The 60,948-nt window shown below is 45.8% G+C and overlaps 1 protein-coding gene across 2 annotated transcripts; it reads right to left on the bottom strand.

The window, feature by feature from the left end:
* Positions 1 to 884: 884 nt before the first annotated feature.
* On the bottom strand, positions 885 to 31,698 carry LOC115461685 (ornithine aminotransferase, mitochondrial-like). 2 transcript variants are annotated; one of them, XM_030191705.1, is made up of 11 exons: positions 31,613 to 31,698; positions 19,343 to 19,419; positions 18,842 to 19,044; positions 16,681 to 16,905; positions 12,383 to 12,478; positions 10,819 to 10,946; positions 10,611 to 10,733; positions 10,068 to 10,196; positions 3,136 to 3,249; positions 2,205 to 2,349; positions 885 to 1,606 (listed from the first exon to the last, which is right to left on the bottom strand). In XM_030191705.1, exons 3-11 carry the CDS (start codon positions 19,038 to 19,040, stop codon positions 1,446 to 1,448), a joined length of 1,320 nt encoding a protein of 439 aa, XP_030047565.1. In that variant the 5' UTR covers positions 19,041 to 19,044; positions 19,343 to 19,419; positions 31,613 to 31,698; the 3' UTR covers positions 885 to 1,445. The 2 variants fall into 2 exon arrangements, with proteins under 2 accessions (XP_030047565.1, XP_030047572.1); XM_030191712.1 differs by having other exon boundaries at positions 18,842 to 19,040; positions 31,613 to 31,692.
* Between the last annotated feature and the right edge of the window lie 29,250 nt (positions 31,699 to 60,948).

Genomic DNA, 60,948 nt, shown 5'->3' with positions numbered 1-60,948 from the left:
CCTCAGGAGTATTATCCAGATTAGCAACCTGTCTCCAACTCCTCTGGACCAGCGCACTGTTTCATATTTTTAAGAGGTATATGTCTGTACACACTGCACCACTGCCGTCTGGGTTAGTAGAGTGATAAACAGATTACTAAGACTTACAACATATGGATTGACAATAGATATCAAGTGATCCTTGTGCCCTTCTGCTCCATGGGAGATTTTGCTTGATCTTGCCTCAGGACACTTGTGGTATATCTATTCGACAGTTGGCTACATCCATTTAAGTCTAAGCAAATTTATTTTCCATAAAATTGTCTTGAATATATTGGCAACCACCATGAAACAGGAACTGATGTACATCTGCATAACACAGCTTACTTCAATTCATGCATTATAATTAAATGATAGTTGCCTTAATAAGGCAATTTTCAAAAGTTGCATGCATGCACTGAAGCTAAGTCCATAAGCATTTCTAGGAGAGAGCTTTGTACACTTGAATAGTCTAAACAAGTACCAGGGACTTTTGCATAGAAACAAGAGAAAGATGAGATTTGCATCTGCTTTTTTTTCCCATAAACAGATGTAGTTTTGACACTATATGTGCATTATTTCTCTCTGGAGACTGAACAATGCAAAGGAATAGCCATCCTTATCTAGGAAAGTACATGCATCATTGACTCCTAACTGTATTAACTAGGTAAGAAGTGAACAATTGTCAAAAACAGTCAATTTACCTAGCTAAACTGCCTTCGAACTTTCTAACCGGAGTCTCCTGAATATCGAGACAGCAAAATGAGTGCTAGAGTGCACATCCCTCCCTCCCAGGATCATTCAGGGCATCAGAAAAAGACAACCACCACATACTGTTATGGAATCAGATTAAATCAGCCTGGGGGGACATTTCAAATGCTTTCTATGCAAATTTGTTTATTGTATAGAACGTTTAACAAGTTCAAAAAATCCCATTCTTTTTCCAAAGTGCAATAGACCTTTACGTGAAAGGGCAGCTTTTCGGCACATGCTACCAGAAATCATAGATGCAACATAAGTGAACAACTTGTCCATGACAGGCAATATATGGGAACTGCAAAGGCCCGCATTCATTGAAGCCTTAGGAAAAGAGGGCTGAAGTGCTATCAGTGAAAGAAGAACCCATTTATAAAAAGGAATCTAGTTACATTCTGCGATGATTCCCTAAATAATCATTTAAATATAAAACATTTATACATGTGCTCATGGTAAAATCCTGACCTCACATGACATTTCTATATTTCGGTTAGGCAATAAATCTGTAAACAAGTCATCTTGTAAACTGTGGCCCACAGATCGGAGAAAACCTAAGTCAAGGGGAAGGTCTAGACCACAAAGCGATTCTTCCTTCCTGAAGACATAGGTGGCAAATCTGAGAGCATCAGTTAATCCGGCCAACATAAGAACCCAAAAGGAGTGGTCATTAGTTAGAAGGACAGGAGTGTCTTGTGAATGATATCTACACACTCCTGCAGTTCATCCTCGCTGATGGTGAGGGGAGGAGCCAGTCTTATAATGTCACCATGGGTGGGCTTAGCCAGAAGTCCATGATCACGAAGCCGGAGACAAACCTTCCATGCGTCGAAGTCTGTGAAGATGACAGAGAAACCAAAGGCATAAGATTTCTGTTCCCCATATGCATGAGGAAGAATTCAATACAACAAATACATAATGTCAAGGTTTAGTACATCAGTTCCTGTTCTGGATGCTGGCCTGTGGGCATTCTTACATATCTCCTGCCAAGCTCAATAATTTTGCAGAAAGATGTCAAGCTGGTCCCCAACTCAATCCCTGAAAAAACACGCCACGAATTGCCTCTCTCCTTAGAAAGAATGTCTTTTACCACTACTCAGGGCCAGTGTAAGGGGAAGTGGCTGGAATCAGGGCCACAATTACAGAGATCCCATAAGGACCATAGTCTAGGGTCCACCCAGTCCAGACAAGGGGAGGGAGGGGGAAGTCATCGAATATTGCAATGGTGCCAGATTTTAACCCTGTTGCTCACTCAGCTGAACAGCAAAGGAAGCAAGAGAAAAAATAACAGATCAAAAGTGTCGCGTGAAAAGAGATTTTATATCTCTCTCTCTCACATGTACCTCTGACAACAGAGGCCGCACAGGCTGCCTCCCTTATGTACCAATGTCAGAAGTGCAGAATCTTAAAAACAGGGGAAGCAGGATTGGTACCTTTTGTTTCCTTGATGACGATAGCATTCAATAATCCTTTGCCTCTGACACTCGTCACAATATCTGATGGAGTTTTCATAAGTTCTGCTCTCAACTGCTTTCCCATGTACTCTGCATTTTCAGACAGTTTCTCTTCTTCCATAACCTGCAACAGAACAGATCAAATATTTTCCTTCCTCCTCATTGCTTTGACAGCCTCACGTCCCCCCATGGTCCTTCTCTCCTCCCCTCAAACCATGCCTTCTCTCCCTACCTCACTGCCATCTCACACCTATTCACTTTTCTACACCTCTTTCCAATACACCCCACTTCTACCTGAACACCCAAACCCTCTTTACCTGCTGTGCGCTCCCCTCTTATTCTCACACCTGACCCTCTCCACTACTCCCCAGAAGCTTAGCCGGCGGTGGGAGGCAGGGCTGGTGGTTGGGAGGTGGGGATAGTGCTAGGCAGACTTATACGGTCTGTGCCAGAGCCGGTGTTGGTTGGTTGGGAGGTGGGGATAATGCTGGGCAGACTTATACGGTCTGTGCCGGGGCTGGTGGTTGGGAGGTGGGGATAGAGCTGGGCAGACTTATACGGTCTGTGCCAGAGCCGGTGGTGGGTGGCGGGGCGGGTGGTTGGGAGGTGGGGAAGTGCTGGGCAGACTTATACGGTCTGTGCCAGAGCCGGTGGTGGTTGGTTGGGAGGTGGGGATAATGCTGGGCAGACTTATATGGTCTGTGCCGGGGCTGGTGGTTGGGAGGTGGGGATAGTGCTGGGCAGACTTATACGGTCTGTGCCCTGAAAAAGACAGGTACAAATCAAGGTAAGGTATACACAAAAAATGATACATGTGAGCTTATCTTATTTGGCAGACTGGGTGGACCGTGCAGGTCTTTTTCTGCCGTCATCTACTATGTTATGTTACTATAACAGAGGTAGAGCTAACCTCCAGAGCTGCCACAGCCACACGACAGGCCAATGGATTTCCACCATATGTTGATCCATGCTGTCCCGGCTTAATAGTCAGCATAATTTCATCATCGGCCAGTACTGCAGACACCTAAATACAAAGAGGTTAAGTGCATTGCATACAATCCCCATCTCTTCTGTACAGTTAGAACATTTTGTATCACGAATGCTTCAAAAACAGCCTCCCCAAATCCAGTTCTCATGGACCACAAACCGCTTTGCTTTTCAAAGTTTCCACAATATATTTCCACTGTTACATGAAGAGCGAATAGATTCTTTTTAAAGAAAGCAAGAAAACAGGTGTCAAGCTCAAATGAAATGCAGCGTAAAACAATCCAGCCCTCAGCACACATATTTCTTAAGCAAGCAGGAAGATTGTTGGACAATCGCCTAAGTATGGAGGGGGCTATTTCAAGGGTCTATGACTAGTAACTTTCAAGTTTAGTTGGTATTATACCCTGATCAAGCTCTTTGGAAGAGAGATGTGTGCCTACAGGCAAAAAAAGGATACTGTTTCACATATGTGGTTGTCCCTGATTCAAGAATACTGGGATAAATGATGGGACTGGCAAAACTAAATGGGTGCATTCTTATTGGACTGGGCGACGAGTTAAAACACAGTATCAAAAAACTTTTGTCCAGGGGTCTCCTACCCGATATATTTATCAGGACTAATCCAGTACCAAAAAGAACAAAGAGAAAATCTAGAATGCCTGGAAGTAACCAAAGCCAGTATTGCGTCATGAACAGTTTGGATTTGTTTTATGGACATCAACGTGAAATACATATCGTGTTAGCATATTCACCAGGTTTCTCGGAAAACTTAATTTTTGTCTATTTTTATGCCACAAATGAGCATCTCTAGCCCTAGGCCCTGATGCAGGTCCTCCCCCCTCTCGAGTGGAGGAGTAGCCTAGTGGTTAGCGCAGTGGACTTTGATCCTGGGGAACTGGGTCCAATTCCCACTGCAGCAACTTGTGATTCTGGGCAAGTCACTTAACCCTCCATTGCCCCTGGTACAAAATAAGTACCTGAATATATGTAAACCACTTTGAATGTAGTTGCAAAAACCTCAGAAAGGCAGTATATCAAGTCCCATTTCCCTTTCCCCCTTTCCCTTATGACATCACAATATCAGACGTGAGCCAAGTATCGGGCAATCAAGCCCACTGTGACATCACTGATGAGGTTGACTCTTATTGGTGGAATTGTATTTATTTGTAGCATTTATATCCCACATTTTCCCACCAATTTGCAGGCTCAATGTGGCTTACATTTGCCGTAATGGCGGTTGCCATTTCCAGATAACAGAATTACAAATGGTGTTGCATTACTGTACATACATACATGGTGACATAGATGGAACACAACGTACATGGAATATTTCATGGTATATATACCATGTGCATACATACATGGTAAGGAAGAATACATTATGGTATTGCATGAAAGTTCCTAAGTGATAATTGGATTATAACATACATTAGGTCATCGACTATGGCGAGACCATATTCGACATAAGGCTTGAAGTGATAGTGCTCGTTCATTAATAGCAAAGCAGTTAATCAGTCAAGTGATAAGATTTCGGTTGTATCTAGGTCGTGTATAGTCTTATTTAGTATTTAAGATGGATGTTTATGGTATGCCTTCTTGAACAGATCTGTTTTCAGTAGCCTTCGGAAGATAGTTAGGTCTTGGGTTATTTTTATGGCCTTCGGTAGTGTGTTCCATAGCTGTGTACAAATGTATGAGAAACTGGTCGCGTATGTGGATTTGTATTTTAGTCCTTTACAATTAGGATAGTGGAGATTGAGGAATGTGCGTGATGATCTTTTTGCATTCCTAGTAGGCAAGTCTATAAGGTCTGACATATAGGTCGGGGCTTCCCCGTGAACGATTTTGTGGACCAGGGTGCAGACTTTGAATGCAATTCGTTCTTTTAGTGGGAGCCAGTGTAGTTTTTCTCTTAGGGATTTGGCGCTTTCGTATTTCGCTTTCCCAAATATGAGTCTGGCTGCTGTGTTTTGAGCGGTTTGAAGCTTCTTAATGATTTGTTCTTTGCATCCGGCATAGATGGCATTGCAGTAGTCTAGATGGCTTAGCACCATTGATGTACTAGGCTGCGGAATACTTCCCTTGGGAAGGAAGGTTTGATTCTTTTAAGTTTCCACATTGAGTAGAACATTTTCTTTGCATGATCTTAGAGTGTGAGATTTCGGTCAATTGTGACTCCAAGAATTTTCAAGCTGAGACCGGAAGGGTATAGTCTGGGGTATTTATGGTATTGGGTTTGTTTGTATTGTATTGTGAGGACAGGATGAGACATTATGTTTTTTTCTGCATTTAGCTTTAGTTGGAATGCGTCGCCCATGAGTTCATTATTTGGAGGCAGTGTGTGATTTCAGTTATATCTTGTTTGAACGGGATGTATATCGTGACATCGTCTGCATAGATGTATGGGTTGAGTCCTTGGTTTGAGAGTGATTTGGTTAATGGTGTCATCATTAAATTAAAAAGAGTTGGTGAGAGCGGTGATCCTTGTGGTACTCCGCATTCAGGTTTCCATGGAGTTGACGTTTTTGAGTTTGTCATCACTTGATAGGTTCTTGCTGTTAAGAAGCCTTCGAACCATCTAAGTACATTTCCTCCAATCCCAAAGTAGTCCAGGATGTTCGAGAGTATTTGGTGGCTGACCATGTCGAACGCACTGGACATGTCAAATTGTAGGAGAAGCACATTGTTTCCAGTTGCAATTAATTGTTTAAATTTGGTTATGAGAGTGGTTAGAACTGTTTCAGTGCTATGGCTGGATCGAAATCCTGACTGTGATTCATGTAGTATAGTGAATTTGTTTAAGTAGTTGGTAAGTTGTTTGGTTACCATATTTTCCATTAGTTTGACTACCAGGGGGATTGATGCTACTGGTCGATAGTTGGTTGTGTCGTTTAATTTTTTCTTTAAGTCTTTGGGAATGAGTGGAGGAGCAGCCTAGTGGTTAGTGCATGGTCTCAGGGAACTGGGTTCAATTCCCACTGCAGCTCCTTGTGACTCTGGGCAAGTCACTTAACCCTCCATTGCCCCTGGTACAAAATAAGTACCTGAATATATGTAAACTGCTTTGAATGTAGTTGCAAAATCCTCAGAAAGGCGGTATATCAAGTCCCATTTCCAGGGGTGTGCTGGTAAATTTTTAACCACAGGCTCTTTCTCTGGATGTAGCCAGATCTGCAGTTGGAAGGGCCAGGGGTGGCCGGGGGGGGGGGGGGGGGGGTGGAGAGCAAAACTTGCCTCTCTTTCCTCCCTCCCTTCATGCGGGCACGCTAGGCATATCTTTGCTGGCAGCCAATAAATGGACTGCCACCACTCCCAACATCTTGCTCTGAGCAGCATGCTGGAACTTCTCTCACATGCTCGAGAAGTCCCAGCCTGCTGCCCAGAGCTGGAAACAAGCAGAGTGGAGCAGCAGTAGTCTATTTACTTGGCTGGCAGGGCTCAGCATCCCCACCAGCAAAGTAAAAGATAATTCAGCAGGTTGCCCAAGCCCACATTTTGGAAGCCAGTTGTTAGAGTAGCCATGGAGGGCCCTACTTTAACAACCAGCTCCCAAAATTCTTAAAAACTTAACAACCGGCTCTTGCGAGCCTGCTCCAGCACACCACTGACCATTTCCCTTCCCCTCCCTAATCCACCTGTTCTGTTTCTAAATGAACCCCAGGGAGTGCCACAGGTTGTATTTGTATCCCACATTTTCCCACCTATTTGCAGGCTCAATATGGCTTACATTGTTGATGGCTCTCTCATTCTCCCTGTCTCCTCAGCTCGAAACCTTGGGGTCATCTTTGACTCTTCTCTCTCCTTCTCTGCTCATATCCAGCAGACCACCAAGACCTGTCGTTTCTTTCTTTACAACATCCGTAAAATCCGCCCCTTTCTTTCCGAGCACTCTACCAAAACCCTCATCCACACCCTTGTCACCTCTCGTTTAGACTACTGCAATCTGCTTCTTGCTGGCCTCCCACTTAGTCACCTCTCCCCTCTCCAGTCGGTTCAAAACTCTGCTGCCCGTCTCATCTTCCGCCAGGGTCGCTTTACTCATACTACCCCTCTCCTCAAGACCCTTCACTGGCTCCCTATCCGTTTTCGCATCCTGTTCAAACTTCTTCTACTAACCTATAAATGTATTCACTCTGCTGCTCCCCAGTATCTCTCCACACTCGTCCTTCCCTACACCCCTTCCCGTGCACTCCGCTCCATGGATAAATCCTTCTTATCTGTTCCCTTCTCCACTACTGCCAACTCCAGACTTCGCGCCTTCTGTCTTGCTGCACCCTACGCCTGGAATAAACTTCCTGAGCCCCTACGTCTTGCCCCATCCTTGGCCACCTTTAAATCTAGACTGAAAGCCCACCTCTTTAACATTGCTTTTGACTCGTAACCACTCGCCTCCACCTACCCTCCTCTCTTCCTTCCCGTTCACATTAATTGATTTGATTTGCCTACTTTATTTATTTTTTTGTCTATTAGATTGTAAGCTCTTTGAGCAGGGACTGTCTTTCTTCTATGTTTGTGCAGCGCTGCGTATGCCTTGTAGCACTATAGAAATGCTAAATAGTAGTAGTTCCGTCATGGCGATCGCTATTTATGGAGTGAGAGATACAAGTGGTATTATTTTTATTTTTGTTACATTTGTACCCTGCGCTTTTCCACTCATGGCAGGCTCAATGCGGCTTACATGGGGCAATGGAGGGTTAAGTGACTTGCCCAGAGTCACAAGGAGCTGCCTGTGCCTGAAGTGGGAATCCAACTCAGTTCCTCAGTTCCCCAGGACCAGAGTCCACCACCCTAACCACTAGGCCACTCCTCCACTATTACATTTAAAGATCATGATTGACATTGTAGATTAAACAGTCAAGTATAAAGAGTTCATATTCGGAATTAGAGATAGAGTGGTATTGTGTTAAAGTTCATTCGTAGTAGAGCAGACTTTGGTAGTCAAGTATAGAGAGTTGGGTTTTATCTAATTCAGGCTTATTTTCGAAAAAGATCGCCTGCCATCTTCTGACACAAATCGGGAGATGGCCGGCGTCTCCTGAAACCGGCCAAATCGGTATAATCGAAAGCCGATTTTGGCCAGCTTCAACTGCTTTCCGTTGGTTTCCATTATGGCTGAAAACCGAGGCCGGCCATCTCTAAGTGCGGCGCTCTCAACGTGTTCGACCTAAATGTTGAGATTTGGCCGACCCTGACCGTATTATCGAAATGAAAGATGGCCGGCCATCTCGTTTCGAAAATGTGGTTGCCCCGCCCCTTCACAGCGCCGTTCTTGGAGATGGCCGGCCTTACAGATGGCTGGCCGCATTGGAAAATGCCCCTCATAGTAGATTAAGCAGTCAAGTGAAAGAGTACATATTCGGAATGAGGGATAAAGTAGTATTGAGTTAGAGTTCATTGGTGGTAGAATAGACCTTGGTAGTCGAGTATAGAGAGTTAGGTTTTATCCAGTTCAGGCTTGAGTTTCATTGTCTGGTATTAGGATGGATCTTTCTGGTATGCCTTGTTTAACAGGCTGGTCTTCAGTGATCTCCGAAAGTTAGTTAGGTCGTGCATTGTTTTCACGGCGAGTGGTAATGCATTCCAGAGCTGCGTGCTTATGTAGGAGAAGCTGGATGCATATGCTAATTTATATTTTAGTCCTTTGCAGCTGGGGTAGTGGAGGTTCAGGAATGTGCGTGCAGATTTTTAGTGTTCCTTTTAGAATTATAGTCTGGTCCAGCAGTTCCCAGATGTAGGACTGGAAGGAAACCTATGTTTATGGGTAGTTTTGCAGGTGTATTAGTCAAAAGGGACTCATTTTCAAAGCACTTTGTAAGTCTAAATTCCACAGGTTACTAGAGGCATATTTTCACAGCACAGACTTACAAAATTACATAGAGGCACATTTTCGAAATGACATCCAAGTCTGAACAGGAAAGGTGGTCATTTTCAACAAACAAAAACGTCTATCTTTTCCTTTGGAAAAACATTTTGTGGTTTGGACGTTTTATTTTTTGGTCCATTTTCAAAAAAAAAAAAAAAAATTCAAATGAAAAACATCCAAAATAGAGGAGGAGGAGTGGAGCAAAACAAGACCCTCCAGGACTAAAACTCAGATGTTTTGAGCTAGATCTGTTTTATAATGAATAGCTGCAGTGGGAATTGAACCCACTTCCCTAGGATCAAAGCCCACTGCACTAACCACTAGGCTCCTCCTCCACTCCACACAAAAAGATGCCCCAAATGACCAGGTGAGCACTAACCCCCTCCCACCCCCAAAAATGTGATTAATATATTACTTGCCAGCCTCAGATGTTATACTCTATAGACTAATCACATTTTTGGGGGTGGGAAGGGGTTCGTGACCACTGGGGGAGTAAGGGGAGGTGATCCCTGATTCCCTCCAGTGCTCACCTGGTCATTTGGGGCATCTTTTTGTGTGGAGTGGAGGAGGAGCCTAGTGGTTACTGCAGTGGGCTTTGATCCTGGGGTAGTGGGTTTAATTCCCACTGCAGCTATTTTTTTTATAAAAACAGGTCTAGCTCAAAACGTCTTAAATCCTGGACGTTTTTTCTTGTTCCATTATGGCTGAAAAATGTCTAAGTCTTAGGAATGCCCAAGTCCCGCCTTGAACATGCCCCTGGCACACCCCCTTTAAACGTAGACACACTTCTGACAGACCAGAGAAAAACGTCTAAAAAGAGGTTTTGAAAATACCGATTTGGAAGTTTGTGAGAAAAACGTCCAAATGGAAACATGTCACTTTTTGGACGTTTTCTCTTTTGAAAATGAGCCTGAGAGTAACCTATCTGCTTTGAAAATATGCCTTTACATGAAGTATAGCCAAAAGAGTTAAGGTGTTCTACCAATACTTACAGGGTATGTGCCTCCTGAGAGCGCCTTCCCGAGCATCACAATATCAGGACGCACCTTCTCATGGTCCACTGCCAGCAACTTCCCAGTTCTGGCTAGCCCAGTCTGTACTTCATCAGCAATGAAAAGACACTGTTGTATCAAAAAAAAAATCCATCTGTGAGCAATTCATATCTACCATCAAGCCACTTAAATTGAGTTACTTCATACTCCAGTCAGAGGGGCAGGTTCAGCTGCAACCAGGGGCGTAGCCAGACAGCAGATTTTGGGTGGGCACCAAATGTTCTCTCCCCCACCCCAAAAAAATCTCAGCTGATAGGAAAAATGCTTCTCTCCAGTCTCCACCTTGGTAGTCTGCAGCAGGCATGCGCTGAAAACTGAGCATGCGAAGGTGTCAGTATTGTGGAGAGCAGTATTTTCATTACCATGTGCTACTGTTGGATGGGCCCTGGCCCACCCAGGCCCACCTGTGGCTACACCACTGGCTGCAACTCACAATAGTCTGGCTGCTAGGAGGGTAGGTGTGTGGGGGAAGAAAAGACTTACATTATGCTTGGTGCAGAGCTCTCTGACACCGGTCAGGTAACCTTCATTGGGTACAATAACACCAGCTTCACCCTGGATTGGTTCCACCATAAATGCTGCCACATTCGGATCCTGTAAAGCTCGCTGTAAAGACATTAGGATATTTCAAATATTAAAAATTGAACAATACATAGATAGAGAATAGATATTATAACTAGTGAATACACACCTCCAGAGCTGGGAGGTCATTGTACGGAATTATCTCAAATCCGGGCATGAATGGTCCAAAGCCCTCATAACTGGATGGATCGGTTGAACTGGAAATGGCAGACATTGTCCTGCCCCAAAAGTTGCCAGCTGAAAGGAAATAAAATATAACATTTGCCATTAACACACGGTAGAATCTCAAAGATCATCTGCAGAAGTGGTTGAACTCAAGAAATACAGAAGAACACAACAAGAGAATCGGAGAAAAGATTAGCGATTTAACTCATAGAAGAAAAAGTGGCTAAAGATCAGGGCTATTTTTGAGGGGGTACTGGGTACCGGCACCTTTTCCATTGTCTGCTAAGATTGACCTATTGGACCCCAGGTTTTAATGAAAGAGTTGAGGCTCTACACATCAATTCTGCCTTGTCATAGATTGTTTGACTGGTTGCAGGGGACCTGGCTATTGTGGGGTGGGTCCCTCAGTGATCACCCCACCCCTGAAGGGTGGTCTGGCACCTTTTTTGCTAGAAAAAATGCACTGCTAAAGATGTAAAGTTGACAAGACTTTTTTCAGATGTATCGGGGAAAGGAGAAAAAGCTAAAAATGGAATTGTAATACTGAAAGATGCCGAGCAGGCTATGTGGAGAGTGAGGGTAGAGCAAAATGTACTAAACAAATACTTCTGTTCCATGTTTACTAAAGAAAATCTTGGACAAGGACCATGGTCAGCTGCTGAGGGTATATCTACTACTACTTATTTCTATAGCGCTACCAGACGTACGCAGCGCTTCACACTTGAACATGGAGAGACAGTCCCTGCTCGATAGAGCTTACAATCTAAATTATGAGACAGACAGGGCAAGTAAGAGATAAGGGTTAGGACAGACAGGACATATCAGGGATAGGGGACAATTGAAGGCTTAGGTTTAGGAGTTAAAAGCAGAATGGAGTGGATATTGTGCTGTTCACGGAAGAATGCGTTTATAAAAAAAAAAATCTGAAAGTGGACAAAGCTATAGGGCTGAGAGAGAAATCCTGGCGGGACCTCTTAAGCATTTAACAGACCTTTAGAGAGGGGAGAGGTTCCTCGGGATTGAGATGAGTGGATGTGGTCCCTCTTCACAAAAGCGGGTCAGAGAAGAAATGGGAAACTACAAGCTGGTAAGGGTGAAAATGCTAAACAGAATTCAAAAATGTGGGGGATGAACACAAAGAAATCCTGTATAGAAGGCAGGGAACCAAACACGCTTATCGACGATTAGATGGAATCACCAGTAATTGGGAAGCAAAGCCAATGCTGGGCAGACTTCTACGGTCTGTGCCCTGAAAATGGCAAGGACAAATTAAGGTGAAATATACGTATGTAGTAACTCATCATATCTTGTATTATGCGTTTATCTTGTTGGGGCAGACTGGATGGACTGCCGTCTTCTTCTATGTTACTATGCAAGCTTCATATTCTGTTTTTCCAAATTAAAATTCTCTCTTTCATTCAGCAGATCAGTCATTCTGTCAAGTTTCCAATTCAGTCCTACGATCCAAATGTATTGCTTATGTGCATTTCAAAGCTGCCATACTATACCTGCAAAAATGATTTTCGCTTTGTATTTCGGTACTCCTTTCACAGTGTAAGCCCACTTGCGAGCCAGTTTGCAGGCAGTCTCACCTGCTTCCACACCTGAAAAAGATATAGTATTAATGTGACAGAACAGTTTTACTGCCTAAAATAGTTCTGAAGTGCTGCATATTATGTTTAAAGCTGTTACAGAGGACTGATCTCTTTCTTTTTTATTTCTTTTTTTAACGTGACTGTTCTGGGCTCCGATTGGCCCAGGAGCTCATTTTTCATTTGAACTTTACTGGTTTTTCCTCCAGTTTCAGCCCAGGAGAGGGAAAGAGAGAGAGCTCTTTGCTGAAGCCCTGCAAGTTAGATTTGATAACTGGTGTGCAGCTATATTTCCTGATCTCCCCAAGTACTTTTTAGAAAGTAAACAAATTTTAGTTAGTGTTATAATTGATCTTTGTTTGCTGATTGCACATTTTTTTTGTCCACTGTTCAACTTCTGACAAACAATTTTCAGTTTATTGCCTCTTTGTCTGGACTGAAAGAATCCTGGTGGTGTGTGTGTTGTGAGTGTATTCTGGGAACTGTGGGGCCCCTGGAAGCGTGGCCTCCAGTAACCTAGAAATCACTGGGGATAATCTGAAAGCAGAAGGCTCACCCACAGGTGGTTGTGGCCCAGTCTGAGGGAGGAAGGTGCTAATATAGAGCACAAGCGGCAGGTGCAGGTAGACCTGAGCCATGTTGGGGACAGACCTTCAAAGTGGCTGTGGGATAACCCCAGGCAGGTGGCTAGGCATTTTGTGACAATTAATACTACATATATTTGTTGGTTTTCTTCAATAAAAATATGTCACCATCTTGCTACCAGGTAGATGTGTAAATTGTTTAAGGTCTCTGTGTGACTGGCAGAATGACTAATAAAGCTTTATTTCTAGCCCGCTATATCTGAAATATTCTGAGTGGGGAACAAAAAATACATACAAAATAAAATACAAAGCAAACACAATACAATAAAATAACTTGATACTAATACAGAGTCATCCACTACAAAAATAAAACAATTAATCTAATGAACCATATGGTTCTTTGTTGAACTTTAGATTGTAAGCTCCTTTCAGCAGGGACTATCCTTCTTTGTTAAACTGTACAGCGCTGCGTAACCCTAATAGCGCTTTAGAAATGTTAAGTAGTAGTAACTGAACAATATTCTGCACAAAACAAAGCGTTCCATAACTTAGAGCTTTTAACATAAAAAAATAGAAGATCTATAGTTTTGCAAATGAATCTGCCTAAACTGATGGGACCTCAAGCAAGTGTTTTTCGCAAAGTTTGATAGCATCTTAGAGTGAACTGAGTGTTGGGGAAACACAACCCTTCAACACTTTGAACTCAATATGGAACCTAATAGGAAGCCAACGCAGGGACTTCAAAATGGGAGTAATGTGATCATAAAATGATCTCCCTGTGACAACTCTTGCTAACTACTCGTAATGACTATGAAAAGGCCATTATTATAATATATATATATATATATGAAACTTTTTTTTTTTTTTTTGCAATCAGGTACACTAGAGATTTGCCTGTCCCCAGACGGTTCACAATCTAAGTTTGTACCAGAGGCAATGGAGGTTGGGATCCTTGTCCCAAGATCACAAGGAGCAACAGTGGGGTTTGAACCGGGCTTCCCTGATTGTCATCTAGGTGCTGTAACCACAAGTTTACTCCTCATTCCAGTATTAACTGATGTAAGAATTACCCTCTAGATCCTTAGTACAACTGTTGTACATACCCACATAGTCAACTCAGCATAAACTCTGATACTGGCCAAAAACAAATAATGAAGACCGCCAACACCCTTTTATTTCTAATCTGTAGAAAGTGAATATGACAAGACTGCAAAACTTTGACCCTTTCCAGTTAAATTGCTTCCACACATTTCCTGTAGCCAGCTAAGACTGTTTACGCTTTTCAAACATTTGACTTTTTAGCTCAGAAATAAAAAATTCACAGGTCTCTTTTCAAGTACTGCACTTTTCAGAACTCCCAGATTCAGTAATTCAAGTCTGGGGATCGTGGAGGTCATTTCAAAGCCTTTATCTTTTCCCACACTGTTGATTTTGAAGTTCGTTTCATATAATCCACCTTCATCTTCTATTTCTCCATCAACTCTATATAGTAACGTAGTAGATGACGGCAGATAAAGACTGGCATCATTAAACCAAAATCGTCCTTCTAGCCTGTGCCTACAGGCTGCCCAACTCCAAAGCATAATAGATACATCTCCATGCTTAATGCTCCACAAAGTGTCCCCTTCCCCAAATGCTTTACTGTTCTCCAAAATATACATTTCCCCTGGATTCTATATATGGCGCTTAGATTTGTGCGCTCTCCTGAGATGCTAACCACCAGTTGATGTTGCCATTTGCACACAAATGTAGCTGAGCACTTTTAAGGCCATGGGAAGGGCATGGGTGTGTCAGGGCATCCCAAAAAGTTATGCCTTTTCTTACAGAGCACTGCCTCAGCATACCCAGCTCGAGCACCAGCCCTGGCACCAAAGATTAGGCGTGGAAATTGGTTCCATGCTCCTTTTACAATTGTGCTCAACACTGAGTTTTTACCACCCTATATAGAATTCCTCCATCATGTGTGGTTGTAGCTGAACACTTTTAAACGATCTGAAGTAGCTTCTTCTACAGAGTTCCAGACTTCAAGGCTCTTTTTTGCCTACTTTAGACCAGGGGTGGGCAATGTGGCCTGCCACTGAATCTTATGCACCCTTAAGACTGAGAACTACACACAAAAAACGTTATTAATCAGACTTTTGCAAATATTCTCAGAATAACTAAAAACAATAGTTTCCATTGTTTTTAGTTAACTACTTGCTTACAGCACGTGGAGGGGCATAATCGAACAGGGCGTCCATCTTTCGTTTCGATAATACGGTCAGGGACGCCCAAATCTCAACATTTAGGTCGACCTTAGAGACAGTCATCCTTAGATGGTCATCCCCGGTTTTCGACGATAATGGAAACCGAGGACGGCCATCTCAGAAACAACCAAATCAAAGCGATTTGGTCGTGGGAGAAGCCAGCATTCGTAGTGCACTGGTCTCCCTGACATGCCAAGACACCAACCGGGCACCCTAGGGGGCACTGCAGTAGACTTCAGAAATTGCTCCCAGGTGCATAGCTCCCTTACCTTGGGTGCTCAGCCCCCCAAACCCCACTACCCACAACTGTACACCACTACCATAGCCCTAAGGGGTGAAGGGGGGCACCTAGATGTGGGTATAGTGTGTTTCTGTTGGGTTTTGAAGGGCTCACATTTACCACCACAAGTGTAACAGGTAGGGGGGATGGGCCTGGGTCCGCCTGCCTGAAGTGCACTGCACCCACTAAAACTGCTCCAGGGACCTGCATACTGCTGTGATGGAGCTGGGTATGACATTTGAGGCTGGCAAAAAATATTTTTACAGTATTTTTTTTGAGTGGGAGGGGGTTAGTGACCACTGGGGGAATAAGGGGAGGTGATCCCCGATTCCCTCCAGTGGTCATCTGGTCAGTTTGGGCACCTTTTTGAGGCTTGGTCGCAAGAAAAAAAATGGACCAAGTAAAGTCGACCAAGGGCTCATCAGGGACGTGATGGAAAGCAGTTGACGGCACCCAAAATTGGCTTTCGATTATGCCGATTTGGGCGACCCTGAGAGAAAAACGCCCATCTCCCGATTTGTGTCAAAAGATGGGCGCCCTTCTCTTTCGAAAATAAGCCTAAAAGTCTACAGAGCTCTGTGCATTTCTAGTTCCAACATTATGTAACATGGCGGCTTGCTGATTCCGCTGCAGAATCAGCGCAGCCAATACCTAGGCATCCACAGTTATTTACACAGTCCCTCAGTGCGGCAGAGACCGGCGTAATTCACAGTATTCTGCTAGTTACTTGGCTAACTAGGACCCCCACCTAAGTTCTGCCAAAGCTCCTAATGAGTCAAGTAGAAGATGTCCAAACTTTGCAACTGTCATTCACATATTTAAGTTTCCTTCTGTTACAAATCAGTAAATAAATAGTAATTAAAGTATTAAAATATGCATTAAAGGTACACAAAGGAAAACACGACTTCTGAAGTTTGTGTCATTTCCTTACTTTTTGCAATTCATTGGCCAAGAATGCTTACAATTCCTGCACAGAAATCTTCCTAAAAAGTAGATCGAGCAACCAACCAGAGTTATGACACAGCCAGAGTCAACTGTCCCAAAAATCACATGAGCAGTTTACAAAGATGAGACTTGCTGCCTGCAGGAATCCCTGCTTTTTACCTGTGTTCATGGGCAGAACTTTGTTGTAGTTGAAGAGTTTCGACATGTATTCTTCATATTCACCAAGCTCAACGTTGTAGAAAGCTCTGGACGTAAGGGTGAGTTTCTCTGCTTGAGACTTGAGTGCACTGACAATCTTTGGGTGACAGTGGCCTTGGTTTACTGCACTGTAAGCACTCAGGAAGTCAAAATACTTCCTGCCTTCCACATCCCAGACATAAACACCTAAAGACAAGAAAGCATCTTCATGAGCATACATACTGGACCAAGCAAAATGTTTGAAAAAAAGGAAGAATCAGATAGCAGAAGTTCATGTCACCCTAACTGCCATAGGAGCCAACTTTTCAAAATGATTGGGGGTGCTGAAATTTTTTTTTTTTTTTACAGGCAGTGTGCCCCCCCCCCCCCCCATACCTTAAAATTATATCTACTGCAGTCTTCACCTGGGCAGTGGCAGCGCCACTCATAGGCTGCCTGCAACCTACACCAGGACTTCTACCCTGAACAGTCCCACCCCTCAATCCCCCTGTACTGTGCAAATATAAAGAGATGCAAACTTCAAAAACTGACATATTTCAATCACTAGGTTAACAAATACAAATAAAACAAAAAATAGAAAATATGATATCATTTTAGTGGACTAAATACATTTTTCAATTAGCTTTCAAAGGCCAAAACCTCTTTCCTCAGGTCAGGACAGTATACTGCTGTTACGGTATTCTGTTCTGACACAAGAAAGGAGGGTTTGGTCTCCAAACAGTCAAAAATGTATTAAAATTAGTCCAGTAAACATTACTTCCATTTTCTGTATTTATTAACACAGCTACCACACTACTTTATCCTAAACTAAAAATAAAATTCATTTTTTCCTACCTTTGTGGTCTGGCCATTTACTGTTTCTAATTGTGTTGGTCCCAGTCTCTTGTTTCTTCTTTCCTCAATCTTTAACTTTCCCCCCAGCATCTACCCCCTCTCTCCCCCTTTTCCTTCCAGCATCTGCCCCCTCTCTTCCCCCTTTCCATCCAGTATCTGCCCCCTCTCTCTCTCCTTTCCATCCAGCATCTGCCCCCTCTCTCTCTCTCCTTTCTATCCAGCATCTGCCCCAACTCTTCCCCCTTTCTATCCAGCATCTGCCCCCTCTCTCTCTCTCTCCTTTCCATCCAGCATCTGCCCCCTCTCTTCCCTCTTTCCATCCAGCATCTATTTTCTCCATCCGTGTGTAGTTTTTCTCCTCTTTTCCCTTTCCCTCATCTGTCAGTATGCATCTTCTTCCTCTTTCTTCACTCCCCTCCATCCATGTTCATCTCACTTCCTCTCTTCCCTTCCCGCCATCCATGTCCAGCATTTTTCCTCTCTCCCCTCCATCCATGTGCATCTCCTCCTGTCTTCCCTCCCCTGCATCCATGTACAGCAACTCTCCTCTCTCCCCTGCCCTCTCCTGCATCTATGTCCAGCAACTCCCCTGCCCTCCCCTGTATCCATGTTCAGCAACTCTTCTCTCTCCCCTGCCCCCTGCCCTCCCCTGTACCCATGTTCAGCAACTCTCCCCTGCCCCCTGCCCTCCCCTGTACCCATGTTCAGCAACTCTCCTCTCTCCCCTGCCCTCCCCTGTACCCATGTTCAGCAACTCTCCTCTCCCCACTGCCCTCCCCTGTACCCATGTTCAGCAACTCTCCTCTCCCCACTGCCACCTGCCCAGCATCAATGTTCAGCGATTTCTTCCCTGCCCTACCTCTTAAAACTAATTTTACTTGACTGAACGAAAGAAGCAGAGTACAGCCAGCTCCGTCTTCACCTTTCTTCTTCCCTCTCAGCTGTGATCCCGCCCTCATTTCCTGTTTACACAAGGGCAGGAGCACAGCTGAGAGGGAAGAAGAAAGGTGAAGACGGAGCCTGTACTCTGCTTCTTTCACTGCCGTTTCAGTCACGTAAAATTAGTTTTAAGCGCTGGCTGAGCGGCAGAAAAGCAAGGAGGGCAGGTTTGAAAATATTGGGGGTGCTTGAGCACCCACAGCACCCACGGAGTCTGCGCCTATGCTAACTGCTACATACACTCAGAATAATTTACCCGAGGAACTGCAACAGTAAAATGAACTGTAAACTTCCATAAGTCTTTTTTGAGCCCAAGCATTTCCCTGAGCCGAGGAGGCTCCAGCAGTACCTTTTCCTCTTTCAAGTGCGACAGGTAGCGGGTGATAGTTGTGAGCACCGTATCGTTCCTCCCGTTCAAACACGTAGTTTGATGTAAGTGGCTCCTCTAGTGTTTTCTGGGTCAGCGTTGTAGGGGCAGAATGTATCGAAGCATGAACCCTGCGACGCAGGATGGTGAATGTCTGTCTCTGAGCAAGCTTGGAAAACATCTTACTGGGAGCGGGAGGGAAAAAAAAAAAACAAAGTTGTTCCAACAATAACATCTATTTTACACTTACACCTTGTATGTTATGACTTATTTTTAGTTTGCTAAAAGCAAGTCGAAGCATTGTACAGCTTCCATGGTACAGATCTCAGGAGCCAGCAGTAGCTGACTGTCCTCCTAGGTAGATTACATTACTACCAAGGCCACAAGGTAAAACATTTATGGATTTCAAAGGTTTTACTTAAGCTTAATTCTTGAAGAACTTCCTGAAATTTCTTCGTTTTATGACTGAAAATCACTCCTCACCTTCTCAGGGCCAAAGGAACTTTTTCTATTCCTTGTCTTTTCCGTCTCAGTTAGCCACAACCAGCCTGGAGTCCAATCTAAAACATACACCACAACAAAAAGAACAATGGTTAAAGAAAACAAATCTCATTGTACAGAACCATTAAAAATTCTGCAGTTTTACCAGCTCTCATTGCTTAGGATAACAGTATTATAATAGCTTAAACATATAGAAACATACTGAAATCTAGCATGAAGTCCGCATACTGTTAAGATTACAATTTTCAGTCTGTCCATCTTATCTGCCCCAGAAGGAAAAATCTGTTGCACAACCCAAATATCACATGACTTGTGAAGTGGATTTAAACAAGTGTTATAAGACTTCTACAGTTAATATGCAAAGAACAAAATAGCCATCCTGGTCAACCCAATGGTCCATCTAGTTTCTAAATTCAGGTACAAAGTACCTGACAGAACCCCAAATAGTAGTAAGATTCATGCAATTGATCCCAGGAACAAGCAGCGAATTCCCCATGTTTATTTCAATAGCAGACTATGGACTTCTCCAGAAACTTGTCTAAGATTTCAAGCAGTTTTCTGACCTCATTTGCAACTAACTAGCAGTGGCATAGCCAAGGGTGGGCCCAGGTCCACCCACTAGCAGCCAACCTATGATGTGGCTGGCAGGGATCCTCAAGCCCCGCCAGCCAAAAACTCCCAACATCTGGCCCTCCTGCATACCTTCTAAATAGCAACAGGGGTGGGAGCCCTACTGGCACCAGTATTGTTCATGTGATGTCTATGTAAATTGAATCTTGTCTTAAGCATCTGGCCTGTTTCTCCAATATACTACTACTACTACTTAACATTTCTAAAGCGCTACTAGGGTTACGCAGCGCTGTACAGTCCCTGCTCAAGGAGCTTACAATCTAAAAGACAGGTGTACAATCTAAAAGACAAGTGTAGAGTCGATCTGATAGGGCATACTATATTTCTCGAAAGGTTAGGTGCCGAAAGCAGCATTGAAGAGGTGAGTTTTAAGTAGAGATTTGAAGATGGGTAGGGAGGGGGCTTGGCATAGGGGTTGAGGAAGATTGTTCCAGGCATAGGGTGAGGCAAGGCAGAATGAGCGGAGCCTGGAGTTGGCAGTGGTGGAGCGGAGGTTACGGGCGGGAACATAGGGGGAGATGAGGGTAGAGAGGTAGTGAGGAGCCACAGACCGGGTGCATTTGTAGGTAAGGAGGAGAAGCTTGAATTGTATGCGGTAACTGATCGGAAGCCAGTGAATTGACTTGAGGAGAGGGGTGATATGGGTATCCCATCCCCACCAGTACTGGCCTTCCGACAGCGACCCAACTTAAAACACAAGCTAATCAGAAGTAAACTTCCATCACAGACTGAAAAGGAACAGAAGGGCACACTTCCCTGTAATTTATCCAGTTGCAAACTATGCCAAAATATTTCACAGGACCCCACAGTCATCCACAAAGGAAAGATATTCAACATAATGGAATCTTTCACTTGCTCATCTTCCAATGTGGTATATATCATTCAGTGTAAAAAATGTAATGAAGGATGCTATATTGGAGAAACAGGCCAGATGCTTAAGACAAGATTCAATTTACATAGACATCACATGAACAATACTGGTGCCAGTAGGGCTCCCACCCCTGTTGGTCAGCATTTTACAGGACCAGGACACTGTACCAGTGACTTCACAGTGAGAATCCTGAAAGGTAACTTTAAAACCATACAAGAACGTAAGACCTTTGAAGTCAGAATGATTGAATATTTTAACACCCAACAGAAAGGACTTAACATGGATCTGGGGTTCCTAGCCCATTATAAACCATAAAGCTGTATTCTCTGTTGATCACCCCACCCCTCACCTATTCACACCCATCCTGTTAGAATATCAATGATATGCTTTGATGTCCCCATGCATACCTCCGACCCACCCCCATCCTCCCACCCTGTCAGACTGTCATAGTAATGCTTGAATGTTTTCACTAATATACACTGTCAGCTAGCACATTTGCTTATTTCCGATCTGACGAAGAAGGGCAACCTTCAAAAGCTAATCAAGAAATGTATTAAGTTATGTCCAATAAAAAAGGTATCATCTTATTTTCTTTTCCATGTTTATTTTGTTTGATTTCTATTGATAACCTTAAGAGTGGACTAACACGGCTACCACACTCCTCTACATAAGGGGAAGGGAAATGGGACTGGATATACCGCCTTTCTGAGGTTTTTGCAACTACATTCAAAGCGGTTTACATATATTCAGGTACTTATTTTGTACCAGGGGCAATGGAGGGTTAAGTGACTTGCCCAGAGTCACAAGGAGCTGCAGTGGGAATCGAACTCAGTTCCCCAGGATCAAAGTCCACTGCACTAACCACTAGGCTACTCCTCCACTCATTCCACCAATAAGAGCCAACCTCATCAGTGATGTCACAATGGCTTGATTGCCCAATACAGTTCCCCAGGATCAAAGTCCACTGCACTAACCACTAGGCTACTCCTCCACTCCTTCCACCAATAAGAGCCAACCTCATCAGTGATGTCACAATGGCTTGATTGCCTGATACTTGGCTCACTTCTGATATTGTGATGTCATAAGGGAAAGGGGGAAAGGAAAACGGGGCTTGATATACCGCCTTTCTGAGGTTTTTGCAACTACATTCAAAGCGGTTTACATATATTCAGGTACTTATTTTGTACCAAGGGCAATGGAGGGTTAAGTGACTTGCCCAGAGTCACAAGGAGCTGCAGTGGGAATCGAACTCAGTTCCCCAGGATCAAAGTCCACTGCACTAACCACTAGGCTACTCCTCCACTCATTCCACCAATAAGAGCCAACCTCATCAGTGATGTCACAATGGCTTGATTGCCCAATACAGTTCCCCAGGATCAAAGTCCACTGCACTAACCACTAGGCTACTCCTCCATTCCTTCCACCAATAAGAGCCAACCTCATCAGTGATGTCACAATGGCTTGATTGCCTGATACTTGGCTCACTTCTGATATTGTGATGTCATAAGGGAAAGGGGGAAAGGAAAACGGGGCTTGATATACCGCCTTTCTGAGGTTTTTGCAACTACATTCAAAGCGGTTTACATATATTCAGGTACTTATTTTGTACCAAGGGCAATGGAGGGTTAAGTGACTTGCCCAGAGTCACAAGGAACTGCAGTGGGAATCGAACTCAGTTCCCCAGGATCAAAGTCCACTGCACTAACCACTAGGCTATTAGTACCCACCTGATCTTGCTTTCTCCCCACCCAGGGACTCTATATTGCCTCCCAGTCTCCCCTCCAAGATCCCATTCTCACAAACCTCACTCACCCTCCCTATACCTAGTATAAATCCATGCTTGCTTTCTTTTCCAGGTATCATTCTCCCCCATATTTCCCTTTTGCTAGTTCTAATCTCCTCCTCTTACTCTCCAGGTTCCAGATTTTCCAGCGCAGACCCCAAGGTGCCCCATCTCCCACCAGTCTCTGATTGCTCAGAGTCCCCTTACACATGTAGAACATAAATAGACCCTCACCCAGTATAGAATAAGCAGCCACAAACTAAAAATAGAACTATGTAGACAAAAATGTAACTGAACCCCCAAGAAGCCAGTCTCTGTATATAGTGCAATATAGCAGAGAAAAACGGTGATGCATGTCCCCCTGTACTGTGTGAAATGAAAGACAGGAACTTGAGAAACTGACATTCCAAATCACTACCTGTAAAAAATACAAATAAAATTTAAAAAATGGAAAATAAGACTAACAATAAAATTCTTTCTACCTTTGTCTGGTCATTTACTTTTCTGTATTGGTCCCAGTCTCTGGTTTCTGCTTTGTCATCTCTTAACTCTTGCCGAGATTTCCTGTCCATTTGTCATTTTTCTCATTCCTCCGTTTCCTTTCAGCTTTCTTCAAATTAGTTTTTTGCCTCTTTCCAGATTGAATTCTTTCTAAATTATCCAGTGTTCACTTTTTTTTTTGCGGCCCCTTCTAGCTGGAATTCACTCCCGAAGGAGATTTGGGGCAAGTTATCCTTTGACAAATTTAAAGGAACTCTAAAACCTTGGCTCTTCACGTTAGCTTTTAGTCCCTCTTAACGGATGTCTTTTGGACCTTCCACATTTCAGGAGTACATTACCCCCCCCCCCCCCCACTCCTTGTTTCTTTCCCCCCTCTGTCGGTCATGTTTCCAATTCTGACTCTGTCTTGTATGAATGTTTTTATTTTGTCCTATTTGAAAATTGTAGTTTCTTTTCCATTTCTTTCTGGTTTTAATCTCATGTAAACCACTTTGACCTGCTAAGTTAGCAAAGGTGGTATAGCAAATGTCAATAAACTAAACTAACTAACTAATTATCCTCTTTATGTCTCCGTTTCTATGCTATCCAACATCTGCCCCTTCTGAGTGGTGTAGAACAGGAACAAGTGAATAAATTTTTCACATTGTTTCAAACAGCTCAAAAACCAGGGGACACTCAATTAAGTTACATGGAAATACTTTTTCCACTTAAAAACAGTTAGGCTCTGGAACTCGTAACTGGAGGATTTGGTAATAGCGATTAGTGTATCTGGGTTTAAAAAAAAGGTTTGGATAAGTTCCTGGAGGAAACATCCATAGTCTGCTCACCCTGGGATTGGTAGCATGGAATGTTGCTACTAATTGGGTTTCTGCCAGGTGCTTGTGACCTGGATTGGCCACTACTGGGCTAGATGGACCATTGGTCTGACCCAGTATGGCTACTCTTTTGTTATTATAACTGTGTATATTTTATTTCCTGGATATCAGTGGCAGGCAGGGGCAGTGGGACAGCTCTGGAACTCTTTGCTGGAGGATGTGGTAACAGTGGCTAGCGTATCTAGGTTTAAAAAAATGTTTGGACAAGTTCCTGGAAGAAAAGTCTATAGTCCATAATTGAGATGAACATGGGGAAGCCACTGCTTGCTCTGGGATTGTTAGCGTGAAATGTTGCTACAAACTGGATTTCTGCCAGGTACTTGTGAACTGGATTGGCTACTGTTGGAAGCAGGATACTGGGCTAGATGGACCATTGGTCTGACCCAGTACGGCTACTCTTTTGTTCTTATAACTGTGTATATTTTATTTCCTGGATATCAGTGGCAGGCAGGGGCAGTGGGACAGCTCTGGAACTCTTTGCTGGAGGATGTGGTAACAGAGGTTAGCATATCTAGGTTAAAAACGGTTTGGAACAGTTCCTGGAGGAAAAGTCTATAATCTGCTTTTGAGACAGACATGGGAAGCAGCTGATTGCCCTGGGATTTGTAGTATGGAGTGTTGCCACGATTTGGGTTTCTGCCAGGTACTTGTGACCTGGCTTGGATACTGGGCTAGATGGACCATTGGTCTGACCCAGAATGGCTACTCTTATGGAGAAGTTCCTGGAGTAAAAGTTTCTAGTCTGCTATTGAGACACACATGGGAAGCAACTGCTTGCCCTGGGATTTGTACTATGGAATGTTGCCATGATTTGGGTTTCTGACATTTCTGACATGTCCTGGGCCTTTCCTGGGAAACTCTTCCCCGGGCCTCTCTGCCCACCTGGGGAAGGAGCCAGCCCAGCACCCTTCCTGCTCTCTAGAGACCGAGCCTTCAAGCACACGTCCTTCTCTCACCAAGTCTAGGCTGGAATGCCCTCCCACGGGAGGTGGTGGAGATGAAAACGGTAATGGATTTCAAACATGCGTGGGATAAACATAAAGGAATCCTGCTCAGAAGGAAGAGATCCCCAGAAGCTTAGCCAGTGGTGGGAGGCAGGGCTGGTGGTTGGGAGGTGGGGATAGTGCTGGGCAGACTTATACGGTCTGTGCCAGAGCTGGTGGTTGGGGGGCGGGGATAGTGCTGGGCAGACTTATACGGTCTGTGCCAGAGCTGGTGGTTGGGGGGCGGGGATAGTGCTGGGCAGACTTATACGGTCTGTGCCAGAGCTGGTGGTTGGGGGGCGGGGATAGTGCTGGGCAGACTTATACGGTCTGTGCCCTGAAAAAGACAGGTACAAATCAAGGTAAGGTATACACAAAATGACAGGTTCTTGTGATCTGGATTGGTCACTGTTGGAAGCAGGATACTGGGCTAAATGGACCACAGGTCTGACCTAGTATGGCTATTCTTATGCTATGATTTTAACTGTGGGATTCTAAATGTAAGACAATCGCATCAGGGTACCAGGTGCCCACCTATAGAATTACCCCCATAACATCTGACCGATTACGTGAAGACGGAGGATCTGGTGTCTTGCCAAGATCACAAGCGCTATGGCAGAAACAGCATTTCAACCCTGGTTTCCCTGATTCTCTGTCTATTGCTTTAACTTCTTTGCCACTTGCAGGAGCAACTATGAGAAAGGGAAGCCAGAGGAATAGCCTTAAAATTTGGCTCAGAATACATTGTACGTGCATGCAATCCTTCAAGAGATGGAAGCAGCAATTAAACACACCAGTACATACATAAAAGCAGACTCTCATGCTCCCAAGGTCAGTTATCTCTGAAGAAAGTGAGTCAGTTATAAAAGAGGTGATACCTTGAACAAAAAAAAAAATGCCATTTAAAAACATTAGCACATGGTTTTCCACTGTACAGAACTCAGTATGCTGACAGCTGAAACTGAGTGCAAGAAATTGAGGGCAGCACAGCATCTTACTCTCTGAAGCGTACATCTAGTGATCAAAAGGTAAAAGGCCAAGATCACGGCAAACGATCATTCATTCTCGTTAGGAGAACTGAAAATGCTGCATTTCCAAACAGGGATGGAAAAAGCCCAGGCGCCAGGTTGCCTGACACCTACAAGAAAAAAAAAAAAAAAGACAGGTATCCGTCCCTGCCATGGCAGACGTATAGAGACGTTTCCTGCCAGTACAGAATAGGCAAAAAGGAGAGTGAGAAAGTGTAAATCAAACATTTTTTGTTCAGGTTCCTAAGTAGGTGGAGGCTGAAAAAAAAAAAAAAAAAAAAGTACAGATTACAGCAGCCAACATGTAACTTTCCCAGCTATTTGCAAGGAGATTAAATAAATATTGCCTCATATACAAGAACATAAGATTAAGAACATAAGATTAGCCAGACCAATGGTCCATCTAGCCCCGCATTCTGTTTCCAACAGTGGCCAAGCTCCAACAATGTGCAAACAACTGCACAGGAATGATTTTGGCTAACATTCGGCTCATGTGAAAAGTGTATGGGGTGGGGCAAGTTCGATGTGATTGGTCAGTGACAACTCAGCCCCTCAACACACCTCTAGCCTGCTGACCCGGCTAACAGTTCCTGTCTCTTCTGTACACATTGAACGTGTTCAGATACCTCCATCCACGTTTTGGCCAATGGACAAGCAGATTGCAAGACAGGGACGGAGGAATACTGCAACCTACTCCTCACTGGTCTCCCCCAGATCGACCAGCAGTTGGCCTGAATTACTACACATATGACATTCTACTAATTCATGATATTAACTCCATCTGCCTAACACCACTCCCCTTCAATCAAGTCTGGATTGAATCTCCACCTGGCTCTTTCAGAATAGACTTGTACTCAACCCTTCAAAAAACTACAGGCAATAAGGAAACCAGTTCGCTTTCACCTCAATTGCAGGGCAACCCATTAGAGCAGTGATTCTCAACCTCTCATCTCATGGTACACTGACAAGGCACACCACTGCAATCTATACCCACCAGTCCCTGCTAAGATCCATTCCATCCCCACCCACACCTGTTTCATTTAAATGTGCTACTAAAATACATTATAGCACCAGTATACCTGTTACTGGGAAACGGAATAAGATGGGACAGTTGCAGATTCCTACTCGGACACCATCTGCCAGCAGAATCATTTACCTCAGCTGCAAGTACAGAACACGACTCACCTGATACAAAACACAGAACCTGATACAAAAAACATGCAGACAACAAAAGAAGACTTACAGGGACTCTGCATGTTGTGCAACACCAGAGAAACAAAAAAAATGCATGTCCTCCAGTACAGTGCAAAATAAAACACACAATGCAAATTCTCAACACCAACATAATTCCATCACTAAACTGAAAATAACATCATTTTTCCTACCTTTGTAGTCTGCTGATTTTATTATTCCACTGACTCATCTTGTTCCCTATCTTTGGTTCTGCTTTCCTCCGTCTGTGCTCTTAACTCTGTTTCCAGGGCTCCTTTCCATTTGCAATGTGTTTTCTCACCTCCTGCCCTTTGATCTTTCACGTTCAGCTTTGTTTCAATTTCTCTGCCTCCTTTTCAAATTTATCTTGTCTGTCCTTTTCCTCATCTCCTTTTTTTCTCTTCCATATCCATCTTCCCTTTGTGTCCCCTATTCTGCTCCCATGTTCAGCATCTCATGTCCCCTGCCCAACATCTCCATTCTGTATCCCTACCCCCACTTTTTTCAGCATCACCCCCTCTGTATCCCTATCCCCCCATGTCTAACATCACCCTTTTCCTTGACCATAGGCTCCCTTCTGTGTCCCTAACCCTTCACCCAAGTTCAGCATTGATCTTCTGTGTCCCCGTCTCTATGCTCCTCCCTTATCCCTCCCCATTCTCAGCTTCTTTCTCTCTACCCTTCATGCCCAACATGGCCCAGCATGCCCTCCTCCCTTCCCTCCATCTCCCATAGGCCACAGTCCCACATCTCATCTCCCCCTCTCTGCCCATTTGCCCCCCCCCCGATAGTTAATCACAACCCCTCTGGGTAGCTTGGCATCTTCCCTCCCCAGCCCATCATTTCCCCCTCCCCTGCAGGTCCAGATTTTCTTTTGCCCCCTTTCCCTGCCAATCTAGCATCTCTCCTGCCCTCCCCCCCCCCACCAATCCAGCAGCTCTCCCTCCCCTGCCTAGCCCTGCTGCGCTTCTAACCTGTCTCCTTGCTCCCTCCTCCTGAGTGCAAGTCAGCAGCTCTCCTGAAACCCCCCCCCCCCCCATGGGTCCAAACACCTCACCCACTTCTTCCCATGCCTAAGGCTCTTCAAACATTTCTCTTTGCAGCTGCAGCAATCAACACATGTTTCCTCTGCACATCCCGCTCTGTGCTAATGCAATCTCCTGTTTACACAGGGGCCAGAACATGTAGAATCTCAAATAGGGAAAGGGAAATGGGACTTGATATATCGCCTTTCCGAGGTTTTTGCAACTACATTCAAAGCAGTTTACATATATTCAGGTACTTATTTTGTACCAGGGGCAATGGAGGGTTAAGTGACTTGCCCAGAGTCACAAGGAGCTGCAGTGGGAATTGAACCCAGTTCCCCAGGATCAGAGTCAGCTGCACTAACCACTAGGCTTCTCCTCCGCCCGGATGCACCTGATCTATTCCATCTTCCCCTTCCTCCTGGCTCCCAATTTGACTCAAATGCTGCAACTTGCAAGGTGGTGCTGAGGAAGGCAGCAGAAGAAAAAGCACAGTATCCTCTTCTGTCTGCAGAGAGGTTTAAGGTTTGGGAAGGAGGGTTGGGGTTCCAGTAGCCATGGCAGGGAAGTAGGGTCTGTATCGGCTTGTGCTGGCTGGGGTTGAGGAGGTGCCCAGTACCAATACCCTTCATCATAATTGCATGACCCCTGAATAAGAAGCTTATTTTAGGATGCTTTTAAACTAAACCACTTTTCTTCAGCAGCAGTTATTTAAGCTTGGGATGAGAGTAATCGGGCACCAGCCAACTATTACCACTGTTCAGACATTATCAGTCTCCAAAGGACAGAAGGGATCTTTCTATCCAGATTTAACAGCATTATAGATACATAGTAACATAGTAGATGACAGCAGAAAAAGAGCTGCACGGTCCATCCAGTCTGCCCAACAACATAAACTCATATGTGCTACTTTTTGTGTAGACCTTACCTTGATTTGTACCTGTCCTCTTCAGGGCACAGACCGTGTAAGTCTGCCCAGCACTATCCCCGCCTCTCAACCACCAGCCCCGCCTCTGAACCACCTGCTCTGGCACAGACCGTATAAGTCTGCCCAGCACTATCCCCGTCTCCCACCACCGGCTCTGGCACAGACCGTATAAGTCTGCCCAGCACTATCCCCGCCTCCCAACCACCAGCCCCGCCTCTGAACCACCTGCTCTGGCACAGACCGTATAAGTCTGCCCAGCACTATCCCCGCCTCCCACCACCGGCTCTGGCACAGACCTTATAAGTCTGCCCAGCACTATCCCCGCCTCGGCGCCTCCCACCACTGGCTCTGGCACAGACCTTATAAGTCTGCCCAGCACCATCCCCGCCTCCCGCCACCGGCTCTGCCACCCAATCTCGGCTAAGCTCCCATCCTAAAGTTACAGGGGCAGATGTGCAGCACTTCTGTTCTCCTTGGGAGTATGATTTAGTCATGTAGTTTCTGTAGGCTCAGGGTTGCCTCTCTGGAGATTCAGCCTCCTTCGCTAGATGAGCTATTACAGAAGTAATTTTATTCTATTAAGGCCATGCACTTTGATTTTTGTTATAAATACTACAGTGAATATAAAAGCATTTGACTTAAAACTACAATAAAAAAAGAGAACCTAAGAATAGCCACACTGGGTCAGACCAATGGTCCATCTTGCCAAATATCTTATTTCCAACAGCGGCCAATCCAGGTCACAAGTACCTGGCAGAAACCCAATTAGTAGCAAGTTTCATGCTACTGATCCCAGTGGCTTCCCCGTGTCTATCTCAATAACAGATTATGCACTCAAATCTGTGTATAAAGACAATATAAATTTTATATTAAATTACCTGCTGGTAACAGAGATACAGGATTCTGTTTCCTTCCTCCCTGGGGCAAAGAAGCCAGAGCTGGGTATTCAGTACTTTAGCATCAGTCTATGGCCTTGCCACAGCCACTGGTCTCTCCCTTCAGCCCCCTCCCCCCCCCTAACCTTTAAGTTTCTCAATTACCTTGATCAAGAGAATGCCTTCACCTGCCCATGTGAGTCATTTCCTTAGTCTTTAGCTTGAGAATTCCCAGTGCATTAAAGAAAACCTGGACTGGGTGCTGTGGACCCAGCAAGAGACATACCTTTTTGTGCTGATTCAGGAGGTGGACTCTGTAAGTCAGTCCTGTCCCTTTGATCTTCCATATTAGTAATAGGCAGAATAGAAATGTGTTGGTGTGTAGGGAGGGGGGGGGGGGGGCTCAATACTAAGATGGCCTTATGCTCATTAATGCATTCAGACCAGTTCAGGACACACAAACGTCAGTCTGATTTTCAAGATATCCACAGTGAATATGCATGAGCTATATTAGAATGTACCCCCTCCAATGTAAGCAAATTTATCTTATACATATTCATTGTGGGTATCCTGAATACCTGACTGGCTGGCTGGATGTGTCCTAAACACCGGGTTGAGAATCCCTACTTACGCTTTAAAGGCTGAGGGCCCACAGTGCCCCCCCCTCAACACACCAATTTTGATAATTGAACTAAGTTATGCTTTCATACTGTTGGACAAAGGGGACTGATCATAAGAGCCCAATATCTTGCTGGTACATTTTAAAAATCTGCAAGTTGCTTGTATGTCTATGAGTAATTAATTTTTTTTACCTGCCTTTGAGATAAAGCTTACAGCTTTTAAAAATTGCAGGTAAAGACATCTCTGCCCAAAAGAACTTGGTGTGGCCTTACTTAACCTCTCTTCCAACATTAATCTCCTTCCCTTCTCTATAAAGTACTGGCAGCTCCCTGTCTTCTGCTCCTCCCATACTTGCTGTCAGCAGACTCCTATGATCTGAGCTGGAGGCTATTTGCTAAAACCACTTTTTCCACCCTATGCTGCCAGCTGGAGGGAGAACAGGTCAGAGCAGAAAAGCAGATTCTAATCACATTATCAGCCTGAGATTTCTACATAAGTAAAGGGGGGTGGGGAAATCCACAATTTATTATTTATGTATTTATTGCATTTGTATCCCACATTTCCCCACCTCTTTGCAGGCTCAATGTGGCTTACAATATAACAATAACCACCACACTCAGATTAAATGACAGGATGGCTCCTAGGTTCTGCTCTGCTCTGCCTCTGCTCCTTACATCCACTGATTAGGATTTATTCCTCCCCCCACAAGTAAACAGATTTTTAAAATATTTTTCTAGTCATTTTCTGATTTTCTTATCTTTGGGAAATGTGCATCCTGTCCTATTGCCCTGCTTCCTTCCTGGCAGAGACCCCACCAAGTCCTTTAGTATTATAAACACCAGCCCAACTGCTTCCTTTGGGAGGGGGGGGGACCAGACCCCTCCCTGCCCTTTACTATTATAATAAACGCAGTGTCTTACCTGGTGCTGCTGGGAGAGAGCTGCATCCGTCTCCGCAGCAGCTTATAAGGAGCCACGGGCTGAGCTCAGTAGCTGTGGAAACATAGAATCATCATCCGTCAGCCAATCAGAGCACAGCCTGGGTCCGCGCCCCTCTCCCACCTCCAGCAGCAGCAAAGAGCATGGAAGAGGCGTGTGCGTCACCTGACCTACAACAGGACACCTGATTGGTTCCTGCCTACTTACCTCACTGCCCAGCCCAGGAATTTGCATATTTTACAGGTCAGGACTAGGAGGGATTGAGCGTTCCAAACGTCATTCTTGCTGTTACAGCTGTCTAGCTGTGAATTCCAAGCCTCATTCTGGTGCACCAATGGCTTGTCTCACTGTATTTAAAAGTCTCTTTCTGGGGCTTCAATAGCATTCCTCTTTGCATTCCAAGCCTCATTCTGGTGCACCAATTACTTGTCTCACTGTATTTAAAAGCCTGGTTCTGGGGCTTGAATAGCATAGCATTCCTCTTTGCATTTCAAGCCTCATTCCGACTCCCCATGTGCGTTCCAGGCCTCAGTTTGTTTTCTGCAGGGAGTTCTAGAGGGCTTTTTGCTGATCTTTCTCCCTTAACAATGTGACAGGAGGACTGAGTTTGCTGGCAAAAGAACAAGGTGTAAGAATAAAGGGATCTTCTGTTGCTAGTTACTCTGTGACTGCTCTCAACGTTATACAGCCCTGGTCTCACCCCACAGTCTTGCCTGCCAGCTAAGCTCTTGGGGTCAGGCACCGGGACTTGGATTCCCAGAACAGGTTCAGATCTGATCAGCTGGGCACAGGCCGGGGCCAAAGAAATCTCCAGTTTGCGGAAGGGTGAAATTCCCACCCTGGGATGTGTAATAATCCACTCTCAAATTATATTTATTTATTTGTGACATTTATATCCCACATTATCCCAAACAAGTTTGAGTTCCGCATGGTTTGCAATAAACTGTATAGGATACATAACAAAGACTAATGCATAATAAAGTAATTTGTTGAAAGAATCCAATTTTACAATACAGTATCATAAACATTCTGGGATAGCTATGGATGTTTAACTTTAGAAAATCTATTATGAATGAGAAATTAAACAAGAGAAGGTTAATGGTAAACATAGTAGTAACCAATTCAGCTAATAATTAATTGCTTGATATAGGGTTGTTCTTTGTGAGGGTTTGTTTGCATAGGAACGATTTGAGGATTTTGTGGAATCTAGTATATTCCTGTAAACATAGTAAACATAGTAGATGACGGCAGAAAACGACCTGCACGGTCCATCCAGTCTGCCCAAGAAGATAAATTCATATGTGCTACTTTTTTTATTTGTACTGTCCTCTTCAGTGCACAGACCCTATAAGTCTGGCCAGCCCTATCCCCGCCTCCCAACCACCAACCCTGCCTACTACTACTACTTAGCATTTCTATAGCGCTGCTAGGGTTACGCAGCGCTGTACAAGTTTAAACATGGGGAAGGACAGTCCCTGCTTGAGAGAGCTTACAATCTAAAGGTTACAAACTATGTAGTCAGTGTAGGTATCATGAATGGGGAGGGTGGTTAGGCGCCATAAGCAAGGGAGAAGAGATGGGCTCTTCTCCCTTGCTTATGGCGCCTCCCAACCACCAGCTCTGGCACAGACCCTATAAGTCTGCCCAGCACTATCCCCGCCTCCCAACTACCAGTCCCGCCTTCCACTACCAGCTCTGGCACAGACCGTATAAGCCTGCCCAGCACTATCCCTGCCTCCCACCACCGGCTCTGGCACAGACCGTATAAGTCTGCCCAGCACTAGTCCCGCCTCCCAACCACCAGTCTCAGCACAGATCGTATAAGTCTGCCCAGCACTAGCCCCGCCTCCCAACCACCAGCTCTGCCACTCATTCTAGGCTAAGCTCCTGAGGATCCCTTCCTTCTGCACAGGATTCCTTTATGTTTATCCCACGCATGTTTGAATTCCGTTACCATTTTCATCTCCACCACCTCCCGCGGGAGGGCATTCCAAGCATCCACCACCCTCTCCGTGAAAAAATACTTCCTGACATTCTTCTTGAGTCTGCCCCCCTTCAATCTCATTTCATGCCTTCTCGTTCTACTGCCTTCCCATCTCCGGAAAAGGTTTGTTTGTGGATTAATACCTTTCAAATATTTTTATTTATTTATTTACTACATTTGTACCCTGCGCTTTTCCACACATGGCAGGCTCAATGCGGCTTACATAGTAACATATTTTGGGTGGTAAGGAGTTCCACCATTTGGTACCTAGGTAAGTGAAGTCTGCAGAGTGGACAGTTTCATAGATCACTTTTACAATTTGGGAGGTGTAGTCTGAGATAATTTCTTGCCTCATATTTAGTGTTTCTTTGTGTTTCTTTAGCCATCTTTCTCCTCTTCAATCTGTTCAAAATTCTGCTGCACGACTAATATTCCGTCAGTGTCGTTATGCTCATATTAGCCCTCTCCTCAAGTCACTTCACTGGCAACCTATCTGTTTCCGCATACAGTTCAAACCAGTGGCGTAGCTACGTGGGGCCTGGGCCCCCATAGATTTGGCCCTGGCCCCCTGCCGACGACCTTCTTGAACCCCCCCCCCTCCTGCCACCAACCCTCCCCCACCATCGCCGCCCACCCCGCTGCCGCATCAGGTACCTTGTTTGGTGGGGGTCCCCAAACCCCGCCAGCCAAAGAGTCTTCTTCAGCGCCGGAGAGAGACTCCGGCGCTTTCGTTCAACAAAGTTTGTTGTCTGATCAGCTGTTTCTGACGCCTTACATCCTGCATGGGGCTACATGCAGCTCCTCAGTACCTCTCTACTCTCATCTCTCCCTACATTTCTCCCCGGGACTCCGTTCACTGGGTAAATCTCTCTTATCTGCACCCTTCTCCTCCACTGCTAACTCCAGACTCCGTTCCTTTTATCTTGCTGCACCATATGCCTGGAATAGACTTCTTGAGCCGGTACGTCAAGCTCCATCTCTGGCCGTCTTCAAATCTAAGCTAAAAGCCCACCTTTTTGATGCTGCTTTTAACTCCTAACCCTTCTTCACTTGTTCAGAACCCTTACTTTATCATCCTCACCTTAATATTTCCTTATCTCTTGTTTGTCCTGTTTGTCTGGCCTAATTAGATTGTAAGCTCTGTCGAGCAGGGACTGTCTCTTCATGTTCAAGTGTACAGCGCTGCGTACGTCTAGTAGCGCTTTAGAAATGATAAGTAGTAGTAGTAGTAGGTAAGTTTATTAATGGTAGAGGCTGACAAATCTACAAACCAATAGGGAGATAATATCAAAAACAGTTTATTCAAAATATTCATATCAAGGACCTGACACGGTTCGTGTTTTGGCGCCAAAGAGCCTGCCTCAGAGGTCACAAACAAATTTCTACAGAAAACACAAAACAAATTCTGATGTATTAATATTTTTGTAATAATTGTATTAATATCTGCATTTTTGTTTTTAAAAGAATTATTTAATATGGATTATTTTTTTATATAGTTTTTTAGTCTTTTTGTGTGCATACATCATTTTGATTGGTGCTCAACATTGCTGCTATTTTTTTATTTATTAATTTTTTTTGAGTGGTTAATACTGGTTTCACTATTGGTGCTATGCTGTCATCCTTTCTTTTGTTAAGTTTATATAGATAAGGTATGGAAAACAGGTGTGTGAGGATGTTATAATGCCGTTGTATCGCTCCATGGTGCGACCGCACCTTGAGTATTGTGTTCAATTCTGGTCGCCGCATCTCAAGAAAGATATAGTAGAATTGGAAAAGGTGCAGCGAAGGGCGACTAAAATGATAGCGGGGATGGGACGACTTCCCTATGAAGAAAGACTAAGGAGGCTAGGGCTATACAGCTTGGAGAAGAGACGGCTGAGGGGAGACATGATAGAGGTATATAAAATAATGAGTGGAGTGGAACAGGTGGATGTGAAGCGTCTGTTCACGCTTTCCAAAAATACTAGGACTAGGGGGCATGCGATGAAACTACAGTGTAGTAAATTTAAAACAAATCGGAGAAAATTTTTCTTCACCCAACGTGTAATTAAACTCTGGAATTCGTTGCTGGAGAAAGTGGTGAAGGCGGTTAGCTTAGCAGAGTTTAAAAAGGGGTTGGACGGATTCCTAAAGGACAAGTCCATAAACCGCTACTAAACGGACTTGGAAAAATCCAAAATTCCAGGAATAACATGTATAGAATGTTTGTACGTTTGGGAAGCTTGCCAGGTGCCCTTGGCCTGGATTGGCCGCTGTCGTGGACAGGATGCTGGGCTCGATGGACCCTTGGTCTTTTCCCAGTATGGCATTACTTATGTACTTATATAATTTACATATTCAATGAGCAGTTCATACATATGCATTATTATCTAGTTTGAATAACTGCCATTTCCTGGCATTCTGTTTCCTGTCACAAGGTGTTGTTTGCTGATCGGTTTGCTGGTCTTTTGTTCTCTCCGGTAAGTTTGTCGTTTCTTTTCAGGATCGATTTGCAGCCTACATTTTACTTATCATTTTGAAGTATTTATTTCTCACTTTATATTTTTTTATTGTTTTAAGTTAGCCTCAGAGTGTTGCAGGAATTGATGCATGAATTTATGATACTTCAGGAGTCAGACAGCACACCAGTATGAGAGAGAAATCTTCTTTATTTGCCAGCAAACACAGTAGAACATCAGCATTAAGTCTCTTCTTCTCTTTCTCAGCTCTCTTTGTCTCTCTCTCAGCTCTCTGTGTCTTTGTGGCTTCTGTCTCAGCTGCTTCTCTTCTTATGCTGTCTTCTCCTTCTTCTGTCTGTTCCTTCTGTCCTTCTCTTTCTTCTGAGCTCCTTCTGACAGTAAACTGCTTCTTCTCCCACTTAAATACAGTTCTATCTAGCCTAGCCTAGCCCCCTTACTCTCCAATTGGTTAAGGAATAGATTGATTACCTTGCCTCAACCAATCAGCTCCATACAAATATCAGTTACATAGGTTCCAGACATCCTAAACTGACCTGTGACCTGGGGCCCCTTACACCAGACATTTGGGCTCCAGTCTCTTACATGTTATTATGATTGATTTCTCATATTCCTAGTACTAACTGCTAACTAAACTCTGGCATTCATTAAAGGGGTCAAGGGCCAATCTTACTTAATAGCATACATATCGGGTTATTACTTTCAAGACCATTCCTACATTTTACCTATAATTAATCAAGGAGAAGAGAGCTGACTAGTCCTGACCTCTTTCACCTATCAGCTTATACATTGAACCAGCCAGAACTGCAGATAACTTAAAACACATGTTGGCCTCTTCACTGCAGTCCTTGCTTGACCTCTTAAACAGCAGACAAAGAGTAATACAGAATTTAACAGACATTCTACACAGACACAAAACTTATTAATTTACACAGAATACAGCATATTCTAAAGTAAGCATCCTTATAAGACATATTCTACATACTTATAATGGTCTCTATATCTATATCTAAGCTATCTCCTTATAACAAAATCTACATATCAAGAACTTCTGAAATTATTTCAGCTTTAAACTACAGTATGTCATATGTCTGGCTCATTCCTTTATTCATTCATAATAATTTACAGCTGTGCCAGCATTTAGCAATCCATCACTCACAAGGGTGAAAGAAATTCCTGTCTCTGACCTTTTTAACCTTTTGCTCGGCAAGCTAGACATTGAGTAATTAACTCCAGCTTGCATCCCTTCATTTGCAGGACTGAGAATTTAAAATAGTATTTGAGCACCTTTAAACAGAATTAACCCTTAATATGATTTCTTATATATATTATGCCCATGGCTGCCTCATTCCCCCCTTTGAGACTAAAATCAGCTTATGCAGAGATAAGTCTCACAACTCAAACTCTGGAGATTATAGTGATCCTAACTAGGAATAGACTTATGAACCACCATTACCCTACTTGTTAAGGTTCGACGGCATACTGCCGAAGCACATGAGGCCAGGAAACAAAACAACAACCCTGCTAGAACTAAGACTATTAGGGAAATGAACAAAGGACGTATCCAGGAGGTCAATGAGCACCACCAGGAGGTAAGGTCTAATCCTCCTCGGTAATCCTCCACATTAAGGCTGGCCAACTGTAGGACTTTATCCATGGCATGCCTAACTACATGCGTCCTATTTATGACAATGGTACAGCACTCTGAAGAATTTAGCACTGTGCAGAGGCCACCCTGGGCTGCAAAGAGATAGTCAAGACCCATACGGTTATACCGAGAAACTATACTTAATTCATTAATTTGATCCTGCAATGCATTGACTACCACGTTCAGCTCATGAACTAGAACATGAAGTAGGGATTGAAGTCTCCGGGTAGCCATACCTAGTTCAGTAATACCCGCTACCGGGCCCCCAATTGGAATCCAGGCCGTAGCAGAAAGGGCTACAAGTCTCTTTTTAGTCAGAGGATAAGTAGAATTAATATACTGGAGGGCTAATTCAATCGCCTCATCCTCTGTGGCAACGGAGGAGGGTAAAGACAAGGCCTCTCGCTTAGAGCGGTGCGGGGATGGTGGTTTGAGAAGAGGAATAACTTTAGGAAAATAATTCAAGGTTACCAATACACAAAAATCATATGTGGGGGGAAGAATCATGTGGAGGACATTATCACAGAGCCAGTAATGACCAAGGAGAGGGCGACGAAAGTTCCCAATAAATGTAGGCACAGGATGGAGATTAGGATGCCCATAATGCGAGCCCCTATCCCAGGGGGAACGAAGAAGAAATGGAGACTTTGTACACCATAGGTGCCAATCCCCAATTGTAACAGACCGCTCATATGATGCAACCCCTTCATACCCCGGGGACTTATGAAAGTAGAAAATAGGATGGGACACTATAGTCTTCTCAGTAGTATAGTTAGGAGCCAGATAATCACCTTGGTCATAATCTGCAGGTATGGTAGTAGGGCACATAGGAGTACCTGGAGAAACTACCCACACAGGTTCCTCCTTCTCTGGGAGAACATTAGTATAGTTACAGGGAATGGGAAGAACAGTTGAGATGTCTCTTGTTAAACAAAACACTCCAGAAGCTGGATAGGGAGACGTAAAAACTGGCCTTAGAGAAGAGTCAGAGGGGGAAGTAGCATTATAAAAGGACCACCAAGTATAATCCTGGCTCCAAGGGCCTGAACTCGAAAAGTAGGGAGGTATAAGAGCTGGGAGCTGCACAGGAACAGGAACAGCTGGGACATCTGTAGTATAAGGAGAAAATCGGGAACACACAATACAAGGGGAAGTAATCTTTGCCTGACTAATTAGTTCCTGGACAGAGTGTAACCAAAGGTTGGAGCGAGTTGGGGTTTTAGGAACAAGGAGGCAAGGAGTAGAAAACAACAAAAGCATCCAAACTACTAACATTTTCTTTCTTCCTAATCTAAAACAAATACAGCAAACTAATTAAGCAATAATATTTCAACAGTCTGTGCTAATCACAGATTACTCTCATATAATGTTCTCAGTCTTTGAGTTCTTATACCAGTTGGGATAGACCCTCAACTGACAAGGATCAAGCTTTCAAATTCCAAGAAAGCCAGAATCTGGGCAAGAAAGAGTCTCAGTGTGAAGCCGAAGTTCAGCAGCTCCTGCAGTATGCAGTTGACCCTTCTTTTCAGCTAGTAGATTCTTTGGTTCGGGTCAAGCGCAACTTCAATGGCTCCGCTGGATCACTTTCTGCTCTCCACTGTCTAGGCTCCGTCTGATCCGTGCTGGGCTCAGTCTGGTCAGCAGACTTAATTCGAGACCAATGGACCCATGGAGTAATCCCTGCGACCTTCACAGCTGCAGGGGTAGAAAGCAAAACAGTAAAAGGTCCTTTCCATCGGGGCCCCAAAGGCTGGAGCCTCCAGTCTTTCACCCAAACTCTATCCCCTGGCAGGAAGGAATGTACCTGAGCCTGGAAGGGGACAGGGTTTATTTCTCTCACATAAGACTGAAGCTCAGAAATTATCTTGCCCAAGAGGGCTACCTGCTCCTGTACCTGGGCAGACCCTAAAATCCCTATGTCTCCCTTAATTCCCTGCAAAATGGCTGGGGGCTTCCCATACACAATTTCAAAGGGAGAGAGGGCTGTTCCTTTAGTTGGAGTGCATCGGAGGCGGAAGAGGGCTAGTGGCAGTGCCTGTGGCCATTTCAGTTGGGTTTCCTGACAAATCTTTGCTAGGCTATTTTTCAAGGTTCTGTTTGCCCGCTCAACCTGCCCTGAACTCTGGGGACGATAGGCACAATGCAATTTCCAGGTAATGCGCAATGCGCGGGACAGGGCCTGAAGTGTAGCTTCAACAAAGGCGGGCCCATTATCTGAACCTATGGCAAGGGGCAGTCCATACCTGGGGATGACATCCCTAAGGAGGGCTCGAGCTACTTCTGTGGCTTTCTCAGTAACTGTAGGATATGCTTCCACCCACCCAGAAAAGGTACAGACCATGACCAAGAGGTATCGGAACCTACCGCTCCTGGGCATTTCTGTGAAGTCTATAACTAGAGACTCAAAGGGTGTTAGTCCCCTAGACTGAACTCCTGGTGGAATACGGGGTCCCTGACGAGCATTATTCTGGGCACAGAGAGTACATCGGGCTGAGGCAGTGGCAACCAGACTATCCAATCCTTCCAGCACCACTACTCGACTGAGTAGGCGGGCTAGTGCTGTTTTCCCTAAGTGCGATAGGTCATGAGCTTGAGACACTACAGGCCAAGCTAGGTGGCGTGGCACCAGAACTCTGGTATCAGGGAGATGTAACCAGCCATCAGGTCTCCTTACTGCACCTTCCTCTTGAGCCCATTTCTCTTCCATTTGGGTGTACATAGGCGTCCATTCTTGCAATCGAATCTGGAACAGGGGAGTCACAGTACTTGCTGGGGGTCCTCGAGCAGCTTCCTTGGCCACCCGATCAGCATGGCGGTTCCCTCGGGCCACTGGAGTATCTACCCTTTGGTGTCCCCTGCAGTGAATGACAGCTACCTTCTTAGGGGCCCACACAGCCTCTAGCAGCTGAAGTATTTCAGGTCCATACTTAACAGGTTGGCCTGCAGCATTTATGAGTCCCTTTTCCTTATACAAAGCTCCATGAGCATGTAGAGTTGTGAAGGCATACTTGGAATCAGTATAAATGTTGGTTACCAGTCCTGCTGCTAGCTCCAGAGCTCGTATGAGGGCCACAAGTTATGCTTTCTGGGCTGAAGTTCCTTGGGGCAGGGCTCTTGCTTCTATCACCTTGTCTTCTGTCACCACAGCATAGCCTGCCAATCGCTTAGAGTTCTCCACGTAACTGCTTCCATCTGTGAAATAAATTACATCTGGGTCCCTCCACGGAACATCTTTAAGATCTGGTCGACTGGAGTACACTTCATCCATGGTTTGGATACAATCATGATCCGGTGGTCCCTCAGATGCTGGCAAAAGAGTGGCGGGATTGAATGTAGCCACTGTTTCCAGGTGTATCCGTGGATTCTCACACAAACTAGCTTGGTACTTAACCATGCGGTTATTTGTAAACCAGTGGTTGCCCTTATATTCCATGAGGGTAAGAACTGCGTGGGGGACTTTAACAACCAGTTCTTGCCCCAAGGTCAGCTTATCAGCTTCCTGGACCAGTAAGGCTGTTGCTGCAATGGCCCTCATGCAGGCTGGCCATCCTTTAGCCACTCCATCCAGCTGTTTAGACAGGTATGCAACAGGCCTCTGCCAGGATCCCATCATCTGGGTCAGCACACCCAGAGCAACCCCCTGTCGCTCATGGACATACAGTGAGAAAGGTTTCTCCACATCAGGAAGGCCTAACGCAGGGGCTTGGAGTAGGGCTTTCTTTATGGCAATGAAGGATTGTTGAGCTGTAGGTCCCCATTCAAATGGTTCCTTTTCACCCCCCTTTGTGGCTTGGTAAAGGGGTTTCGCCATCAATGCAAAATTTGGAATCCAAATTCTACAGAATCCGGCTGCTCCCAGAAATTCCCTAACTTCTCTTCTGGACTTGGGTTGGGGAATTGCAGCAACTGCTTGCTTCCTACTGACATCCAGTCTCCGACTTCCCTGGGAAATACAAAAGCCCAGATACTTCACTTCTGACTGACAAAGTTGGGCCTTTGAGCGTGAGACCTTATAGCCTGCATCCAAGAGTAGCTCCAGCAATTCTCTGGTAGCCTCAAAACACTCTTCCTGAGTCACGGCTGCAATCAGGAGGTCATCTACATACTGGAGTAAAACTCGCCTGGAAGGCTCAGATTTAAAAGTCTTAAGGTCTTGTCCTAGGGCTGTCCCAAAAATAGTGGGGGAATTCTTGAACCCCTGTGGCAGGCGAGTCCATGTATACTGAAGCTTCCTTCCTGTTACTGGGTTTTCCCATTGAAAGGCAAAAAGCAGTTGACTGGCGGGGGCCACCCGAATACAAAAGAAGGCATCTTTTAGATCTAGTGTCGTGAAATGGGTAGCTCCAGAAGGTATCAATCCTAGCAGGACATATGGATTAGGCACTACAGGGTGTAATGAAATAGTGGATTTGTTAACCACCCGTAAATCTTGGACTGGCCGGTAGTCCTCAGTCCCTGGCTTCTGAACTGGCAATAGTGGCGTATTCCATGGAGACTGACAAGGACGAATAATTCCATGGGATAACAGACGATTCAGGTGTGCTTGGATCCCTTCCAGAGCCTTTCTGGGAATTGGGTATTGGCGAAGATGGATTGGCCGGGCATTTGGAAGTAAGTCTACATGGACAGGAGGAATATTTCGGGCCAACCCTGGGGGATTATCTTCTGCCCATACCCCTCTGACTTGAAAGCTATCTGCCAGGGGTAGGTCAACTTGGCCATGTGACTGATGCAGCCGCCATTCTTCTTCAAGAGGGCAGCAGAAACTCAATATACCCTTTGGGCTAGATGTCGGGGGCCGAAAGGAGACTGAAGTCTGGCCATCAGAGTCAAAGGAAATTTGGGCCCTAAGCTTGGACAGCAGGTCTCGACCTAACAAAGGGATTGGACAGTCTGGCATATACAGGAATTCATGAGTGACTGTTTGTGAGCCTAATTGGCATCTACGGGTCGTCAGGAAGGGCCTCCGGTTCTGCACCCCCGTGGCTCCCACCACTCGGACAGTTTTTCCAGACACAGGCGCTAATCGCTCCGTCACAACAGAATGTTCAGCTCCTGTATCAATCATGAATGGAATTGAGCGGCTCCCTATAGTTAACTTGACCATAGGTTCCTGGGAGCCCAGTTTGTAGGAACCCGGTCTGTCCTATTCGTCCCATTCTGCCATCTCGGCTATCCCGATGATGTCAGATTCAGGAGGCTCATATCTTCCCTCTCGAACTCGGCCTCGGCTTCCTCGATCTCCTGGTCCCCTTCTCAGTCCCTGGCGCCTCTGGGGGCATTCATCTTTCCAGTGCCCTCTTTCCTTACAGTAGGCACACTGATCCCTCTCCAATCTTGGTCTGGGATTCTCCCCCCTTGGCCGGGATTGATTGAAGGAATCTCGGGGCCTGGCTGGTGGTCCGGGGTCCCACTTTGGCTTCCCATTAGCTAGAGGTCGACCTCGATTAAGGGTGGAATTAGTAATGGCTGCCGCTAAAAGGTCGGCCTTCTTCTGCATCTTCCGGTCAGCCTCTCGACACACCTCCTGATCTCTATTAATGAAAACCTTGGTTGCGATCTCAATTAGCTGGGTGGTATTCATCCCTGCGAATCCCTCCTGACGCTGCAACTTCTTCCGGATATCTGGCATACTCTGGGCCACCAATGCGCTATTCACCATTCTCTGGTTTTCTAGGGCTTCAGGGTCAAATGGGGTGTATGTTCTGTAGGCTTCAATTAGTCACTCTAAAAAGGCCCCAGGGGATTCAGCTGCCCCTTGGAGAATTTCAGAGACCTTTGCCAGATTAATGGGCCTCTTTATGCCTTTCCTCATACCTTCCAGCAAGTCCCGGCAATAGCCAGACAACAGTTCATAGTGCTGCTCATTATTTGGATCCCAAACTGGAGCTGCGCGAGGAAACCGAGCTCTAACCCATTCCTCTAGGTTCTGTGTCCCCTCGGGGGCACGCGCTCGCGTGATGGCCTCAGCATTTTGCAAAATCTTCCGCCTCTCCTCAGTTGTGAAGAGGGTCAGGAGAAGTTGTTGACAATCAGTCCAGGTTGGGTTATGGGTGGCCATAATGCTAGCCACTAGGTCCACCACTGCCTGAGGCTTTTCAGTATAAGAGGGGTAATGCGTCTTCCAATTCAGGAGATCGGTGGTTGTGAAGGGTACATACTGATAGGCCTGTGCCTGTATAACCTGACCCTGATTATTAGGATCCGGTCGAGTGGTAGTTACCTGTCGGAGTGGCAGAACTCTCGAGGAGGTGGGAATGGAATCTGAGGTAGAGCTAGGAGCTACCCTCCTATCATGCTCAAAGGTGATTGCAGCAGGTCTAACCCATTCAGGGGAGGTAGGTTGAAACCCTGAGGGATGGGGAGGGGTACTCATAGACTGAGAGGTGGTCACAGGTGATCCGGTCCATTGAAAGGGATGCCGGGCCCCTGATGAGTGGGGAGGGGTATTAGAAGGAGAGGCTGGGCTGTCAGGAGTTGAGGAGTCAGGGGGTGCAGCCCAAAGCGGGTCTTCGGAGGTTAACAGGGAAGGATGTGGCAGAGGAGGGTAGAGACTGGCTGAAAAGTCCAACCTAGGATGTGGTGGGGTTCGCACAGTGGGGGAGGAACTATCCGGAGAAGCCTGTACTGGAGAAGCTTGGGCTGGGCGGCGTGGATCTCTAGGGGCAGCACGGAACCCCAACAATGGGCCATAAGGTGGTGGCTCAAGGTCTGAGGGGTCATCAGAGAGTATGGGTTTCTCAGACAGGGTAGGGGCGGAAGCCACCGATTGGGTGGTAGGCTTCCTAGGGCTCTTTCCCTCTTCTAGTTTAGATTTTCTAATCTTTCTTTGAGCACGGCCTAACATGAATTTTACTGGGGATCCCATATAAGTTTTCAACCAAGAGGGAGGGTCAGTCACAAGGCTATCCCAGGAATCTATATAAGGGAGTTGTTCAGAATATTCTGGTTCTCCTACAACTATGCTGTAAACCTTCCGGATTACTTCAATATCTAAGCTGCCACTAGGGGGCCACCCCACTCCCATAGATGGCCACTCAACTTCACACAAGGTTCTTAGAGTACTTGAGCTTAAAGTCTGTCCATAGTCATTAATTAAAAATCCTTTTTTGAAATTCTTAAGCATACAATCTAGGGGAGTATCAATTTGTCTAGACGATTTCCCTCCCATAATGCTTACAGTTACAACACACAAAGAGGGGGGGGGGAATTTTTTTGAAAGTGCAGTAAGGGGTCCGCACTCTCGAGACACTAGGTAGACAGACAGCAATCGCTTCCTTCCGTTGCTGGCCAATTGAACTCGCGTTAATTGGAAACGCAGCTATAAGAAGTCCGCACTCAGTTAATCATTCACGCATCACACATTCCATACAGAAAATCCCACCCAACAATTTCAGATTTCTCAGATACAGATAAGCTTAAGCGGTTTCGCTTCTAATCTCCACTAGACTAGAAGGTACTAGGGCCTTCGCTGAGAGTTGATCAGGCTCTCCTTCCCCCAATTTTTGAGGGGCTGGTTTACAACTTTCTAGCTAGAATTATAATACAGAATACAAAATACATACCCGGCGAATGTTCTCCAGTCAGTTGGGTGCTGGGATTAATGCAGGATTCAGGATCCCACCGCTGCCACCAAGAATTGTTGCAGGAATTGATGCATGAATTTATGATACTTCAGGAGTCAGACAGCACACCAGTATGAGAGAGAAATCTTCTTTATTTGCCAGCAAACACAGTAGAACATCAGCATTAAGTCTCTTCTTCTCTTTCTCAGCTCTCTTTGTCTTTCTCTCAGCTCTCTTTGTCTCTCTCTCAGCTCTCTGTGTCTTTGTCTCAGCTGCTCCTCTTCTTATGCTGTCTTCTCCTTCTTCTGTCTGTTCCTTCTGTCCTTCTCCTTCTTCTGAGCTCCTTCTGACAGTAAACTGCTTCTTCTCCCACTTAAATACAGTTCTATCTAGCCTAGCCTAGCCCCCTTACTCTCCAATTGGTTAAGGAATAGATTGATTACCTTGCCTCAACCAATCAGCTCCATACAAATATCAGTTACATAGGTTCCAGACATCCTAAACTGACCTGTGACCTGGGGCCCCTTACACCAGACATTTGGGCTCCAGTCTCTTACATGTTATTATGATTGATTTCTCATATTCCTAGTACTAACTGCTAACTAAACTCTGGCATTCATTAAAGGGGTCAAGGGCCAATCTTACTTAATAGCATACATATCGGGTTATTACTTTCAAGACCATTCCTACATTTTACCTATAATTAATCAAGGAGAAGAGAGCTGACTAGTCCTGACCTCTTTCACCTATCAGCTTATACATTGAACCAGCCAGAACTGCAGATAACTTAAACACATGTTGGCCTCTTCACTGCAGTCCTTGCTTGACCTCTTAAACAGCAGACAAAGAGTAATACAGAATTTAACAGACATTCTACACAGACACAAAACTTATTAATTTACACAGAATACAGCATATTCTAAAGTAAGCATCCTTATAAGACATATTCTACATACTTATAATGGTCTCTATATCTATATCTAAGCTATCTCCTTATAACAAAATCTACATATCAAGAACTTCTGAAATTATTTCAGCTTTAAACTACAGTATGTCATATGTCTGGCTCATTCCTTTATTCATTCATAATAATTTACAGCTGTGCCAGCATTTAGCAATCCATCACTCACAAGGGTGAAAGAAATTCCTGTCTCTGACCTTTTTAACCTTTTGCTCGGCAAGCTAGACATTGAGTAATTAACTCCAGCTTGCATCCCTTCATTTGCAGGACTGAGAATTTAAAATAGTATTTGAGCACCTTTAAACAGAATTAACCCTTAATATGATTTCTTATATATATTATGCCCATGGCTGCCTCAAGAGTATGTTCTGTTTTTTAAGCATCTGTTGTTTGCACATTTTCTCCTTGGTGCAAAGGGTTTCTTGTAGTGTTTTGATGTATACCTAGTCATTTGGTATTTTTATAGTAAAAAAGGCCCGTTTCTGACAGCAATGAAAAGGGCGCAAGCATGGTTTTCATCGTAGTGTGTATGTTTGAGAGTGTATGTGTGTGTGTGTGAGAGTGACTGTGTGACAGAGAGAGAGAGAGAGAGAGTGAATCTGCGAGTGCATGTGTGTCTCTTCTCTACCCCCCCCCAGCCACCTAGTGATTTTCCTCTACCCCCTCCAGCCACCCAGCAATTTTCTTCTCTCCCCTACTCCCCACTCCAGCCACCCAGCGATTCTCCTCCGTCCCCTGCCCCCCTCCAGTCACCCAGAGATTCTCCTTCGTACCCTGCTCCCTCCAGCCACCCAGCGATTGTTCTCCGTCCCCTGCCCCCTCCAGCCACCCAGCGATTCTCCTCTCTCCCCTACCCCCCTCCAGACACCCAGCAATTGTCCTCTCTCCCGTACCCCCCTCCAGACACCCAGCGATTGTCCTCTCTCCCGTACCCCCCCTCCAGCCACCCAGCAATTCTCCTCTCTCCCCTGCACCCCCTCCAGCCACCCAGCGATTCTCCTCTTTCCCCTACCCTTCCCCTCCAACCACCCAGCGATTCTCCTCTCTCCCCTACCCTTCCCCCTCCAGTCACCCAGCGGTTCTCCTCTCTCCCATACCTCCCCCCTCTAGCCACCCAGGAATTTTCCTCTCCCCCTGCCCCCCTTCCAGCCACCCAGCGATTGTCCGCTGCCCCCCCACAAGCCACCCAGCGATTCTCCTCTCTCCCCTACTTCCCTCTAGCCACCCAGCGATTCTCTTCTCTTCACTCCCCTGCCCCCCTCCAGCCACCCAGTGATTCTCCTCTCTCCCCTTCTCCCCCTCCATCCACTCAGCGATTCTCCTCTCCACTCCAGTCACCCAGCGGTTCTCCTTTCTCCCCTACCCCCTCCAGCCCCCCCCTGTGATTCTCCTCTGTCCCTGCCACCCAGTGATTCTCCTCTCTCTCCTGCCCCCCCTTCCAGCCACCCAGCGATTGTCCCCTGCCTCCCCTCCAGCCACCCTGCGATTCTCCTTTCTTCCCTACCCCCTCCAGCCCCCCCTGTGATTCTCCTCTCTCCCGTGCCCCCCTCCAGTCACCCAGGGATTCTCCTCTCTCCCCTGTCTTCTCCTCTCTCCCCTACCCCCCTCCACACACCCAGCGATTCTCCTCTCTCTCCTACCCCCCTCCAGCCACCCAGCGATTGTCCTCACTCCCCTACCCTTCCCCCTCCAGCCACCCAGCAATTCTTCTCTCTCCCCTACCCTTCCCCCTCCAGCCACCCAGCGATTCTCCTCTCTCTCCTACCCCCCCTTTAGCCACCCAGCGATTGTCCTCACTCCCCTACCCTCCTCCAGCCATTCAGCGATTGTCCTCACTCCCCTGCACTCCTTCCAGCCACCCAGCGATTCTCCTCTCTCCCCTACCCCCCTTCCAGCCTCCCAGCGATTTTCCTCTCTCCCCTACCTCCCCTCTCCAGCCACCCAGCGATTCTCCTCTCTCCCCTGCCCCTCGTCAAGCCACCCAGGAATTTTCCTCTCTCCACTGCTCCCCCTTCAGCCACCCAGCAATTGTCCTCTCTCCCCTACCCCCTCTCCAGCCACCCTGCGATTCTCCTTTCTCCCCTACCCCCTCCTGCCCCCCCTGTTATTCTCCTCTCTCCCCTGCCCCCCCTCCAGCCACCTAGCGATTCTCCTCTGTCCCTGCCCCCCTCCAGCCACCCAGTGATTCTCCTCTCTCTCCTACCGCCCCCTCCAGCCACCCAGGAATTTTCCTCTCTCCCCGCCCCCCTTCTAGCCACCCAGCGATTGTCCCCTGCCCCCCTCCAGCCACCCTGCGATTCTCCTTTCTTCCCTACCCCCTCCAGCCCCCCCTGTGATTCTCCTCTCTCCCCTGCCCCCCTCGAGCCACCCTGCGATTCTCCTCTGTCCCTGCCCCCCCCTCCAGCCACCCAGTGATTCTCCTCTTTCCCCTGCCTTCTCCTCCAGCCACCCAGCGATTCTCCTCTCCCCTACCCCCCTCCAGCCTCCCAGCGATTCTCCTCTCTCCCCTACCCCCCTCCATCCCCCCAGCGGTTCTCCTCTCTCCCCTACCTCCCCCCTCTAGCCACCCAGTAATTCTCCTCTCTCCCCTACCTCCCCCTCCAGCCACCCAGGAATTTTCCTCTCTCCCCTGCCCCCCTCCAGCCACCCAGTGATTCTCCTCTCCCCTGCTCCCCCTCAAGCCACCCAGCCATTCTCCTCTCTCCCCTGCCCCCCATTCAGCCACCCAGCCATTCTCCTCTCTCCCCTGCCCCCCTCCAGCCACCCGTTGTTTCTCCTCTCTCCCCTACCCCCTCCATCCCCCCCCAGTTATTCTCCTCTCTCCCCTGCCCCCCTCCAGCCACCCTGTGTTTCTCCTCTGTCCCCTACCCCCCTTCCAGCCACCCAGCGATTCTCCCCTCCAAGTTTCTGTCAGCCAATCACAGCTCGTTTAGCTGACACAGATGTCAGGTAAATGAGCTGTGATTGGCTGACAGAAACTTGGAGGGACTTAATGGAACGGGAAGAGCATCTAAACAACTGAATAAGTGGCGCAGTGGTTAGAGCACAGGTCTTGTAATCAGAAGGTGGCTGGTTCAAATCCCCCTATTACTCCTGTTTTAATTTGGACGTCCCTGACTGCACTTGCATGTTTTTTTTGTCTTCCGATTTTTGCTCTCTTCATGGGTCCCGCGCAGCACCAGCTAAACTAAAATTGCTCCGGGGACCTGCATACTGCTGTCATGGAGCTAGGTATGATATTTGAGTCTGGCGTAGAGGCTGGAAAAAATATTTAAACATTTTGTTTTTTAGGGTGGGAGGGGGTTAGTGACCACTGGGGGAGACAGGAGAGATCATTCCCGATTCCCTCTGGTGGTCATCTGGTCATTTAGGGAACTTTTTTGGGTCCTGTTCGTGATAAAGCAGGGTCCAGAAAAAGTGACCTAAATTCTCGCTAATTTTCCATTATCGGCCGAGCGCACCCATCTCTCCTCGGCAGATAACCACGCCCCACCATGCCTTCACCATGCCTCCGACACGCCCCCATCAACTTTATTCGTTCCCGCAACAGAGTGAAGTTGAAGACGCCCAAAATCGGCTTTCGATTATACCGATCTGGGCGTTTTTGCGAGAAAAACGCCCATATCCCGATTTAGGTCGAAATATGGGAGTTTTTCTCTTTCAAAAATAAGCTGGATAGTCCACCTGCCCCACCCACGCTCTCTGTAACTTCTTATGTTCCTCGTCTGAGAGCCTGGTCTCCTGTATGCAAGCTATGTCCACCTCAAGCCTCTTCAAATGTGTTAGGATTTTCCTCCGCTTTATCAGAGAGGAAATTCCCCCCACATTCCACATGATTATTTTATATGAGGAAGACCCATCTGTCTAAGTCAGTGGTGTGCTGGAGCAGGCTCTCACAGGCTCGCAAGAGCCGGTTGTTAAGTTTTTAAGAATTTTGGGAGCCGGTTGTTAAAGTAGGGCCCTCCATGGCTACTTTAACAGCTGGCTTCCAAAATGTGGGCTTGGGCAACCTGCTGAATTATCTTTTACTTTGCTGGTGGGGATGCTGAGCCCTGCCAGCCAAGTAAATAGACTACTGCTGCTCCCCTCTGCTTGTTTCCAGCTCTGGGCAGCAGGCTGGGACTTCTCGAGCATGTGAGAGAAGTTCCAGCATGCTGCTCAGAGCAAGATGTTGGGAGTGGTGGCAGTCCATTTATTGGCTGCCAACAAAGGTATGCCTAGCATGCCCGCACAAAGGGAGGGAGGAGAGAGAGACAAGTGTTGCTCCCCCCTCACCCCACCCCCTCCGGCCACCCCTGGCCCTTTCAACTGCAGAGCTGGCTACGTCCAGTGAAAGAGCCTGTTGTTAAAAATTTACCAGCACATCCCTAGTGCTCAGTTAAAGAAAGTGACAGTTGAATTGTATTGAGTTTGGGGGCCCAGCCCTTCCCCCACACTCGTCCTCTCCTCCCCACTAAGGGGATAGAAAACCGTACCCCGCCCATCTAGAGTAAGAATTTACAGCTCACCTTCCCACCTCTAATCCAGAACATCCAACCTCGTCCATCCCTCTCTCCCCCACCTCCCCTTCAAAACTTTCCCCATCTAATCCCAGTCCCTCCCTCCCTCCAGCCCCCCCAAAGGAACTATCTAATTGCGGTGCCACTATGGCGTCACCAGAGTCACATTTTTGCTAGAGTCCCTGCTCCTCTCTAAATGTGCAACATGCATTACCAGATAAGAAAACAGTGAGATAAACAGTCAACCAGTCTTTCAGAGCTCAGTCTCGGCGCTTCTGATCCACAAAGCCCGCCACTTCCATACACATAGGATCCAACCTGTTGCACTCGAGGTCCTGACCTTCATGGGGCACCCCCCTGACTGCCCAACTCTCGATTTATAAAGTCCAGGGCCAATTTCTCTGAGGCAAATGAGTTTCATTTCCCATCCATCTGAATTTTTAGGACTGCAGGATAGGTCAGGGCAAAACGAATCTTCTTTTCTGCCAGAGTAGAGCAGACAGGATGAAAGCGCTGTCTTTTCTCTTGTAGTCAGGAAAAATCAGGATCGGCTTGCCATCATATTGTAAGGTGTCTCTTTTAGACTTGTATCCTTGCATGATCTCTTCCTTATGAATAAAGTTGTGAATTTTTATTATTACAACCCTGGGCTTCAGCTTCTCAGATTGCAATCTCCCAAGCCTGTGAGCCCGCTCGATGCAGAACCCCCCACTGCTATCTGAAAGTGCAAATTCTTGCTGCAGCCATTTTTCCAGCAGGGGCCCAAGGCATTTATCTGTGATAGACTCGGGGATACCAACAAGCCTAAGATTAGAGCGGCGCACTCTTAAGTCCTCAAGTTTCTCGGCTTGTGCTTTGAGCTGCGTTTCTAACTCTGCCACTTTTGGCGCAGTAGAATTCCACGTGTCATCCAGATACACTCGCTGTTCCAGATCGTGAGTGCACTTCGATATTTCCACCAGGCTCGCATCCAGTTTTCCCAATTGATTTGCCAGCGATTCAAATCTGGGTTCTAGGGCAGCTCCGACCGCTGTTGTTATCTGAGCAAGATGCCATTCTGAGAATTCAGCGCGCGCCTCCGGCCCACCATCTGCCATCTTGGGTTCCGTGGGCGTCGGCGAGAGTTTCCCTTTCTCAACCTTCACGCTCCGTTTAGATGTTCCAGCTGGCATGGAGATCAGAAATTGGTCCATACACACTCGCAATCACTCGAGCAGGTACAAAATCTTTCTTTGAAGCGCCTTCCACTTAGTTATCGTGTAATGAGAGAAGCGGGGACCCTGGAGCTCAGCTGCTACCGCTCCCAGCGCATCACGTGACTCCTCCATCATGATGTTTTAAAGTATTTCGTTTGTTTAAATTGTATGAATGTATTTTTAACTATAAGACTAGGAGAAATATATATATGTCTGTTTTAGCAGCTTGACATATGTCTTTCGTTTATCAGTTACCATTTATTATTTAACATTGTTCGGTGTTTCTCTGTCCACAATATCTGTTTACATATTTTCAATAGTTTATACATTTAAAATTTTTTACATAATTCATTCGCTATACATTTACAGATGTGCAATACTATGATGAATGTTCATTACATTTGAACATATATTTATAAAGGCAGATATAATATCTGATATTCCTTTATATTATGTTTTAAAAATTTATTATTATATTTTCTAAATTGTTTAATTTGTTTTGTGTTTTCTACTACTTCTACTTAACATTTCTAAAGCGCTACTAGGGTTACGCAGCGCTGTTTTCTGTAGAAAGTTGTTTGTGACCCCTGAGGCAGGTGCTTTGGCGCCGAAGCACAGACCGTGTCGGGTCCTTGATATGAATATTTTGAATAAACTGTTTTTTGATATTATCTCCCTGTTTTGTTTTGATTCTCCATGGAGGAGCTTCCTGTTTATTAATGGTACCATATAGTCTGGCGCTGTGCCATTTAGGATTTGAAAGATAAAGGTACATAATTTGAAGGTAATTCTCGCTTTGATGGGAAGCCAGTGTAATTTGATTAATAAAGGGGAGGAACTTTCTAAATGAGAGATTTTATATATGAACCTGGCTGCAGTGTTTTGAGCTGTTTGGGGTTTTTTCAACAGTTATTCCTTACAGCCAGCATAATCGAATTGGGATAATGTTAATGATTGTACCAATATTCTGAATGTGAAATAGAGACCTGAAAGATTTTGTGATTACTGAGGTTATCAATAGAAATCAAACAAAATAAAACATGGAAAAGAAAATAAGATGATATCTTTTTTATTGGACATAACTTAATACATTTCTTGATTAGCTTTCGAAGGTTGCCCTTCTTCGTCAGATCGGAAATAAGCAAATGTGCTAGCTGACAGTGTATATAAGTGAAAACATTCAAGCATTACTATGACAGTCTGACAGGGTGGGAGGATGGGGGTGGGTCGGAGGTATGCATGGGGACATCAAAGCATATCATTGATATTCTAACAGGATCGGTGTGGATAGGTGAGGGGAGGGTGATCAACAGAGACATACAGCTTTATGGTTTATAATTGGCTAGGATTACTGAGGAAACGAGTATCAAATGTTAAATGTTTGTCTATAATTATAACTAGAAATTTCAGATTATTGTCAATGTGGAATGAAATGTTTTCAATTGGGAAACTGTTGTAGAGGTTTTGGTCAAATAGGTTGGTAATGACCATGAATTTAGTTTTTTTTCATTATTTAGCTTTAGTTTGGATTCTGAGGTTATATATATATATAGTAACATCGTCAGCATATATCTTGCTATTTCTAGTCTGTTGCCTAGTGGTGACATCATTACTTTAAACAGAATGGGTGATGATGGAGACCCCTGAGGGACGCCACAGTCCGGTGACCAAGGAGAGGAAAAGGTTCTTTTCATTTTCACTTTGTTGCTCATTTTCGAAAGAGAAGGCCGGCCATCTTCCAACCAGTGGCGTAGCCAGATCTGAATTTTTGGGTGGGCCCAGAGCTAATATGAGTGGGCACTATATATATATATATAGGTGAGAGTACCAGGCATACTGTGAACAAAAGCGGAGCCAGGATGAGGCAGGTTGATGGCGGGGGGGTGGGGGGGGGGCGAGAGCGGACTTTCACTGGCGCCGGTGCACATTTTCAGTGCAACAGGATGAAATAAAATAGGTGCCGTCGCTGGCAGAACTCTGTGGGCACAGCCGCTCCCCTGGCGCCCCACCTAGCTATGCCACTGACTGTGAAGTAATACAAAACCCAACAAAAATCACTTAGGGCCTATAAAGCAATTCTACCATAACACAAAACCTTCAGGAGTCACTGTAAATTGCAGTGGGCAGATCATCATCAATATACCTATTGGAAGCTGGATTAGTACAGATCAGTCCTACACAGACACTCAATGCTAACAGAATACCCAGCCTTTTCATACATGATCACAAGTAGACCCTCATCAAGTATAGAATAAGTAACCACAAACTAAAAATAGAAATATGTAGACAAAGATTAAACTGAACCCGAAGAAGCCAGAATCTGCATACAGTGCAAAACCAAACAAATAGGAACACATCCCTTTGTACCATGAAAAATCTAGAAATCAGATGTAAATTTCAAAAAACTAAGATATTTCAATTGCTACATTAAAAATGAGCAAATAAAACAAGACCAAAAAATAAGGTGATATATTCTAATTCGACTAACATAACTTTTTTTTTTAATTATTATTTTTATTGCAATACACAGCGCCAATGTCCAAGTGGAAATAAACAGTCACGTCTGATTTATACAAAGAGCTCTGCAATTCCATATATTAACACACGCGAACTTTAAACATTGTACCATCCAATGTAAAGAACCATCCCCAACACCCTGCATTGCATTTTGTATTACCCCTATCCACCATTCATACTCAGACCACCTCTCAAACCTTATATGTCATACCACAACATACACCCCCATACACTCTCCCAACCTATGTTCCCCTCCCCCCCCTTAACCCATTGTATTTAAGCAAGAGGCCCACAGATAAGCATATTGTCGGTTATTCAATCTGGGAGAGCCGCGGTAGACCTGAATCTCATATTTACCCACCTCTCGCATACGAATTCTCCATAGTTCCCCCGATACCAACTCCGAGGAAGTCCAGCAGTGCAATATAGTCTTCCGGACCAGCAGTAACGAGACATACAGGAATCGTCGTTGTGGTTGTCGAAGTCCCTGACTCACCAACAGAGATTGGTCCCCCAACAATAGGGTCGCATAATCCCACTCCAAAACTGTATGTAATACAATATTCAAGAGTTGAAATGCCTCATTCCAGACCACCAGAGCCGGACATTCCAAAAAGGAATGAAGGAGGTTTCCCCCTTCCCTGTCGCATTTACTGCATCTATCATTGTCCCAGAGTCCCATAATGGTCCCTTTAGCTTTAGAAATGTACGCTCTGTGCAAAATCTTATATTGTGTCTCTTGCAGCTCCACTGCTTTGACCATATTATACAGTGTAGAAAAAAGTTTTTCGAAACCCGGTCCCGTGTATGCAGTCCCTAGGTCCTCATTCCAGCGGTTCACCAATTTCTCCATACCACCCCTAGGCCCTTTCAATGTTAGTACCTTATACCAAGTGGACAGGTTGTTGGCCTTACTGGGCATCTGCAATAAGATTTTATCTAGCGGGCCCCATGTCCATCCATCCCCATGTTGCCCCCTAATTGATGACCAATAGTGCCGAACCTGCAAATATTGTAACAAATTGCTATTTGGGACTGCCCATTTCTCCTTTACCTGGTCAAATGTAAAGAAGACCGACTGCTCTTCATCCATAAGTTGGCCCAATATCATACATCCCCTATCTCCCCACCTAGAGAACACCGAATATCCCATACCCGCCGGAAATGCTGCGTTACCTGTCAGGCTAAGATACGGGGAGGCATCTGGAGAACGCTGTTGTTGCCGCCTCCACCATATCCATGCTCTCCTTATCGGTCTCAGAAACTCCAATCTGTGAGAGAGCCGGGGAGTCCCGCTGGAGCCTAAGTGCAGTAAAGTAAGAAAATTCCATGGATGGCTCCAATCCTCGAACCCCTCTCTAGGGAGGAATCGTGGACAACCTCCTACTCCCTCATAAATAAGCTGTATCATTGCTGCCACATTATATCTCTGGAGATCCGGCAACCCCAGACCCCCCTGAGCTTTGGATAGGGATAATTTTGCATACCCTATGCGTGCCCCTTTACCCCGCCAAATGAACTTGCTAATAAGGGACCTAAACAAATGCTCTTCTCTCCTGAGAACCCATATCGGAGCCACCTGCAATGGGTATAAAATCTTGGGCAAGAAAACCATCTTCGTAAGGGCTATCCTTCCCATCAACGAGAGGGGCAGATCTTTCCATTTATCACACAGCCTTTTTATTTTATCCAATACTTCCACCACATTACGCTATAAAATACTGATGTATTAGTGCTCAGGAAGATCCCCAAGTATTTCATTGGTCCCCCTACCGGTCTTATAGGGAGCCCCCCCATCCCAGGGTCCCCCCTTATCCCCGAAAGCGGTAGTAATTCCGATTTATTGTAGTTCACCTTCAGCCCTGACAGGTCTCCAAAATCCCGTACTATATCTAGAACCCCATGCAAATCTCTAGGTGCATTAGCCACATATAGTAAAATATCATCCGCATATAGATTTACGCGAAGCTCCTTGCTACCCACCCGGATACCTCGGAAGTCTCCACTGGTTCGGATCTTTAAAGCCAGCGGTTCAATCGCTAGTAAAAACAGAAGTGGCGAGAGTGGGCAGCCCTGTCTGGTCCCCCTTTGAATTGAAAAGCTATCAGTCAGTTTTCCATTGACCAGCAACCTGGCCGATGGATTTGTGTAGAGAGCCCGTATCCAAGATACATAAGCCCCTGTGATGCCAAACCTCTGCAGTACCCCAAATAAATGTGACCAGGAAATACTGTCAAAGGCCTTTTCCATATCAAGACCTACAATGGCTTCCATTCCTCCCTTCCCTTTCCGCTCATGAATGGCCATTAGCGCCTGCATGATGTTCATGGATGCGTATCTCCCTGGTACAAAGCCCACCTGGTCTTCATGAACTAAAGTATGAATGACCTGGTTTAAGCGCCGCGCCAAAATAGCGGCCAATAACTTAACATCTTGATTCAACAGGGAGATAGGACGATACGAGCCCACCTGTCCAGCATCCTTTCCCGGTTTTGGTAATAGTACTATATGTGCCAAATTAGATTGCATGTGTTCTCCCCCCCCCCCCCCCCACCAAGTCATTAAACCATTCTTTCAATGGTGACGCCACCAAATCAGGCAGCATACGGTAATACTCAGGTCCAAACCCATCAGGGCCTGGTGCCTTCGTCAGTTTTATGTCCTTAATCCCCAACCTAATTTCCTTCTCTAAGATAGGCGCATTCAGATGTATCAATTGTTCTGCCGAAAGACGTGGCACCTGCAATTGCTGGAAAAAGGCTTCGCTCTTGGCGTTATCATATTCTCTGGCCTGATACAGTGAGCTGTAGAAATTGACAAATTGCTGTCGGATCTGTGCTACCGTAGTATGCACCCCTCCCTTATCATCCTTAATAACCGAAATAATTTGTGTCTTACGAGATGGCCTAACTAGATTGGCCAACAGCCTGCCCGCTTTACTCCCCCAGCGAAACAACCGGAGCCGCCGGAAATAAATATCTCTTTCTGCTCTTTGCGTCAGTATCTCCATTATCTTTGTCTTAACCATTTTTAATTCTATCCTGTAAGTATTAGTCATGTGTGCTATATGTTGCCGGCGCAGCTGATGGTACTCTCGAGACAACCGCAAGAGCTCTGCCTCCCTCTGCTTCCGTTTCCCTGCTGTGTATGCAATAATATGCCCTCTCATGACAGCCTTAGAGGCTGCCCAATATATTTCCGGTGTGACCTCTGGTGTCTGATTATGCTGCTGATATTCCAGCCATTTGAGCCTTAAATACGTCTGAAACTCCCTATCATTAATTAGCGCAGGAGAGAGCCTCCACATGCGCTCGCCTGGCTCTGCAGTCCATGGAATCACCATCTCGACGGCCTGATGGTCACTCAATATCGGGTCCACTATTTGCACTCTGGAAATCCTGGCAGTCATAGAGGGGGGGACCAGCAGATAATCCAATCTGGAGTAGACTCCATGAGGGTGAGAGTAAAACGTGAATTCCTCCCCCTGCGGGTTAAGAAGCCGCCAGACATCTACCAGCCCCAACTGGTCAAGTACAAAATTAACCCCTTTACTCCCCCAATTCCCCCCCTTATGTCTTGGCGGTTTGCAATCTATTGTAGGATCTGCTACCACATTGAAATCTCCCCCCAAGATGAGCTGATAGTCTGCGTAAGCGACAACTCTGGCCACCAAATCAGAGAAAAATTTATGGGAATATACATTGGGCCCATAGACATTACAGAGCAATATCTGCTGTCCCCACAGCTCTCCCAGTATTAAAATATATCTCCCCTCTTGGTCATGTACCATTTTGTGGATATTAAAGGGCAATCTTTTATGAATAAGAATGGCAACTCCCCTCTGTCTTGAATTATACGAAGAAAACCCTATTTCACCTACCCATCCCCTTCTCAACTTTTGATGTTCAGCTACCGACAAATGTGTCTCTTGAAGATACGCAATATTCACCCCCTCTTTATTTAGCCATGTCAAGATCTTATTGCGCTTTATGGGGGAGTGGATACCATCAACATTGAGAGTGATTATTTTTAAGTTAGCCATAGATTAAACATTTGGTTTCCCAAACGCACATTACTTGTATTTGTCCCTCACCGGTCTCCCAGCCAAACCGGCGAGTACCAAAAACTGTTTTCACATAGTATCCTTTTATCCTTATCATGTTCCCCTGCAAATCCAGATATCTCCTAAGTATCCAACACTCCATAGACTGACCCCTCCCCCCCTCCCCATCCAACTCCTTCTTTCTCCCTCATACACACCACTGTCATCCATTCATTCAATCCCAGATATCCCCATCCTCCTCCCCCCTTCCCTTTGACCTTTCCCTCCCCCCCCCCACAATACCAACCCTCATCCTTCACCTACCCAAATACAGCTAAAGGAGAAGCTTCCTGTCCCCCCTGCCATAACAAAACAAATGTATAACATTACAAGACTTTATAGTGTAACATCTAAAACCATTATCCGTTTCTCAAACCTTCATAAACAGTTTATAATACTGGTGGTAAAATCGCCACCAAGATAACGAAAGGGGGCAGACAGTTGTCAGCAATGTTCCGGATCTTCCACCACTTTACCGTCCATCTTTAGTGTTGTCGATATGTCGATCCACTACACCCAGCCTTGTCATATGCTGTCTCTGTCTTGCCTCTGGAAACCAGATTGTAATCCCTAGAGCTCGGCGCAGTAAAGACGCCTCAGGTACTGCCTCAGGACACACAGTCTCATTCTTCGATTGCCAGTTATTCCCGTTCACCTTGTCTCGTACTCGCCCTCACATTGCAGTTTGCCAGAAAGTCTTTCGCTGCTGCAACATCGGTGATGATGGTGGATTTCCCATCCACCCAAACTCTCAACTTAGCTGGGTATAGTAATGCGCACCTCACCCCCTTTTTATATAGGGCAGAGCAGGTAGGAGCCATCGCCTTTCTTAAGAGGGCCACTCGTGTGGAATAGTCATTAAATAGTAGCAACCGGTGTCCTTCATACAGCAGCGCTTCTTTAGCCCTTGCAGCTTTTAAAATCCTCTCCTTCATCAGCCAATTCGTGAAGTGCGCTATCGCCGTGCGAGGTCTATTATTCCCTTCACCGCGTGCTCCGATGCGATGAGCTCTGTCACAGCAGATAGGGCCTCCTCTCCCTGCCAGGCCCAGCTGCTCTGGAAGCCACGTGGCGAAGAAGTCGTACAGATTCTGATCTTTCACCGTTTCCGGCAGACCAATCACCCTGATATTATTCCTGCGGGACCGGTTTTCTTGTTCTTCAACCCGGTCCCTCATATCCTCGAGTTCTTTTTTAAGTGCGGTTATTTGTGCTGCCGCTTCCTGAGCCTCTTCTTCTCTCTCAGAGATCCGCCGCTCTGCCTCCGCCAGTCGCGTCGAATGAGAATCGAATTTCTCATTAATCTCATTGACGGCAGACTGCAGCTTATTTAGTTTATCTTCCAGAGCGGCGGAAACGGATCTTGATATCTCCTGTGCCCAATCTGTGGCGGCACGGGCTGAGCGGGTGCTGTTTGCTGGGTCCCCACCATTTTGTCCAGGCTGCTCCTCGGTGGATTAGAAGATTTTCTCGGGACTTTCGGGGGCATTCCTCGCCGAAGTTTGCTGTTATCGACTGTCAGACGGTTCTGCCGTCTGAGGCAAGGGGCCCCTTACGTCCGCGGTCCCGTAAGTAGCTATTATTAGCAGAAATTGGCAGATCGGGTACGGAGCCTCTCTCACTCGCTGCCTTCTAGGTAGCAGGCATCACGTGACCAACATAACATTTTTGGCTAGTTTTCAGAGACCAAAAACTCCTGAAGTCAGGACGAGCATACTGTCCTGACCTGGAGACAGGGCCGTGCCAACGCGGTAAGCGAGGTAAGCGTGGCAGGGGGGCGCCGTCCTCTGGGGGGCGCCCCACCGTGCCATGCTTGCCTCGCCCTCCCGCTCCCATGTCCCAACTGCCTGCCCTCTTCTTCCCCCAACAAAATCTCTTTTAAATTTACCTCTGTCCGGCTGGCAGGGCAGCGAAAGCGCAGCATCAATGAAGGAGGCGGCGCTCCCATTTCCTTGACATCAGAAGAAGCTCACCTCTTCAATGCTGCGTTCGGCACCTAACCCTTACCGTTCAGTGAATCCAGACTGCCCCAATTTGACTGCCCCTATCGGACCGACCGTTCACTTGTCTTTTAGATTGTAAGCTCTTTGAGCAGGGACTGTCTCTCTTTGTTAAATTGTACAGCGCTGCATAATCCTAGTAGCGCTCTAGAAATGTTAAGTAGTAGTAGTAGTAAGGCGGGACATTGAGCGAAGGGAAGACTAATAGAGACGTCGGGAGCGCCGCCTCCTTCACTGATGCTGCGCCTTCGCTGCCCTGCCAGCCCGACGGAGGTAAATTTAAAAGAGATTTTGTTTGGGGGGAGAAGAGGGCGGGCAGTTGGGACATGGGAGCGGGAGGGCAGGGGAGAGAGGACAGCGATCATCTTCACGGGGGGGGGTGCGCGCACT

The sequence above is a fragment of the Microcaecilia unicolor genome, chromosome 1, assembly GCF_901765095.1.
Source record: "Microcaecilia unicolor chromosome 1, aMicUni1.1, whole genome shotgun sequence".
NCBI classification, from domain to species: Eukaryota; Metazoa; Chordata; class Amphibia; order Gymnophiona; family Siphonopidae; genus Microcaecilia; species Microcaecilia unicolor.
This window is presented reverse-complemented; position numbering and strand designations above follow the sequence as displayed.

Excerpts from the sequence above, each read along its gene's own strand:
- LOC115461685 (XM_030191705.1), bottom strand. The coding sequence starts at position 19,040 with ATGTTTTCCAAGCTTGCTCAGAGACAGACATTCACCATCCTGCGTCGC. Across the intron at positions 2,350-3,135 it reads TGGCTGTGGCAGCTCTGGAG|GTTATGGAAGAAGAGAAACT; the intron begins GTTAGCTCTACC and ends GTTCTGTTGCAG. Across the intron at positions 1,607-2,204 it reads CGTCATCAAGGAAACAAAAG|ACTTCGACGCATGGAAGGTT; the intron begins GTACCAATCCTG and ends TCATCTTCACAG.